The 57858-nt window shown below is 39.6% G+C and overlaps 1 protein-coding gene, 1 non-coding gene and 1 pseudogene across 2 annotated transcripts; all 3 read right to left on the bottom strand.

Moving 5' to 3' along the window:
- Window positions 1-33225: 33225 nt before the first annotated feature.
- LOC119052994 (60S ribosomal protein L10a-like) lies at window positions 33226-33817 on the bottom strand (annotated as a pseudogene).
- A 12391-nt stretch (window positions 33818-46208) lies between these two features.
- Window positions 46209-46344, bottom strand: LOC119053008 (small nucleolar RNA SNORA21). The gene has a single exon (XR_005083223.2). It is a non-coding gene; the product is annotated as a small nucleolar RNA SNORA21 (small nucleolar RNA).
- A 257-nt stretch (window positions 46345-46601) lies between these two features.
- Window positions 46602-56636, bottom strand: COMMD2 (COMM domain containing 2). Its single transcript, XM_037150421.2, has 5 exons — window positions 56530-56636; window positions 56356-56433; window positions 55576-55658; window positions 54843-55016; window positions 46602-49410 (listed from the first exon to the last, which is right to left on the bottom strand). Exons 1-5 carry the CDS (start codon window positions 56594-56596, stop codon window positions 49213-49215), a joined length of 600 nt encoding a protein of 199 aa, XP_037006316.1. The 5' UTR covers window positions 56597-56636; the 3' UTR covers window positions 46602-49212.
- Between the last annotated feature and the right edge of the window lie 1222 nt (window positions 56637-57858).

Raw genomic sequence — 57858 nt, 5'->3', positions numbered from 1 at the left:
CTCCTTGATAGCCATACAATCCCACAAGGAAAATCTGAACCAAGTTTATTCCTGTGCCAATCCCATTGGTTCACAGTTTGGGGCCCCAGTGTGTAGTCAGTCTGGGAACAAAGAGTGCTCTTTCTTTTGATTATCACAAATTCATCTGGACTCAAAAGGACCTCACTTGAATCAGGGATTTCTATTTTCTGGAAATGTCATTTCACTTGAATTTACAGTTCTATGGCATAAAGAAGACAGCAGAGTTCCTACTACTAGAGTCTAGTAAGAAGAAAAATGGTGGGAACCATAAAAGTAATCCAGGAAAACTTTGGAGGTGAACTTGCCCTTATGCAAAGTACATCTCTGTTTCCCTGGTACAAGTCATAGAAGATACTTACACATCCTGTAACTCCTCTGAAGAGTTAAATTACAGTAAGTTGACCAGCAAAGATACCTGTCTTGTAAATGTGTCTGTTTAATCTTCAATGTTCAAACTATATCAAGAAAAAATTTTTTGAAAAAAGCAGGTGATTACTTGAAACAGAACTAGCAAGCATGGTTTGTCTGTCAGCTCAGATCCACCAGAAAGCAAATGCCAGGGTGGAATTAGATGAGCAAGAGATATATTAAAGGAAATAAGTTTTTTTTCCTTCAATAAAGGAGACAAGGAAGAAGCGCAAGCCAGAGGAGCCCTCAGATTACAACGTACTGATGAATGTACAACACCTGAAAAAAAGAGGAAAGCTGGAAGGAGAATTCTATAGGATGAGACTCAGACTGCAACAGAGCTCTGAGAAAGTTCTGGCCACACTAATGGGGAGCTCAATACTTGGCCAGCAGAATTGTCCCAGATGGGCAGGAATGGCTCATCAACATTAACACCCTGCTGCTGTCAACCATTGCCAGACTAAGGAGAGCATAGTCTTCAGTTTGAGCAGTGCAGCCAGTTTCACAAGGGCAGCAATATTTTCCATCTCGTTACAGTAGATTCTCTGTCAAAAAGAGCCATAAGCCGCAAGCCAACAAGGCCTTCACCAGTCTGCAGACTGAATCACATAGACCGATCTCTCCACCCATATTCAGGGTGCAGTTATTCCAGGGTTTCCGTGGGCCTCTCCTTCTGAAAGGAAACTTAGAAGAGGGAAGTTAGTGAGACAAACCACAGCCCTTGTTGCTGCAGTTGGTCTTCAGGCCATAGCTGGTATTTAACTTCTCTCTCCTCCACTATCCACTCTGAAGTCTCCATGTCCTAGGCTATCACTTATGCAGGTGTTGATGGCTTGTTTACCTGGTGGTAAAACTCGAACCTTCACTTTTGAAGGGCCCAAGTTCTTGGAATCATACTCTCCTAGGGTTGAAGCTGCTGTGTATGTCCACTCAGGGTTATAATTGGGAAGGAGAATTCCCAGAGGCACCAAGTGGATCACCTGCGCATGAACATTTCTTCCTGCCCACACCCCTTGTGCAGTAACAGCCTTAGCTCCTCCTGCTACTCAGGTCATTGGCCCTGGCCAGAATGATGATGACTTTTCTTCACTGCTGGTCCCTGGACACAGGATTCTAAAATGCCTAGGTGGCATTAATAGACTATAGTTCAATGATACTCTTGCAATGTTCCCTAGCAAGAATGTACTCCCTTTGGCATGCTGGGCCTCTAATCCCACAGTCCAAGGCTGTAAAGATGAGAAGTAAGAAGTTCTCCAATGGGTCACTGGAAGTGATGTTAAATGACCCCACTCTTTTTTCCACCCCTTTGTTTGTGGATCCAAGCATTCTTGGACTCATGCACTCTTCCTATGATATGACACAACCTTACATAAAGATCTCTGATTTGGTGTATACACTGCTCCTTAAGAGATGGCACCTCACCTCTGCAGAGTATGCCCTACAAGCTAATGCTTCCACTGTGCCTACTTTCTATCAGTTTAGCTATTGTAGCATGTAATAATACAACCAGTGGGTCTTAATATACCATGGTCATTTCTATACTTCCTTTGCTGCACAGTGGATCCCCAATTGGATGCTGTATTATATGTGATTCTATGCCTATGGACCAGGAATGCTATAAGATTCCAGACAGTTGTCCTGATGGAGGCTCTGTGGGCAGGAAAGGTAAACCCATACCCACAACAGGTATCTATTTCTTTGCAGACAAAATGGATGGAAGGGACCCACTATGGTCAATTTGCTAACTGGCTGGGTGGACTCCTCTAGGAATACTGCCATGTTGCAGGCTCAGTATATGTTGTTGCTGGGTATTTAACATCAGCAGGAACTGAGTCAGCTTTGGTAAGTCCATACTGTTGGGCCCATGCCTAGCCTCTGTCTTCAACACCTTTTATTTGACTATTATGTCAATTCTGCGGAGTCGATGGCAAAAATTGGCTAACAGAGATTGGCCAAGTCCATTTTGTCTAGTTGATTATTTAGTGCCTCTTCAATGGTGAATACTTTTGGGTAAACATTAGTATGTAATATAAAATCATGCCCACTCCCATTTATCTACCTACATGCCTCTGCCTCTGATCTCTTCGTCTCCGACCTTCCAGTCCTTTCTCTTCAAGGGTCACTGCACAGAAAAGTGTATATATTCACACCTGAAACAGTCACCTCTCACACAAAGGGAATGACCTTTTAATACTTGAAGCTCTACCCACTGGAAAATTTCTGAGCCATTGTCTATTTTTGTCTTGCACACACATACTGACCCAACTGATCCAAAGCTTGTGCTTTTTCTTCTCCCTTCAGGGACCCTACAGGGAATGAAGAAGTTCAGCACGTCCATGGTGCATGGCACAGGGGTCTGGAATACCTGTGAATGAAGTTTACTCATGCCATCTGGTCCTACTCAGGCTCAGTCCCAGGTCTATCATTTCCATTTTATGATGGGCTGCTCTTGGGCCTGTCCAGCTTTATGATTAGTGCCCCATGGCCAAGTACTCCATCTCTAGTAGGCCCTTGTAACATACCAGGAGCTGTTTCTCTGAAGATGTATAACTTTGCTGCATGCCTTCCTCTACAAGTCCTCGAGCGTGTTTTGTGATTCTTCCACGGGGGCTTGCTATAAATCCCACACTGTGCCTTTTCCCATCTCCAATACTCATAGGCTCTTCCAGGTAGTGTGGTCAAGTAACAGGAATATTTACACCATAACATGTACTTTCTGTAGATTATTCTCTTGCTCTAGGCCTCACTCAAAGCCAGCAGCCTTCCATGTCACCTGTATCTGTGCTACAAGGACATTCCTAGTTATGGAATATGTTGCCTTCAGTACATGAAGAGGCCCACTAGACATGGGGGTTCCCTCTTTGTAGTAGAAGATGGACGATACAGCACTTTGCATTTCACTTTGGAGAGGTTGTCCCAGAATCAGCCTGACTACTAAACACTTACTAACTTCACTGAAGTGGCAGACCCCTGAATCTTAATGGGGTATGTCTCCCACCCTCTGGTGTTCATGTCTCTTACCAAAGCCTCCAGCATACTAGTCACATTTCGCTCCTTCTGCCTGGTCAGCACAGTGTCATTCATATAGAGGATCAGCGTGTTGTTTTTCTGGGATGCTCAGATAGTCCACATCTGAACTATATACAACTATATACAAAAGAACAGGGCTGGCACAGTGCTGCAATCACAGCTGCTTGAGTTTGAAGTAGTCTGTAGTCCTTTTCTGTAGTTCAGATTAAAAAATTAAGTGGAGATGTGATAGAGACACCCCACTCCTCTGAACCCTTCAGAGGTGGGTACTTAAAGGTGGTACTAATCTCTACCACCCCCACTCCCAACCTCTGCACCGACTACAGTATTGGTTTTGATTTACTATCTTTCTGGACAGTTTGGCGGAGTGTCACTTCAGAGGCTTCTATTTTCTCTTCCCCACTGTGATAGCTTTAGTCCTTCAGGCCAAGGGCCCAAGATAAGGGTCAGTCCAACTGCCTAGTGTGTCAATCCCAATTAATATACAGACTGGAGAAATGACCTCCAGGTAGATCTGCAGACCCAAGGAATTCACTCTATGTCAGACTTTAGCCAGAACTCCATTTATTTATCTGGTTCTCATATCTCCAATTCAGCCTCTTTACACTAAAGCTACAATCAAGGAGGGTGCAAGTCTGACCACTGTGGCAGAAATCATGCTCTCCTCATGCGAGAAGCCTGATGTAGAATAAAGACAATTGGAGACAAGTGGGCCATAAGGACAGAACAAGAGGTAAATCTCCAAAGATATTGTTTGAGCTCCTGGATTTGCCTATTCCTAATGTCTGAACTATACAGTTACAGGAACAATAAATTCTTATTAATTCACGAATGGGTTTGAGTTCATTTTTGTTATGTGAAACTGAACTAGTGACTAATACCTAGAATTAAAAAATGAATACATTTCTCTTTTATCCCCTTTCCTTAAGCCTAGAAAAAAACAATAAACTTACTTGTTTTCTATATTTTGAGGCCACATGAGCCCTTTAGTTTTTCTGTGACCCAAACTGATTCTAATGAAGCCCCACATATTCAAGGGTTTAAAAGCAAATCCATAGGCACATGGCCACACAGCCACTTTCAGCCCCCTAATGCTGTCCTCCTTTCATTTTACTCTGCCACTACCTAGAAATCCATGCCTACGTAATAAGAGGAGAAGGACTGTGAAAGATGGCTCTACCCCAGGTGGCAATTCTACTTTCTGCTCTTTTTAGTTTTGGGTTTGTTTGGTTTTTTTTGTCTAACAAGTTTATGTTTTTCACCATTTATCCTGTTTAATATTTCAGTGATAGATCCCTTTCTTTCTAGTGCCCATACTTTATATTTACTGAGCCTCCTACCTGGGTTAAAATAGGTCCAAGAACAGAATAGAGGCTAACGAGTCAAGGTCTTGGCCTGTATCTAGAGACCAAGCTTGGGAAATGGCTGGGAAGCATCCCTACAGCAGCCCATGGTAAGGGAAGCCAAAAATAATTATCTGAGGGCTCAGCTACCTTTAAAGCCAGAACATAGTCTTACTTGTCTAAACCCATCCTCTGAGGAGTCTCTCTAGATGGAAAGTGACCTTCATAACACTAACGAGGCTACTGTCACCTTGATATCATTTTTCGAGCCTCAGGGGAAAGTCTGGAGGTAGAGGAAAATGAAGCCCCACTTCATAGCCTTCTCCTCACCACTCTGACAGTGTTTAGGGCTGGGCAGCAGACCCAGGCACAGGAACTATAGAATTCTTACCATTCTAGGGTTACCATTGTAAAACATTATTACATTAGAAGTATTTTAGGCCAGTTACATTAAAATATCAGATACCTACTGCTATCAAACAGGCCACATCAAGCTTGGTGGTGTAAAACAATAAACATAATTTATCATTATCTCTCATGGTCCTGGGAGTTGACTGAGCTCAGCTACGCAGTGGTCTCTCAAGATATCTCATGTAGTTGCTGTCAGATGGTGCCTGGGTTGGACTCATTTCAAACGCTGTTTTACTCACAAGTCTGGTGACTGATTCTGGCTCTTGTCTGAGACCTTAGCTGAGACCGATGACTAGAACACCTGTAAGCAGTCTCTCTATGTGGCCTGGATTTCTTCATACTGTGGCAACTGGGCTCCAAGAGAAGTGTCCTGAGAGAGCGAGGCAAAGGCTGTAGCACCAATGTAGCCTCTCAAATCACAGAGTCACTTCCACTAACCCCTGCTGACAGAAAAGTCATAAAAGTACACCAAGGTTCAATGGGAGGGATATGAATCTACCTCTTGATCAGAGAGGAGCAAGGTAACTGGTAAGATGAGCACTTGGGATGAGAAATATTGTTATGGCCATCCTTGGAAAATATCTGCCACAATGAATTTCTTTCAATAATGTTACATAGATGCTGGCTGAATGAATACAAGATATCATTTTTATTTCAATATTAATTGTCAGGAGCTCCACTAAAAGACTGTGATACAGAAAAGCAAAGTCGTCATGTAATGAAAATGTTCTCTAGTATGCAGTGAAGCATTCCTTCCCACTTAACACTGACAGCACGTCTGTTGGAAATTGCAGTATATACACACACAATGCAAAATGAAAAATGTGAATCTTGCAAAGGTTAAAGATTTCATTAAGTGAAATTTTATTATTTTTAGAGAATATTTGGAATCTCATACAACTGTTAGGGCAATTAACAACTGAAGAAGAAAAAAATATACAAGGATGATTGACCATGAATTAGTGGAATTACCTGAATAGCCAAAGATTAAGAAAAACATTAGGGAAAATTGTTAAAACATTTTGAACATTTCTGCATGTTAAGTGAAGGGTATTCTGTGTGTTCATTTTGTTGGAAGAATTATGTGCTTTCCACATTATGCTGAGTGAAATAGGCCAGGCATTGAAAGACAAATACCATATGATCTCACCTTTAACAGGAAGCTAAACAACAAAACAAACAAGCAAGCAGGATAAAAACAAAGACACTGAAATAGAGAACAAGTGAGCAGTGACCAGAGGGGAGAGGGAAGGGAATTTAAGGGGGGAAAAGGGGAGGGATTTTGAGGAACAAGTATGAAGGACACAGGGATGAGGACTAAGGGGGTTGGAAATGGGAGGGAGGTGGGGAGCACAGGGCAGGGGGAGGGGCTGGGATGGGAGAAATAGACAAAAAATGTACTTGAAAAATAACTAAATAAAAATTTAAAAAAATTAAAAAAAGAATTATGTGCTCTCCAAAAAAATTTAAAAAGCAATAGCTTGATTTAGTCATTGTACTTTTCAAGGACTAGCCCACAGTTTCTATGATAACCTAAATTTTATTATCTATAAGATAAAGTTGTTTTTGTAATATTTAGTTTTAATATTTAGATATAGTCCAAGTCACACTTCTTCCTATGGAAATTTTATCTCTTTTGCATGGGTTTACTTCAGTGGTCTTTTTTCTACTACCTTTGATAAAGGCCCTCCTAAAATTCACACAAACTTTCGTTCTGCTTTGGAGAGTTAAAAATGAGCCAATCAATTAAAATGACTTCAGTGGTAGTATTTTCACAACTTCCTTAGAAAGCCTGTCATATCAAGTAAAATTAAGTCTGAGATCTTGCCCTAGCTGGTGTAGCTCAGTGGGTTGAGTGCCAGCCTGCAAACCAAAGGGTCACCTGTTGGATTCAGTTAGGGCACATGCCTGGGTTGTAGGCCAGGTCCCCAGTAGGGGGCACATGAGAGGCAACCACACACTGATGTTTCTCTCTCTTTCATTCTCCCTCCCTTCTCCTCTCTCTAAAAATAAGTAAATAAAAAAAAATATTTTAAAAAATGAATCTGAGATCTTTGCAAGAGCATTGGTTTTGGCCTTACATGTTAGCAGAATATGCATCTCTAGTTATCTGCCAGATACTCTTCCATCCAACATTTATTGAGCACCTGCTTTGTGCAAGGCAGTATGCTAAGTACTATGGGAATCATAAGGGTGAACAGACTACGATGCAAGCATCAATACATGTGTTTTAATTCAAGGTCTCTGTGAAGTTTATACCACCATCTCTACCACCACCAGCTACAACCACATAGATCTAACACTATAAAATGTATTTCCCATGAAAAATGGATTTAAATAAAGAACTTTACCCTAAAATTATTAGGGAAACTGTATCTCCCATTCGTCTACTGAACTGTACTTTTCTTGGAGTATATAGCCTGAGACAGGCTAGTAAACCAAGACAAGCACCATAGGGAAACTGTGACAGATAGTTAAAAAAGCAGTTTGTAGTCATCTAGTAAGTTCTATCTTCCCTAAACCATGGACAGTTAATAGTACAGGGTTTGTACTTCTCCTTCCCAGCCAGCTTAAATCACCCGAGAGATAGCAAAAATCCAATTAGTTCCATTTGCCAACAACACCCAAGGACAGGTGAAGTTGAGAAAATTAATCTCATTTTGATGCATCTGCATAAAACCAATGAGTATTCTATTAAGATCCTCCCCTAAAACCTCCCTTAAATTCCTAGCCTTTAAAACCCCTCACAACAAAGGCCCCATCACACCACCCTCTACCTCCCAGATGCACACACTGATTTTTCCCTTCCCCCTCCCCCTCTCTTTCTCCCACAGACATGCATCTCCTAAACCCTAAGTGACCCCACAAACCTTGCAACCCAGGAGCAATGGGCAGCAGCAGCTTCTCCCAAGCTAACCCCCTGACCCTGTCCCCAAGGCCCCCTTTGTTTTGACTGCTCATTGAGCCAAAGCAGCCCCACCTAGGCTCATTTCCCCATCTAGTCCCTCTCTCGTTTCTAGGCCCCTACTTACTTCACTGTCCCCAGCTTTAATACATGTCCTCAAAAAGCCACCTGCACTCATGCTGTCAAATCTTTGTTACACAAAGTCAAGAAACTACATACTACCAGCCAGCCCTAGGCAGACCCACTAAGGACCAGGTCCCCTTCCTGGTAACATCACCTATTACTAAATGATACAAACCAATATGCTGAAATTTTCAGAGTGGTTTTCCAGCATTTTGACACATAAAAAGGGAATTTTAAGTGTGAAGGAATCATAGAAATTATTTGTTCTAACTCATTTTTAAGATAAGGACAATAAAGCTCAGAAAGGTGAAGTCACTCATCCAAGGTCACACTAAATAGGCAAGGAGAGATCACAGTAAGAAGTCAATCCTCTTGACTTACTCATTGTCCAAGGTCTTCCTCTCCCACACAGCGGGAATCCCCACTGTAGGAGGATGAGTAAGGACTATCCTTCCAACCTGAAAAAAGAATTATCATACCTCTAAGGCAAATTAGCAGAAAGAGAAAGTGCATGTTTTCTTCCAGGAGTCCTTTGTTAGCTCAGGGTGTGGCCTGTTATGTAAATGAGGAGGCCCAGAAAGAGAACAGGGTCAGGGGTTTCCTGGGAATGGAGCAAGATAATGCTGTTTGCCCTGGAAGGAAAATGATATTTTACCCTTCTACAATACTTTTCATCAATTCAAAAATAATAAATAAGACTTTGTAGTTTCAGCCAAATAATGCAAAGTACTTACCAATATTTAACTCAGAATCCTCAGAACAACCAATAAAAGAAAACTTGAGCAAGGAAGAAAGAGAGCACCTCACATTTTCATGACTCAGTGGGGAATCTAAGGTCAGAAGAAATGAGCCTACAAGTAGCTGAGACAACCACTGGCAGGATGCCTGACATGCAAAGATATTCCTGTGTTGGAACACAGTCTAAGGTGACCTAGACACAGCATTTCAAACAAGGAAGAGGTGGACCAGAAAAAACGCTCCTTCTTCCTCCAGCCCAGAGAATCTATGAAACTTTCAAAGGAGCTTTGGTTCTGGGTCTATAAAGGCTCTTTAAAGTCTCTTCAAAAATTGGCTTATCCCCTAAAACAGTTACTTTATTTTTAATTTTTAAAGATTTTATTTATTTTTATTTTTAGAGAGAGGGGAATGGAGGGAGAAAGAGAGGGAGAGAAATATCAATGTGAGAGAGAAACATCAATTGGTTGCCTCAGACTGGAGACTGAACTGGAAACCCAGGCATGTGCCCTGACCAGGAATCAAACCAGCGACCTTTCACTTTGTGGGACAATGCCCAACCAAGTGGGACGCGCTGGCCAGGGACCCTAAAAGAATTTTTAAAACCACGTATCCTCTCACAAAATTTTAGTTGACATCTAAAACATTTCATATCTTTAAATAATTGCAAAGTTTATAATCTCCAACATAATGTTAATATAGATATTTTAAAATAAACTATTACTATACTATTTTAAAAAAGATTTTACTTATTTATTTTTAGAGAGAGGGGAAGAGGGGGAGAGGGAGAGAAACACTGATGTGCAAGAGAGACATCGATCTGCTGCCTCCTGCGTGCCCCCAGCCAGCACCCAATCCACAGAGCTGCACCAGCCAGAGCCGCAATACTCAACCCAGAGAGCAGAGCAGAGAGAATGTGGTGTGGTGGTGGTGAGGCAGCTGCAGCATCATCAGATGGCAGAAGGGGTGGTCCCACAAGCACGTTTGGCAGATAAAAGCTGGGAGGGACACCAGGGGAGCAAGCCATCCCAACCCCAGACCAGACAATGCAGCCCAGGGTTCCAGCATTGGGAAAATAAAGCCTAATAAGTTCTGGCTGTAAAAAACAGTGGAGGTTGGGGCCACAAAAGAAACTGCCAGTCCCTCAGAAGAGTCTGTTTAAAGAACCCACACAGCCCTAGAATGTCCACCCACTCTGGGATTCAGCACCAGAGCAGCAGCTAGAAGGGTGCCAGTAGCACAAGGGAAGTGGGGGAAGTGATTGGAAATGGGGCAAGAGCTGAGCAAGTGGCCTTGTTCCCTCTGTGACCCCTCCTCACCCACATACACAAAGCAGTGAAGTGGGCTTCCCCATCCTGGTGAATACCTAAGGATCCACCCCTTACAACCTAGCGGGTGCACCCAAGACATGCTCTAGATAACACACAGAAACAAACACAGGGAGGCTGCCAAATTAAGGAGACAAAGAAATATGGCCCAAATGAAAGAACAGATCAAAACTCCATAAAAAGAACTAAGTGAAACAGAGGTAGCCAACCTACCATATGCAGAGTTCAAAACACTGGTGATAAGGATGCTTAGAGAAATCATTGAGTATGGCAAATGCATAAGGGAAGAAATGAAGGCTACACTAAGTGAAACAAAGAAAAGTCCACAGGGAACCAACAGGTAGGGAAGGAAGCTGGCGTTCAAATCAATAGGATGCTAGGAGGAGAAGAGGAAGAGCTAGAAATTGAAAACATATTTGAAAAAATAATGAAATAAAACTCCCCCAGTTTGGTGAAGGAAGTAAACAAACAAGTCCAGGAAGCATAGAGAGTTCCAAACAAGTTGGACCTAAAAGAGGACCACACCAAGACACATTATAATTAAAATGCCAAAGGTTAAAGATAAAAAAAAATCTTAAAGGCAGCAAGAGAAAAAAGAGAGTTACCTATAAAGCAGTTCCCATACTATTATCTGATTTCTCAAAAGAAACCTTGTAGGCAAGCAGAGACTGGCAAGAGGTATTCAAAGTGATGAAAAGCAAGGACCTACAACCATGATTAGTCTATCCAGCAAAGCTACCATTTAGAATGGAAGGGCAGATAAAGTGCTTCCCAGACAAGGTAAAGCTAAAGGAGTTCATCATCACCAAGCCCTTATTATATGAAGTGTTAAAAGAACTTATCTAAGAAAAAGAAGATGAAAATATGAACAGTAAAATGACAGCAAACTCACAACTACCAACAACTGAAACTAAAATAACAAAAATGAAAAGAAACTAAGCAAACAACTAGAAAAGGAATAGAATCATAGAAATGGAGATCACATGGAGGGTTATCAGTGGGGAGGGGGAAGGAGGAATAAAGGGGAAAAGGTAGAGGAATTAAATATAATTGGTAGGTATGAAATAGGGTGAGGTTAAAAATAGTATAGGAAATGGAATTACCAAAGAACTTATATGCATGACCCCATGGACGTGAACTAAAATGGGGATTGCTGGAGGGAAGGGAAGTACTGGGTAGAGGGGGGCAAAGGGGAAAAATTGGGACAACTGTAATATCATAATCAATACAATATACTTAAAAATTCTCTTCAATAACACCCACATTATGTAAAGGAAGTATATAAAAGTTTTATACATTAATGTTACCTAGTGTAGCAGAGAATGTAGTCGTTTCAGAAAACATTTCAGTTAAGTTGAAAAGAATTTGCACTACTCCTGAAGTTGCACTAGCTTAGAGAGCATCCTTCACACGTGTTCTAGCAAAGGTGGACAACACTGGGTAAGGTGTATGAGAATGCAGCTAACACTCTGTTAGCAACATTTTGTTGTGTTTGTTGTGCCACTCAGTCATGTATAAGTGGCAGAAACCTGCTTTGTTTGCACTACTCAGAGTTGAGTCTCTCCAACTAATGTTACCTCCTATGGCTGAATTTTGAGAATAATTGAGAACAAATTGTAGTCCCCATTTTCAGCATTGGAAGTGTTTTTTGCTTTGCTGTTATGGGTCCCTCTCTAAAGAGTTATTCTTTCTTTGATAATAATTGGGACAAGAGATGCTAAGTCACTCCACCTCTCCACTTTACTATGCATCTGAATCCAGATACTCTCAATCCAGGCCCAAATACCCCACATCTTACCTTTTATGAATATAAAGCTACACCTTACCTTTCATGGGCAGACCAGCCAGGTAATTTTGCTTAATCATTAAAGGAGGCTCTTTCAAAATCAATACTTTAAATCACCACTTTGTTTACCTTTTCCCACATTTTCCAGAAGCTCTCAAGATCCTGGAGATAATATTACAAGGTAAGTTTCAGGATGGGTAAAGAGAGGTTATTTCAAAATGGGGGTGAAAATAAAGAGTTTGTGTTAAATTTGAGGCTACTTTTCAGAAAGAACAACTTGAAAATCTAGATACTGATTCCCTTAAAAAAAAATCCATGTACATACAACCCCTTTGGAATGTTGCATCACTCAGACTGAAGATTACTCTTTTAGGGAGATTTCTGTAGATCATGCTTCTGATTAGACAAAATAAATATTTAAGTGAGATCACATACTTGTGTTTTCTAGTTCAGGTTATAGCTGATATTCCTGGTGCCAGCCTTTGACATGCCAAGGTCCCTGGCTCTTCCAATTGTTATATTCTATGATATGAAAATTCTTTCGTAAATTCCAATGTTTTTCTGAAGGTCAGGCAGAACCAATGAAATTTCTGAACAAGAGGGCTATATGGCAAAGCAATGTTTCTGGAAGATGAATGTGGCCATATTGTATAAGGTGGGCTGTGAGGGAAAGAAAGTTGGAAGACCAGTTATGAAGCTACTATACTTGACTCTGGGGCAGGATATAAGCACTCGGACTAAGGTGGTAGGAGGAAACCAGGATAACATATCCTCTTCCTTTTTATTTATTCCTTTTTTTATACAGTAGAACTCTAATTTTATTTGGGAATCCACACCTCAGGGAAGATGACCCTATTCCTGGGTCAGGGATATATCCTGATCAGTCTAACCTAATTACAATCGTCTATATACCTTGGCAATGATTGGGTATAAGACCCAGTTTGGGTCAATGAGATGTGAGGAAAAGTCTGCAAAGGGACTTCTAGGAAAAATTTCTTCATTCTTACCAGACACACACAAGGAGATGCCCTCTGCTTCATCTGCACATTGCAGTGTCTGACTGTGATGCCCAGGTCTGCCATCATCTTGACCAGACGGGCAGCTGGCCTGAAGGTGGGGAAACGAGTAGACAGGAACAACCAGAGACTTTGATCATGTTGTTCAGCTACCATCCCATTTTTGAGCTTGTATCATCAGGAGAATAATGGCACTGAAGAAAGAAATGAGGAAGGTGAGAGGAAAGGAAGGATTTGAAGGCAGAGGATGAAACTCTCAGTGTTATAAATGTTGAATGTGAAGAACAGTGGTGTTTCTATGTGAAAATTGCCAGCACCTAATTAGAGGCATGAAAATAAAGCCCAGGATTGCTATCAAGCCCAAAATGTCGACATTAAAGCTCTTCACAGAAACCGACATCTGCAAGGGGAAGGTGGAAGGGGGAGCATTGGTCCTGTCCTAATGGCACACAGCTAACTCTTCTAGGGGAATTTAACATCAAAGGAAAAAATTAAAGGACTGTCTGCTTGAAGAAAACCAAGAGATACCTACCTCTGCCAACACATTCTTACAGAAAAGTTCCATTTATACTACAAAACGAGAATTCTATTTCCCAAATTTAATCAGAGTGTTTCTAGACAATTTAAGAATTCCAGCATTTCTGGTTTTAAAGTGGAGTCCTAATCTTCTCTCATCACCCCAGCTAAATGAAAATTCAGTCTCATTCTTATTCAATAAGAGCATAATCTTTATTCATTTATTTTTTATCCTCATCTGAGGACATGCTTATTGATTTTAGAGAAAGGGCAAAAGAGGGAGAAGGAAGGAAGAGAAACATGGATGTGAGAGAGAAACCGATCAGTTGCTTCTGTACACGCCCTGACTATGGACCGAACCTGAAACCTAGGCACGTGCCTGATGGCAATTGAACTGATAACCTTTTGCTTTGTGGGACAATGACCAACCAACTGAGCACACCAATCAGAGCTAAATAATGAGACTTTTTGTGGGTTTTTTTTAAAAAGAAGAAATAAAAATATTATTAGAATAGATGACCTTTCTGATGATGATAATCCCAGCTTTTAGTATGCCGGGTTTTGTGCTGGATGGCTTTATATATTGTTTCCAGTCTTCTTCAGTAACCCATCTGGCACATATTGTTAGTCTGGATTTATACTCAAGGAGTATACAGGATTAGTCAGAGTAAGTAAATTGCCCAGGGCCACAGTTAGCTGGGATTCTAAATAAGATATGCCTTTCCCCAAGGCACATACTCTTTACCATGCACCATTGACTTTTTGAAGGAAGAAAATATAAAGCCAGGAAACCAATGGGCTTTGCAATGTGCACACTTTTCAACAGAGAAAATCTGCAGAAACGGTCAGAGAAGGAGCAACCTGAAAGATGGTGTTAAACCCCGAAGTCTCTCTCATTGCCTCCAAATGCCAAAGGCAACTGAATAATTTGGAGACTCTCAGATGTAGCAGGAACAATCCCAAGGAAACCAGATACTCCACTTCAGAAGCCACTTCGTATTTGTTAAAAATGTCTTTCCCCTCAAACACCATTGATGAAAAATACCACTGTAGATGCAAACAGTGGTAGAACTAAAGAAGTTGGTGGTCACAGAGTCCTGTGTCTTCTTGTCCTCTTGCCTTCTAACTACACAGTGTTTTGGTCAAACTCATCCATTGTCAAGGCTTTTACTGCATTTCATATGCTGACAAGTCCCAAATATTCATCTACGGAACTCTTTCCATCTCCAGACACCACATCACATCTCCTCATGATGTTTCTACAGGCATCAGACACAGTGTGTCTAAAATTGAGCTCATCATCTCCTGCTCACCCCAAACCTGCTTCCCAGCCAGCATTGTCCCTCCTGGGAAGTGCCATCAAGCCAACTGGTTGTTGACACCTGACTTTGGTACATCATTCACAGTTTTCATCCCTCTATCTTCCACGGTTCCAATGGACCTCTACCTTCTAAACAGCTCTCTAATTCAATGCTTCCCAAACTTCTATCACATCATGGCACACAAATTCTAGCTGAGAAATTTGGAGTTGGTTCATGAGAACAATTATTTTTTGTTTTGTTTTTCAAAAATTAACCTACAGGCTTATAACTAACTCATGGAAACTAAGGGCAGTAATGCATTTAGGCCTCGGTAACCCTCTGTATCGAGGGTCTGAAGTTCTGAAGGGAACCCTAAAACCCTCTCTATCTCTTATCTATCTTTCTTTCTGCTTCATTTTTCTCTTGAAGACCAGCATTTTCAGTTTTCCTATTCACTTATCAGAAGATGATCACACCCAATGAATGAACTGGAAGTCTTTTCATACTGATTCCAAGGTCTCAGATGAAATGGCTCAATGACACAACTTGAATCAATCACTCGTTTTTTAAACAATTAACTTTTCCAGCTTTATTGAGATATAATTCTCAAGTAAAGTTTTATTTTAAATATACAATATAATGATTATGTATATATTTTGAAAAGTTTTCCACTGAGTTAATTAAACAGCCATTATCTTATATATTTTCTCTCTTTTTTTTAGGAGGGGTTGAAAACATTTAACTTCTCTTTTAGAAAATTTAAATTATACAAAACAATATTATCCACGGACAACACTGTGGTGATTGCTGGAGGGAGGGGTTGTGTGGAGGTAGAAAAAGTTATAAGGAGAATAAATGGTTATGGAAAAAATACAATAAGAATAAAATTTTTTAAAAAGCCATATTATCAACTATAGTCAAAATGTTATACATTAGGTTGTCAGACCTTATTCATCTTAAAGTTGAAACTTTGTAACCTTTTATCAACCTCTCCCCATTTCCCCTACCCCAGACCCTGGCAACCACTATTTTACCCTTTGTTTCTATGAGTTTGAATTTTTGGTTGTTCATTGTTTTGTTTTCAGATTCCACATATAAGTAATACCACACAGGATTTCTCTTTCTCTGTCTGGCCTATTTCACTCAGCATATATAGTGTCCTCCAGGTCCATCCACGTTGGTGTGAAAGGCAGGACCCATGAACTATTGCAAAGAAGTCCTATTTTATAAACAAGATTGCTTTCACTGTCACTATGTGGATGGGGTTAGAGGTACAATTACCAGGTAAGGCAGATTTATAATCAACTGGAAATAAACCATTAAAATTAAGGAGATTTTATTTTTTTCTAATTTTCCATTTGTATATTCAAACGAGTTCTTTTAAGCTTAACAGTGGAGATGATTATAATTCTAGCCTTAACATTTAGTGCATATGAATTAGAAATACTAAAGTGGTCATACTAGAAAGTGTAAAGGTTCTAAAAGTTTTACTTGAAATGTGAGCTGGAAAATGTATTCAATATTATGTGTTTTTTTAATTGGTTAATTTTTAACATTTTACTTTTTTCTCTTTCCAATTTTTGCAGTTATACATTCTTTCTAAGCTTTTAGTAGTTACCATAGATATTACAATGTCTGTCATTTATTTAACAAAGCCTATAACTTACCTTTCTCCTGGTCATTGCAAGAAACTTAGAACACTGTAACTTCACTTATCCCATCTTACTCATCTACTATTATTGCTGTGAGTTTAAACCTCACAGAGTTTATTTCTGTTATTTAATATGGCCAATATTCATTTAGGTTTATGTATTTATTTCCCACTTTCTTTTCTTTTCATTCTTTTACAAATCTCTGACCTTCCTACAGGGATCATTTCTTTTCTGCCTGCACTTCATTCATTAATATTTCTTTCAGTGCAGTTTTGCTGATGGAAAACTCTCTCAGTTTGCAGATACAAAAATATCTTCATTTCACTTTCATTCTCAAAAAATATTTTCACTAGGTATAGAATTGCAAATTGGCAGTATATTTTTCATTGTTATTATTGCTAAGTGAACTGTCAGTCTAACTATCATGCTTTTGAAAGTTATCTGTCTTATTTTTTTCTAGCTACTTGAAAATTCTTTTTGTCATTGGGGTCTGCAATATTATGGTGACTTATTTATGTATTCCTTTGTATTTCTTTTAGTTGAGGTCCTTTTGGCCTCTTAAATTTTTTTTATTGTGTTTTTTATTATTTCTGGAAAATTTGCCATCTTCAAATACTGGCTCTAATTCATTTTCTCTCACCTCTTCTTATGGGACCTCTAAAAACATATTTATAGTTTTTCTCTTTAATATATATACAGATAGATATCAATATAGATATACACATATATCCATATAATTTACTGTCTACTCTGTTTACTTGTTCTTTCATCAGCTGTGTCCAAATCACTGTTATATAATCTACTGAGATCTTAATTTTTGTTATTGTAATATGTCACTTTATTGTAATATATCATTTTAAAATTTCCACCTTTTCCAAAATAAGTTATACCCTTTTTTGTGGTTCCTCTGCTCAATTTTTTTAAGTTTGTCATGTGAAGCATAATTGTTTTATAGTCTATGCCTCATCATTCCAACATCTCAAGTCTAAATTAATGGTTTATAATACCTTTTCTGGAAAGTTGTTCTTGATTATCTAGCTTGCCATTGTTGGACACAACAGATGACTTTTTAAAACAGGTTTTACTCACAGAAATGGTTGAGTATGGTCCCAAAATAGAGGAAGAAGTAAAGGCTATGCAAAGTGAAATAAAGCAAAATATACAGGGAACCAAGAGTGAAGGGAAGGAAACCAAGACTCACATGAATGATTTGGAACAAAAAGAAGAAATAAATATTCGACCAGAACAGAATAAAGAAATAAGACTTCAGAAAAATGAGGAGAGACTTAGGAACCTTGGGGACAACTTTAAGTGCTCCAACATCCAAATCGTAGGGGTGCCAGAAGGAGAAGAGAGAGAGCAAAAAAATAAAAACTTATTTGAAAAAATTATGAAGGAGAACTTCCCATAACTGGCCAAGTAAATAGGCTTCTAAGAAGTCCAGGCAGCTCAGAAAGTCCAAAAGAAGTTAGACCCAAGGAAGCACAAACCAAAGCACTTCGTAATTACATTAGCCAAGATTAAAGATAAGGAGAGAATCTTAAAAGCAACAAGAGAAAAGAAGAGAGGTACCTACAAAGCAGTTCCCATAAGACTATCAGTTTATTTCTCAAAAGAAACCTTGCAGGCAAGAAGGAGCTGGAAAGAAGTATTCAAAGTCTTTAAAGGCAAGGACCTACATCCAAGATTACACTATGCAGCAAAGCTTTCATTTAGAATGGAAGGACAGATAAAGTGCTTCCCAGACAAGGTTAAGTTAAAAGAGTTAATCATTATCAAGCCTTTATTATATGAAATGTTCAAGGGACTTATCTAAGAAATAGAAGATGATTAAAAATATGAACAGTAAAATGACAACAAACTCACAACTATCAACAACTAAACCTAAAAAAAAAACCTAAACAACTGGAACAGGAACAGAATCACAAAAATGGAGATCACATGGAGGTTATTAGCAGGAAGGGGAAGGGGGCAATGGGGAAAAGGTACAGGGAATAAGTAGCATAAATGGTAGATAGAAAATAGCCAGGGGGAGGTTAAGAATAGTATAGGAAATGTAGAAGCTAAAGAACTTATATGTACAACCCATGGACATGAACTAAGGTGGTGGGGGGGTACTGGTGAAGGGGAATAAAGGGGAGGAAAAAAATGGGACAACTGTAATAGCATCATCAATAAAATATAATTAATTAATTAATTAATTAAAAAACAAATTTTAGCCCTGACTGGTGTGGTTTAGTGGGTTGGGTGTCAACCCCCAAAGCAAAAGGTCATTGCTTTGACTCCTGGTCAGGGCCCATGCCTGGGTTTTGGGCCCAGTCCCTGTTTGGGGTGTATATGAGAGACAACTAATTGATGTTCTTCTCCTTCTCTTTCTCCTTCCCTTCCCTTCTCTCTAAAATAAAATAAGATAATAAAGTAAAATAAAATAAACAAATCTTTATCAAATTAAAGCAAATCAGATTTTAACTTGAAAAGCTTACATGCAATTTCAGACCATGGCTTCCTTATAATGAATGGTTTCTTTAAATTTTTGGTATCTACTATTCATGAAAACCAAAAATTTTTCATAGACACTCAAACTTTTGTATCAATTGATGTTGTATTTAAAGAACTTAAATCATTAGCAAATGAAATAGTGCGTTTTTTAAAACTTTTACTTCTTTTTTTATTTTTAAACAGAGGGAAAGAGAGGGAGGAAAAAAGAGAGAGAAACATTAATGCAAGAGAGAAATATTGATCAGTTGCCTCTCATATGTGCTCAGACAGGGGACCAAACCTGCAACCTAGGCATGTCCTGATCAGGAATCAAACTAGCGACCTTTTGCTATGCAGAACAATGCCCAACCCACTGAGCCATACCAGTCAGGGCATAATGCTGCGTTTCTTGAGATGGCAAAGTGGGTTTCTAATTCAATCCAATTTTTTTTATGTCAAATATTTCAAAATTTTGCTGAAGCTTTAATTCACAGAACACATATGATTTGTTATTACGGGTACTGTTCATCTAGCCTGGATGCCACTAAAAGAATACCTCGATAACAAATAGAAATGTGCAATGAAGGTAAAGACAAAGATGTAGAGCCATCGCCCAGAACTGCAGATTCCCAGTCAGCATTCCATCATTGGGAACACATACTCTTCCGGCAGCTCTAGAGGGCTCTGTTCATGAGAGGAAGTGGTGTATGCTGCAGCAGCTGCCGAAGGTGACAAAGCACCTCCTTGGCCATGTTCAGAGCATCACAGGAAGCAGAGAGTGACAGATGCTCTGCAAGGACCAAAGTCTGTACCATCAGACCCCATCCTCTAGCAGGGGTGGCCAACCTTTTGGCATCTCTGGGCCACACTGGAAGAAGAAGGGTCATCTTGGGCCATACATTAAATACATTGTGACATGTAATTACAAAAACAATCTCACAATGTTTTAAAAATTATGATTTTGTGTTGGGCTGCATTCATGGCCATCCAGCATACAGCTCAGATTGGACGGCCCTGCTCTAGAGCCTTCCCTCTCATCTCCACCTACAGTCTGGGGTCCCTACCCTGCCACCACAAAGGTATAAGGTCAATACCTCTTTATATGTCACTTGCTGGTGACATGCTGGTTGGCAATTTCTACTCTTATCTACCTAATTCTACCTCCACTGTCAAAGGTGGGCTTTACAGATTTTTCATGAAGCTAATAAAGTTTAATATTTAGGACCCTGTTTCATGAAAAATTTCCAAAGCCCTGGGATTCTCTATCAATGTGTTCATAAGGCCATATGTTTTTATAAAGTTTACAAAAGCAGTGTATTTTATTGTTTTAAAATTTTTTATTTATTAATTTTTAGAAACAGAAGGGAGGGAGAAAGGGAGAGAAACATCAATGCAAAAGACAAACATTGACCATCAGAGGTGGCAAGGCCAATGTACCTGGTTAGTAGGGACCCCAGGACTGCAACACAGGAATCCAAATCTTGGCAGTTCCTCTTTGGGGCAGGGATGGTTTTAGATAAAATGGCCGCCCCGACAATTAGCACCTTCAGCTGACCCCTTCTATGTCCTGTTTCTGTCCTCTGTGTACCTGTATGAGAAGGTTATGGTTTTGGCTACTTAATTGTATATGCTTATATTATAAATAGACAAGTTTGTCTTTAATTTTGCTATATATCAGCAGGAATAAACACACTTCCTCTTGGCACACCTGATATGTTTCCCACATTCGAAAACGAACACTGAACAAAGCATCACAAATGTGGACATTGTCTGTCTGGCCACAGCATGCTACGTCAGTGCAAGGAGTCTGGGCTTTGGAGAAAACTCTAAAAACCCTGTTTTTAAATACTGTTTAAATTTTCACCCCAGCACAAGCTTAGAGAGAGAGGAAGGCAGAGAGAGAAAAACACTGATGTGAAGGAAAAACATCGATCTGTTGCCTATCGTAGGTACATGCCCTGACCAGCATGCCACTCTCATGGGCACCCCAGCCAGGGACCAAACCCACAAGCCAAGCATGTGCCCTAACTGGGACTCAAACCCGCGAAATTTCAGTTTACAGGACAACACTTCAACCAAATGAACCACACCGGCTAGGGCCCATTTTAATTTTTAATAGCTTTGTGACCTTAGGTAAGTTGTTTAATCATTTGGAGACTCACCTTTTCTCATGTGCAAGATAGACATAATAATAAAACTGCAAAGTTGTTTGGGAAAATTAAATGGGCCCATGTATATGAAGCATCCAGCAAATAGTAAGCAGTAAGTAATAATAGTTGTAATAATAATTTCTATAATTTTTATTTTCTAAAGCAGCTTTTTCGACTTTAATCTTACAAACCAAAAAAGTACCAACTATCAGATGGCCAACTGAACACATTCTGATTGACTAATTTAAAAAAGAAAAAGCAGGATCAGTCTTTCTTTGACTATTGGAGGCTATACATCAGTTTAAGAAACTTCAGTTTTGCCTATTGCTTCTCAGATCAGCCACGGCATTTCTGAGAACACGAGGGCTGTTGTTCTGTTCTGCTGTGAGACTGGCCACATGCAGCATAGTCCAGGCCCACTCAAGTGACTCCCTGAGTTGTCCCCCAAACCCTTGTAAAGTCCGCTGTGCCAGAAGGGTGTCAGTTGTGGGAATCCTCACCAGCACATAAAATTAGATTTTAAACTGTGGAAGCTCTTAATATTTATCCTGGACCTAAATCCTTGCTCATGTTGTTACTCATCTTGTTACTGCTCTCCCTTCCCCTAACCTAGGTCCAAATCCTTCCTACACCCCACTTTACAGAAAGAAGGTAGACTATAAAGTCTCCTATCAAAGTAGGTATTACATATAAAGGTTTTCTCATTACAGAGAGTCGAGTCACTCAGTGATAGAATCTTTGGTTGTAAGGATGCAAGCTAAAGTAGATTTAGGAACTTGTGTTTGCAAGCCCGTGGTGTTGTGAAGAAGTATGTCACAAAGTGGGGGCCTGGATGTCAGAACCCATCTGGGACACACATGTTGTTTACATCTCTAGCCACATAAAAGGTGATGAACAACCCCAGAAGGTTTGCCAAAAAATGGAAACATTTACCATGCAGCAGTTATAGCGGCCAAAATATCAAAAAACAGTTAGAAAATAATGAATGAACACATTTACAAAACAATTCTAAGCAAATTAGTTGATTTGGGATTCTGGCACAGCAAAGCTAATTTTGCAGAATAAATCATTACATTAAGGATATCTTTTTTAAAAAAAAATACTGGTTAAAGCCCTGCTCAAGTAGCTCAGTTGGTTAGAGCGTTGTCTCAATATGCCAAGGTTGTGAGTTCTAACCCAGTCAGGACACAAACAAGAATCAACCAATGAATCCATAAATAAGTAGAATGACAAATTGATGTTTCTCTCTCTCTCTCATTTTGTCTCTCTCTTAAATCAATAAATAAAAATTTTAAAGATACTAATTGAAGATGGCCAATTGAGCAAATGCATTTACCCACCCCCTCATATCTCCATTAAAATATAAATAGATATTTAAAAATTAAAAGGAGAAGGAAATAATGATAAAATTTTTGAGGCTGAATAATAGGACAATTGGTATTTGACTTAGAAAACTGAGAAAGCTAAATCTTAAACCAAAAAATAGGAGGACCAAGGAGCAACCGAATTCCCAGGATAGGCCACCTCAAAAGCCCCTCTCCCAGGTGTACTGCCTCTCCTAAAACAGCAAAAGACCTGAGGTTTTCTTCAACAGAGGATAAGGGTCTCTAAGCCAGAATTAGGGGCACTGGGCGTGATTAAGATCAGGAACACAATACTGAAAGCAGAGAGTTTAGAAACAAGGTTTATATGATGCGTTGTGATTCTATAGCCTACATTTAGTTTCCAGAACACCGGAAGCCATTGTTCTCTAGGTAAGAGAGGAAATGTTTCTTCCCTGAAAAATTCAAACAGACCAAGAAAAAAGATCTAAAGGTAATGAGTTTTTCCTCATAAATGTCCAAGACAGCCCCAACTAGTATAGCTTAGTTGGTTAGATATTGTCCCACAAAGCAAAAGGTCACTGGTTCAATTCCCAGTTAGGGCACGAGTCTGGATTGTGTAGGTTTGGTCCTCAGTCAGAGCTCCTACGAGAGGTAACCAATGGATGCTCCTTTCTCACATTGACGCTTCTCTCTCTCTCTCTTTCCTCCTTGTTTCCTCTCTCTCTAAAAATAACTAAATAAAATCTGAAAAATAAAATTAAAAAATTAATGTTCCAGGCATCACTTTAGAGTGAAGATTGAACTCAACAACCTATGTCTATTTCACAGCATTTTCCATCAGCTTTAAAAATATGAGTGAAGGGCAAGGGTCATCAGACATCTGAAGAAAGTCTCTACCAGAAAATACAGAGACAAAACCATAAAGATGAAAAAAATCAATTGGAGGGAAACAGAGACTATGCAGGGAAATGAAAGCTTCCAAAAAAATGCTATTAATGTATTTAGAGAAGTAAAAAGAATTTTATAAGAATAGGATGCTATAAAAATCATTAGAAAACAATAGAGAATGCTTGGAAGTTTAAACTATGATAATAACATTTTAAAACTTAACGAAAGTTTTAAGGTGATAAAGTTGCAGAACTCTCAGAAAATAAAGCCAAAAGACAGAGAAAAGGATAATAAAAAATAAGAGATAAAATGGAATATCAACGTAGAAGTCCTAATATTCCAATAAATAAGAGTTCCAGAAAGAGAGAACAGAAGTAATAATGGGGAGGAACTCATAATAAGTTAGTAATTCAAGATTTCCAAAACCAAGGGACACAAACTCCCAGACTGATAGGGCAGCAAATACCAGGTACAGTGGATTAAAACAGACCAACACTAAAGCACATCCTTGTGAAACTTAAGAACCCTAGAGACAGGATAAAAATTCAACAAGCTTTCGGAGGGAAAAGCAGGTCTGAGAGGACCGAGAGAGTCCCAATACTGGAAGGCAGTGTAAGATGGCAATAACTGATGGCCATCATCTGATGGTCATTGGTGCTAAATCAGCCTCAACGGGAATCCACAACTTGGGGTGCGGTGAAGAAAGAAACTATTCAGTGCAAACAGCTCAGTTGTGATGCATAGCAGCTCAACATGAAGCAGCAAGGCTGTGGAACAAGCACAGCAGTGAGGTGGCCCTGGAGTGAGGCCCCTCTCCAGCCAGACAGCACTGCTTTGCTCAGCTTGGCTCTGCTCAGCTCTGCCTACTCTGCTTCGTCCTGTGCAAGTCTGCTCCCCTCTTCTCCACTTGGTCTGGCCAGGTATCATTAGTATTTTGTTTTTGGCATTTCAGCTCCAGACAAGGAAATATAATCTTCTTTCTTGGGTGGAAAAAGAAAATGTGCTGTCTCAGTCAAAAAGGAGCTGACGTATATAGACAGAAGTCCCCAGCTCTGATTGCTGGTTTGTCTGTTCTCCTGCAGATGAGAACCCCAAATCCTCACAGTTTGATCGGCACTGATTGGAAAAGATGCTGATGGGGACAGACTGCACAGCTTTGGTTGGGCTAGGAAAGCTTCATTCCTATTGGTAGATACAGGGCTCCAGGAGCTCCTTTATAAGGGCTGGCTCAGATGGCAGAACACAGGGCAGGCAGGCTGTTCAGTTCAGGCTTCTCCTTGAAGTACAGTTTGCATGAGAGCCCTGGGTAGAGACAGCCGCTAGGTGCTGTTTTGTTTGTTTGTTTTATTTTTGTTTATTAAATTTCAGCCCCGTTAACCACCAGAAGTCTTTTTTAGTAAGTATCTTCTTTCTCAAGGTCCACATTATTAATCCATACAAGAGCCCGAGATACTGGTTCATTTTCTAAAAATAAAGGGAAGCAGTACTTAGAACTCTAGGGAACACTTTGAAAAAATACTAACTATAAAATACATCTGTAGGACAAGAAACTGAAAGCAAATGCTCAATGTTTTGGACTTGGGTTGAAAAATAGATTATAGCAGGGCTTCTTTTTAATCCTTGAATATCAACAAAACACAATCATTCTAGCTAACCTGGGCCAGGCATCTCATTAACCATTTCAAACACACATTAGTTTTGAGTAATCCTCATAACAGTCCAAATGGGCAGGAATAATTATCACAGTTTTACAGATTGTTATGCTAGTTAAGTAACTTACCCAAAGTACACTATCACTGGTTAAGAGAATGAGCTAGAATTCAAACACTAAAACCCATTCTTTTAGCTGCTATACCATGTGGCCTTGGGAAATAATGCTTATATTCCAAGATTGCAGTCACAATTTTCATAGAGCTCAATATTTCTGCCAACACTGACTAGAGAAAGCAAGGATGTGTGTATACTTCATGTCTTTATATTTTTAAATAAGGAGAAGAGAAGGAGATTAGCTTAAAATTAATCTAATAAAATAAAATACTAGGTCCTGGTTTTTCAGCAAAGAGTATCTTGGTTAGCTGGCAGGACTTCTAGGAACATTTTAAGAAAAGCAAAGCGTCAAAGATGAGGGTCCAAGAATGAGTAGCAATGTTTCAGTTTTAGCTGGCCTACCAATTGCTCAGTGGTATTCATTCCCAAACTATAAGAGGGTTTTCACAAGGCTTTTATAATTTGGCCTGGCAGCCATTTTTATGTACACAAGCCCTCCCATACTGAATTTTCCATATTAATGTGCTTCCATTGTTCTCGATGGGGCCTGCAGTAACTTTAGCCCTCTTCCAGATGTTTCCTGACATTAGCATCCAAGATGTGCTGGCCAGCTGTCTTTAAAATTGCAGGAACTCTGTGTTGTCTGCATTAGTTATGCAAATGGAAAAGCAAGGACAAGAAGCCAATGTAGAGGATAAAAAAGAAACCGGGGAAGGATTGGAGCAGAGCTTTGCTGGCACTTGTAGTGTAGGTAGAAAGCCAAGAAAACAAGCTGTCTTTGATCAAAACCCCCCGCAGCCCTCACTACCACTGCCCACGCAGAGGGGTCATTGTCCTCAGTTCCCAGGTCAGGCCTGAGTTTCTGGAAGCTTCCTCACTCTGGTGATTTAATAGGAACACACTGAATACCCACAGATCTATCAAAATTCTAACCGGTTTCTTCTTTGCTCTACTTTGTCAACAGAAAAATATCTACATAAACTAGAGAACAATTCCCCAAAGTGCAGTCCTCAGTAAAATAGATATTTCATGAAAAAGCAGGACTGGGCAGTCAAATGAGTTTGGAAAACAAAGTTAAGTGATTTCTTTCCCAAAGCACTGAGTCTCAGAGCCTCTGACACATTCACATACACTGAGTAAATCAGAGATAATCATTTCTCAGAGGACTGAGTCCACCTGAGAAAATGCTGGACAAGAGGAAATGTGGCTTCTCAGTCCCAACCACCCTCTCAGATGCTAAACTAACTGCCAGCTGAATAGCTTTGCATGTCCCAAAATTAACACATGTGTTACAGAACTCGCAATTGCCTCTCCTATCTGCCCAGGCTTCCCCTTCCGTTTCCTGGATTATGGCAGCACCATCATTATTCTCCTGAACTAGAGATAGAGCAGTTGTCCTCATCTCCACCCTCCCCCAGCCAGCAACCTGCCATAAAGGGCTGCTGCTTTGTCTTCAGAGCATCTCTGTGGGTACCAATCTCCCACCTCAGACTATAGCATTCCTAATCGATGACTGGACATTTCTATTTGGTTCACTACCAAACACTGTACCTGGGCTTGTCAATGATTGACTTCAAGTCTTCATCATCGAACAGGCATCTTTTCCCCAACTCTCTGTAACTCTCAAAGATACAGAATCACTATGTTCTCAGCCCCACTGTGTTGACTTTTCTTTTTCTTGTTTGTTTTTATTTTTGCTTTGTTGGTTTATTTTTGTCTGTTTTATTTTTAATTGTGGTAAAATATATACAACATAAAATTTACCATCTTACTCATTTTTAAGTGAATGGCTCAGTAGTGGGAAGTACATTTACACTGTTGTACAACCAATGTTCAGATGTCTTTTCCTGTTGCAAAATAACTCCCCACTTCGCTCTTGCCCCGGCTCCTCCTATTTTCTACAATCGCCATGTTGCTTCCTTTATGAAATTGACTACACTCAGTATCTCATATAAGTGGGGTCCTACAGTATTTGTCTATTTGTCACTAGCTTATTTTAAACACTTAGCATAATATCCTCAGGGTTCACCTCTGTTATACTATGTTTAAGGCTGAATAACAAACACCTGGGTTGGTATCACGTTTTGGCTACTGTAAACATGGGTGTACAAGCATCCCTTTGAGAGTCTGCTTTTGATTCAGAAGTAGAGTCAGATGGAAAATCAGGTTTGTGCCAAAGTGATTTTTACTCCCCAGCTGAGTGAAGCTTTTACTGATTAACTCCGCCTAAGTTGATTATGCAGTGATTTAATTATATGGGCACAGTGTTGGAGGAAGACCTATATACCGGAAAAGAAAAAAAAAACAATCAGAATTTTTATGAAACAGTCAAATGGATGGGAAATCAGCAGTAAAATAATTCTATCCTCCTTATTAGCTTATCAAAAGTGATATAAACCAAGTAGATTCACCCCTGTTTTATTTCTGAGTTGCTGAGTGTCGGCAGCCTCTGGAGTGTGCATCTGTGAGTAGGAGTAAGGGTGTGTGCCGGGTGGTGGGTGTGATATCATCGTGCCCTAACTCCACGCAGCTCATCAGCCATTCGACATTCACTATAAAGTATTGCTCTCTCCCTTCTCTTCTTAGGGGTTTATATAAAGACCATTTTATTTAAAAAATGTGTGTCTAGCCCTGGCTGGTATAGCTCAGTGGATTGATCGTGGGCCTGTGAAGCAAAGGATTGCGGTTGGATTCCCAGTCAGGGCACATGCCTGGGTTGCAGGCCAGTTCCCAGTGGGGGACACATAAGAGGCAACCACACATTGATGTTTCTCTCCCTTTCTCCTTCCTTTCCCCTCTCTCTGAAAATAAGTAAATAAAATATTTTTTAAATGTGTGTCTAAAATTAAAGAAGCATGTGTAATCATTATCTATATTTTACAACTAAATCATAACTCTAAGTTCAGTACTTACATTTCTTTATGACAATGCTTCTAAAAACCATAGAAATAGCTAAGAAGTTTTCCAGCAACTGTTCTTATTGCACAGTGAAATTACACAAAAAGATTAAGCAAGTGATTTGCTCAGAGAGACCAAGTAACACACTCTAGGCCCCAGATGACAAGCACAAGGCCCACGGGCTGAATCCGGCCCTCCGCCCTGCTTTATCTGGCCTGGCACCTGGTTTCTACCTGGCAGCAGTGTCAAGCTCTCACTTAGCTGTTAAAGAGTAGTTACATTTATACAGTCCTAAAATTACACTCAGCCCTTTGAAGGCACCCTCGAGGCTGATGTGGCCCCCGGTGAAAATGAGTTTGACACCCCTGCTCTAGGCTTTCATAAAGATGAACCACAGATAGATTTGGTGGTGTGGTCACTCTGAGTAAAAGTGGTTCAATTCAGCCACGTTTCACTGGGTGCCACAAAAGGCTGCGTGGTTATACCCAAGAGAGCTGTAAGATGCATTTGCTGTGTGAGACAATGGCACTGGACCTTCTTTTATAGAGAAAATTTACCTTAGCTGCAGGGCAAACACAATTTGACCACTAGTTCTGTTCTTTGCAGACCTTTACCCCCAATCTTCACCAGCTGGGCTTCCATCCAGACCACTCCACTGACCCTCCTTCTGCCCCAGCCACCGAAGGACACCTCTGGAGGTCACTTCTGGTTTTCATCTCACCTACCCTCTCAGCGGCATCAGTTGACCCAGGCTCACTTTCTTGAAACGTTCTCTTCTCTTAGCCTCCTGGTTCTCCATTTTCCTGGTTTCCTACCTACCACTCATGCTGCTTCTTCCATCTTCTCTGACAGCTTTTCTTCCATCCACCTGAACTCTTAAAGGCGAAGGGCCCCAGGGACCGCAGGGATTCACCCAGTTCTCAGTCTAGGGCTCTTGTGGCCCTCTTGCTATCTACACACCAGAAATGTTCTCACCTTGGGGCATTGGCACTGGCTCCGACTGTAACACTCTTCTCCCAGGTAGCCGCAGTGCTAACTCCTTACATTTTTGAAGTCTTAAAGGTGACTATATTCAAAGGCTCACAGTACTAATCCTTCCTTGCCTTTTTTATAACATTTGTGAACTTGTAAGATACCATGTAAGTCACTACTCTAGTACCAGTATATAATACACCCACTAACACGTAACAGGCATTCAATGTGTATTTTTGAACAAATGATTTAATCTCCATGCTAACAACTGTCACAGTAAATCTCCAACTCTACTTTCTCTCCTGAGCAAGCACCAGAACCATATATTTAAATGACATCTGCATGTGTTTGAAAGGTACCTCAAAGTCAACACATCCACAGAGTGAACTCTTGGTGTATACCTTTACCCAAACTCAGGTCTTAACATTTCAGTGGTTGCATTGCCATGCTCCATGTTGCTCAGGCAGGCCAAGAGCCTGGGAGCCATGATTGATTTCTTCCTTTTCCTGATGCTCTGTATCTAACCCATCAGCAAGTCGCTTTAATTCTTTTACTACAGCATATTCCCAAATTTCTACTTCTCACCTTCTTGTCACCACCAAGTTCCAGCCACTATCATCTCCTACTAGGAGTACTGACATGACCCCTTAACTGATATTCCTTTGGTCACTTGATGAGAGTTACAAGGCTTGCTGAAGCCAGATGTTGCTTATTTGAGAGAATTTAGGAAAATCTGAAGCATGGGCCAAGATAAGCCATTTTGATGGAAAAGCCACTGGAAACAGCTTGGGTGGGCCCAAAAGTTGGGTGGGGCATCAGGGAATCACCAGAGAGGGTCAAACACTGTGAGCCAGGTTGTTGGAGTCTCAGATATGGTGCCCACCTGTTGGTTCTGTGGCTCTGTGGACGAAGGGCTCAGAAAATGAACAATGGCCTCTGCCAGCACTTCTGTCTGCTCGAAAGCTGCCCCCCAGCTCTCACCCCGATGCTGAACAATTCAGTTCCTTCTCGTATGTCTCTGATGCCTTTCAATCTGCTGCCCTCATGCTGGAGCTCATGAGTGAGTCTGAATAAGTCTGTGTGTGGTCCCATTAAGAGGAACTGCCTGGCAATCCAGAAGTTTCTGTCTTCCACAGCCTCTATTCCCAATGATTTTTACAGTCAGAAGTTATGGAGACATCTTCCTGGCACTGGTACCCTGGGCTGGGGGCCCTGGTGTGGGGCTGGAACCCCTCACTCCTAAAATATCTTTCCCAATTTTTATCTGCCACAAGTGGATGTGAGACAGACTTGTTCTGTGTCTCTGTCCCTGCTACCAGTCTCAGTGTGGTTTATTTTTTACTTCTGTAGTTTTAGGACTTCCGTTCATCTCAATTTTTGATGCTTCTGAATAATGGTTGTTCCATAGTTAAGTTGTAATTTTGATGTGCTTGTGAAAGGAGGTGAGCTGTGTTTACCTATGACACCATCTTGATTGGTAGTCTGAAGACTATGGTGGTTTAGCTCAGCTTTGTATTCCTAGTGCTTAGCACAGTCTCTGACACATATCAGGTGCTCAGTTTATATTTTTTTAGTGAATAAATGCTGAATGAAGCTGAAGTCATAGGAAGAAAGAAAAAGGAGAAGGGAGAAAAAGGGAAGGGAAGGAAGGCAGAATTTTATTTTATAGTTTTAAACTTTAAATTATTGAGAACTTTGATAGAAGGGGTGTGTGAAAACACAGAAAATTATTTCCCCAAATCAGAGTTTTTCTAACCATGACTGTCTTCATGTTTAGTCCTTGATTTGTCATTTAACCAATATTCTTTTGTTCCTGAACTCTTCTGAATGGGGCTTCAAACCAAAGGGTCACTGGTTCAATTCCCAGTCGGGGCACATGCCTGGGTTGCAGGCCAGGTCCCCAGTAGGGGGTGTGAATGAGACAACCACACATTGATGTTCCTCTCCCTCTCTTTCCCCTTCCCTTCCCCTCTCTCTAAAAATAAATAAAATCTTTAAAAAAAAATGTAAAGTAGATATTAGTTTGAGGCCAATCCCCAAAGCTAATTCCTATGGAATAGCGATAGCCCCAGCTTCCTGACGATACGCAAAACTCTAAACCTTAATGGAAATGGCAAAGTAATTTATTAATAGATATTATCCAGCTTACTAGTAAAAAGGATAGAAAGTATTTTAGAACCAATTATACTTCAGGAAAATACAAAAGATATATCATTTAATCCTAAAAATAACTCTAAGAGGTATACGTTATTATTATTACTTGCTTATATGGAACCTGAGGCTCGGTCAAGTTACACTTGATCAAGGTCACACCATAAATAACTAGGGAAGAGAGGTGTCCAATGCCCAAAGCTACATTTTTTCTTCCACCCACACTGCCTCCCAACAAACACCTACGTTTGGCACAGCCTGTAAGTGAGAGGGACTCCCTGGTGAGCAGGGTATGTGGGCGGAAAGGAAGGGTAGTACAAAGAAATAAGAAAGGGTGTGAAACTTATGATTTGGGTTGAGTTGGAGTTGGGGCAATTGAAGTTCAGAAACAATTTCCCATGTACTCAATATTAGTTTTGAAATATATTTCAGTTGCAAATATTTGACTTAAAACTTTCTACACATAAAACATTAAAAATTCAGGACTGTCTATGGCAAGTCTAAAAAAGAAAACAAAAGCCTAATTATCTCCTGTAATAATGTATAATGTATATCTTGAATTTTAAAATCTATCAACTTAATTTTACTTCTCTGAAGCAGTTGTCCATTCCATAAAATGGAGATAATAGTGCCCACAGATGTGTCGCACATGGGAATCGGGAGACGGATAAATTCAGCTTGGCGTGTGTGAATAAAACGCTCTACAAATATTACTTCCTCTTCCTGTTACTTATAGAAATCACAAAAAGTTAAAAATAACAATAACAAAGTGCTGGGATTCCAAAAGGGACTACAACGTATTTCACTAGATAAAATGTTTTATTTTGTCTTGTTTGGGGTGGGTGAGCAGGGGACTTTCACCAACATTTATAACATTGTCTTCCCAGGAGTATTGGTCCCACGTTTGCTTACAAAGGAAACACTGACCAACTTTGAGCATAAAATCTTTCATGTAGTGAGGGTTATTCAGAAATTGCTGTTCAGATGCTCTGAAGTCTCTGACCCCTTAAGCTAAATCTAATCATAGTTGTCAAAGGAGCAGGACATTCTAGATTTCTTAATATCCACAATATTCTGTAAGTGAACAAATGACCGCTTGAGTGGTTCTGAATATGTAGTTTAAGGATAAGTCCACAAGAATGAACAGGTTTAGAAAGTGAAAATTTTTCATAAAGGAAATAAAACTATGAGAAGTACTTGGGCAAGGACATAAAATTTTTTTGTTCTTTTAAAAAAAATTTGTCCCTAGCAATCATTTTGACCATTTATTGCTTACTTATTAGAGAAAAGGTCTTGTCTTGCTAACCTGTCTTCTAGAGGTAACTCTACTTTGTGATTATATGGTTCTTTCCCCTTTGAAGGCAGTTTCACTTCTATTATCTCACTTTATAACCTTTCGAGGCTAGAATAAGAGATAGAATTTGAAATTGTTTTCAGCCTAAAAACAATCAAGAACAAAAAACATTCTGAACTAATTGTTTACAAAGACTTTACAAGGACAATTCTTTTGATTGTGCAGATTGATAAGGGTGGCAGCCTCCCCAGTAATCATTCCTTTCTGTCTCTGGTGGGTGTGGTGAGCCATCGGAAAAAAACTTTAATTATCAGGAAGAACAAAGCTACATTGTTCCTTTAAGGTTCTTCAAGGTGCTGGAGCAAATCCAGAGAAAACTTTGATGGGGGGGCAGGATGAGAAACTGGGGGTGGAGTGGGGGTTGGATTTGTGTCCCAGATAAGAGAGCCTTAAGGTGCTGCCCTCTGGTGCCTAAGAGGTGAAAGACAGGCTGACAATTCCGATAACCAGTTCTGTAAATGTGAAACATGTGTTAAGACTTTAGTTTCCTGATTAGATGTGGGGTGGGGTTAGTGAAGGAGAATATTCTCGGTTTGAAGCAAAGGCATAAAGATTCATACATTTGGAAAATATCACTGAGTGGAGGTTTAGGAAAAGACTGTAGTAACAGTGAGTATCTAGACTTTTTTTTTTTTAATGGTAGCAGAATGGTTTATTAATCTGTGCCTTAGTACAGGTGCTGAGGCTTGCCCACGGCGCTCTTGATGTTCAAGGCCTGGATGTTCTGCCAGGTCTTTCTGAACAATGACTCCAGGAAATGACAGCTAAGTGATGTCGTTTCCTTGTATCAGAGTATGATACAAGCCCACACTCTGCCATCTTCACATGGCCAACAGCCACCGCCAGACACAGCACCTTCTTCATCTGGAACCTGGTTATGGATTTCACTTCATCGACTTTGGCCACCATGTTCTTATTGTGGGTTAGCAAGGAAGGGAACTTGCTAGTCTTATTCAGGCCTGATCAGAGCCAAAGCAAAAAGGCATCATGCTTCTTGGCCAGTTTCTTGACCAGTTTCTTTTGTTGTTGTTGGGCTTCTTCAGCATCTCAGGGTCCATGTGGGGATAGTCACAGCCTCGGCCTTGTCACAGTATTGCTGCCCCCCCCCCCCAGAACATAGATGGAGAACTTGGGGCAGGAGTGGACTTAAGCCTGACAGTGCTGGAGAAGTGTTTGTCCTTCAGAGGGTCATAGTTCTTCAAGCCGATCTGCAGCTCCACCTTCCCCCCCAAACTTCCCATGCTTGTGCTGGTTCCCATGCTGGACTTCAGAAAATTAAAGGACCTTTCATACTAACCTCACATTTTTTTCTTACTTTTTCTTTTTTTTCTTTTCTTCTTGCATAACTGTCACAACAAACTTGGAATTTAAAATCTCAGGGAAGTGGGATTTTTCTCTCAGGCAAGTAGATCAGAAAAAGAAAATCGAGGAAAAAAAAGGAAGAAGACAGTGGGAAGTGGGAGATCATTATCAACCACTCACCCAGCCACGGGCCACTCACCCATTGCTCTCAATGGCTCTCAGGGACTTCTCCAGATTTTCTTGCTATCTTATTGAGGGCCTTTTATTTTTAAATATTCTTCATTTAAAAAATTCTGGTAAAATAAATATACATAAAATTTATGTTGTAACCATCTTTAAGTGTACAGTGGTGTCAAGTTCATTTATATTATCGGGCAACAATCACCACCACCCATCTCCTGAACTCTTTTTCTGTTGCAAAACTGAAACTCTGTCCTCATTGTACAATAACTCCGTTTTCTTCCTGCTCCCTAGTCCCTGGCAACCACCATTCTATTCTGTCTCTGTTATTTCTCTGTTCTCTACTCATCTCTGCTCTGATCTTCATTATTTTCTTCCTTCTGCTAGATTTGGATCTGGTTTGTCCTTTTTCTAATTCCTTAACTTATAAAGTTGTTGATTTGAGATATTTCTTGTTTTATAATATAAGCATTTATAACTACAAATTTCCCTTCATCACTATTTTCACAGTGCCTCATAAGTTTTTGGTATGTTGTTTTAGTTTTCATTTATCTCTATTTTCCAGTTCTTGTGTGATTTGTTTCCCTTAGATCCATTGATTGTTTAAGAGTGTGTTAGTTTACTCGAAAAGCTAAGCCTCATTTTCTAGGCCTTCCCTAGCCAGTCTTGGTTCCCTAGCCATGGTTCCCCTTCACGCATATGTAGAACTATAGGTATAATAACCCTCAACCAATCTGGTCACAATATGCCCGTCACTTAATTTCAATAGCAATCAACTCATTCAAAAGAATATATGTGTTGTAGACCGCTCTGCCTGGAATCATAGGAATATGTGTGTTGTAGACCACTCTAGGAATTATATCTCCACCCCTTGTGGCCCAAGGGCAAGGAATGACCTTTGGAGTGCCAGGCGCAGGAGACAAAGCTTGTCTCTGGTAGCAAACGCTGCCTCAGTTTCCTTTCCCTGCCCCAAAGCTTGGTGGGAAGTCAATGATGGGTAAGACCCCTCACAGCAGGGAGCAACCTAAGCCAGACTTAATCACTTGGGAGGCCTTCATGGAAGGACTTGTGTGGCTGCAACAAAGAGCAATGGACTCTCTCCCCCTACCCCCAGCTTTGACAAAGCCCGAGTCCCCATGTTCTCTGGGAGAAGCGCTTCCTGGTCCTAATCCCCTTAAGCCTGAATACCTGTTGGGGAGGGGTGCAGCTCCTTGCCTTGCTAGAGCGTGTCCTGGGGGAAAATCTGGCATCAAAAAGACTTGCTGATAAACCTGTGAAATCTGCTCTGCTAAGAGTGCTCTGCTATGAGGGTTCATTAAACTATTCTATCTGCTTTTGTATATGGTTGAAATTTCCTATAGCTAAAAACAAAAATAACTGCATCTCTGCAGAGGGTTTGACCATGACTTTTCATCACTGGAAGATCCCTCTGTGTTTTCCAGAATAATGAAACTTGCAACCTTGCAGATGAAATCAGTCTCCAGCTCTTGCAAATAAGCTTCCTCCCTCCACAGATAATCCAGAGATTTGGAGGCCCATGTTTTCTCAATGCTAACATTCTGGTTACCGAGTTCTTCTTCCTCAAAAGCACTCTCTTCATGGTAACCTCTCCTATTCAGCCCTAGAATGATGACCTCTGAGGCTCTTGCTCTCCATATTTATGAATGTGTGCTAGGTATATAGACAGAGGATGTAGGTACCTCATTTTTAAATGGTAAAAGGAAGTCTACCTGTGTTATTTTATTTCTCTTTTTAAAATAATTTTACTGGTGCAATTTGAATGGAAAGAAGCAAGCTGAGGGTGGCTTGAAGAATGACTGGCCACCAGGACAGAATCACATCTCCGATCTTGGTAAAGTTTATGGCAGAGGCCTTATTCTGGAATGTGGTCCTCTGTTTTATAAACTCAGAAACTTAAATGTTAGCACACACAGACACAACAGGACTCTAAGGGCTGATGAATGCCAATAATTAACTTTCAATAATAAACTTAATTACAAGCAGACCCCAAATTCATGTTTTCTGGTTAGCACATTTCTGTTTATGGGAAACTTTTTATGCAAAGCCAAATTATAATCAGATGGGTATTTGGTGAGAGCAAGCTCTAGAACAGTGAGTTTTCAACTAGAGAGAGTTAGCATCCCCCGAGAGATGGGGGAAGGGTGGAGGCTTCTTGGGGAATTTTTGTGTATGATGTTTTTTTTTTTTAGCTTATGTCGTTAGAAATGACATGCCCAAAGTTATAATGCAGTAATACATTTTTTGGGGGGGTGGGATTTAAATCCTATTGCTTTTGTAATGAAAATTATAAAAAGCAAAGTTCAATAGAACCTTCTTGGCTGGTGACACTCAGTGTGGAGGGTAGAAATCCACAAATCAGACTCCCTGGAGGTTTTAGCCTTTTTTGTTTTTCTAAATGAGATGAGAGGATAGTGTTGACGGAGCACTGAGCAAAGGCCACATGTGAGGCAACCTATACTTGCAGGATGCAAGTCAAATTTTCTGTTCTCAAGTCCTTTCTCACTAAAAATTTTGGTGATAAGTATAATCATGTTTAGTTTATGATTAGTCACGAACTGTGGGGATTGATGTAGAAATGCACCTATATTACTTATAAAATATTATATAATTTATATTATAGTGTAATATGTAGTATAATATTATAAAATACTACAATAGTTTTGTAAACACACTCTGCAGTGAGGCCAAACCACTATGTGGGAATAGCAGACATTCCGTGATCTCAGCATCGATTCTTCCCCCTTCCTCCTTCCTCAAACACCTGTGTCCCTTCGAGAATTGCTGTGGCTCCAGGGAAGATGTCTTTGCTCTCATTCTGTGGCATCCCAACCCCTTAAACACAGTGATTGCTTTATAACCTAAACTAGTCCAATCAAAGTGAATCTGAAAACACTTTCTGATAATAACACTGGCACATGGATGGGTTCACTTTCCAGGTGACTTTAGCAGCCACCATCTTCGGCCAGGAGAAGGGCCTACATGAGGAGAAAGCCAACACCAAGACAGGTAAGAGACACAGAAAAATAAGCGGTGGTCACGGGGATCATCCGTGGGCCACTGGGTTGTTTTGCCTGAAATCAACACTCTCTCTGCACTTGACAGTTACTTGTACCAATGAATTCTTTTTAGTATATCAGCCATTTTTAGTTGAAGTGGAAAGAAAGCATCCGTGGGTGTCAGGGTACTGCTGAATCTGGATTGTTTGGATTTCTTGTTCTCTGACAGGTTCAAATATCACTCAGTGAAGCAAGTCACAAAGGAAAAAACTCCAGTGACTGTCATGTTCTTAACTTTTGCTGTACACCAGAATCATGTGGAGGGCTTTTATAAGTCTAAGGCCGATTAAATGAGAATCTATGAAAGTGGGACTCAGGAAACAGAATCTGTACCCTCCCCACTCCGAGTGACTTCAAACGACACTTTAGGCTGAGGACTACTGGTCTCAGTGAATGTCTGGCTCTGTCCATTCAACGAAATCTGCAGACTCAATGAACTAAGTATGTCTTCCCACTGAAGAAAAACCCCCACAAAGGCTGACATGTAACTTGTGAAGTTTATGCAAACCATACTTGTGTGATAGAAAAGCAAGATTAATTTGGAGCCTTATTTATCTTTCAAATGTATGCACATGCTGGATTCTAATCCGTTTTATATTCCTTTCTCCCTCTTTCCTTTTCTCCCATCCACTTTTTAAAAAATTTATATTTAGAAAGAGGGAGGAGGGAGAAAGAGAGGGAGAGAAACATCAATGTGTGGTTGCCTCTTGCACTCCCCCAACTGGGGACCTGGCCTGCAATCATGACTAGTATGTGCCCTGACTGGGAATCAAACCAGAAACCTTTCAGTTCTCAGGCTGACAATCAGTCCTCAGAGCCACACCATTCAGGGCTCCTGTCCACATTTAATAGGACTTTACCGTGTACCAGTCACAGTGAAAGACAGCAGGGATACAGAGGAAAACAAGAAAAACACATTTCTTACAACCCAGAAATAATAGGTAGTTATGAATTACCAAAAAACCCTCCTGTGGTATCTATGATAAGGACAGCAAGTGGCACTATGTAAACAAAACAGGGCTCCTGCCCTCCTGGAAGAAAGGTTGTTTAAGCTAAAACCAGAGGAATGCATATGAGTTACCTTGGTAGATGTGGCTCAGGGGTGTCAAACTCATTTTTAGTGGGGGCCACATCAGTCTCACAGTTGCCTTCAAAGGGCCAAATGTAATTGTAGGACTGTATAAATGTAACTACTCCTTAACAGTTAAACGAGAGCTCAGCGCTGCTGCCGGGTAGAAACAAGGTGCCGAGCCAGGTGAAACAAGGTGGCGGGCTGGATTCGGCCCGCAGGCCTTGTGTTTGCCACCTGTGATGTAAGAGGATCCAGACAGTGGAAGTGAAGGAACTGAGAGAACTCGGCAGGAAGAAGAGGAGAATGCTAGAGAGAGGAGGTTGGAAGTAAAGACAAGGGACCAGACTTTATCCCAAAAGCAATGCAAGTCAACTGAAGGGTTTTAAGCAAAGTATGTGATTTCTCTTTTTGAAAAATAACTCTGGCTCCTGCACAGGAACTGCATGGGGGAGGAGGGCAGGGAGCATAAGAGGGAGTCAGGGAGACCAGTTGACTGGAGGCAGATACCATAGCCCAGGCAAGAGCATGGAGTCCATAGAAATGGAGACAGGTGGACTCATTTGAGTGATATTTAAGAAGGTAGAATTGACAGGACTTGATAATTGATTGACCAGGGCTGTGATGACCGAGTGGGGAAAGAGAAGCCAAGAGTTACACACACATCTCTGGTTTGAGCAACTGTGTGGGTGCCAACGTCATTTCTTGAATAAAGAACACTGGAAGAAAAGCAACTTGGTAGGAGATGAGTTGAATTCTGCCCATCTTGAGTTTGAAGTAACTTTGAGGCATCTAAGTGCAGATTGCTGATGGGTAGTTCCATGTGTCTCAGACTCAGATGAGCAATACAGGCTAGATCTACAGTTGACAGTCATCAGAAAATTAATAATAATTAAAGCCAAGAGAATAATCAAGTTACCTGACATAAGTCTGTAGATAGAAATGGCTTAGGATGAAGTTCTGAGGAAAATCTACAACTAAGAGGCGAGTAGAGGACAGAGTCTTGCAGAAAAGAATGAGAACACATCGCCAGAGATGTTGGAGGCAAAGTAGTAGAGCATTTTACACACACATGCAAAGATAGGGAAGGGTGTGTTTTTCAGAAAGACATAGTGGTCAGTCTAACAAATGAGGCTGAAAATATCCAGTAAGATGAGGACTGAAAAATGTACATTGGATTTAGCAAAATGGAAGGTCCTGAAACTGTTACCAGGAATGCCTTGGGAAAGGAAGGTGAAAATTTTCAAAAGTTAATGAAATGGGAAAAAAAGAGAGTGTGTGCTAACTGAAAAGGGACGTAGGTCAAGGGATATTAAGATGAGACAGACTAAAAAAAATTTTAATAGGAAGAAATCAGAAAGATGGATAAATAGAAGATAGAAAAGTTTCAGGATCCAGAGATATGAGGAATGCCTCTTCTACTAGAGAAAAGAAAAAGAGGAGTATCAGTGCAGAGAACAGTCAGGATTTTAGGTTTGTTGAGGAGAAGTGGAGAACATTCCTATGTGGTCACTTCTATTTATTCTGTGAAGGAGATAACCATCAACAGAGAATGAGAGGGGCTGGTGGGTGAGTTAGAAGTTTAAGGGGAGTGGGGAAGATTTGAACTGTTAAAAATGAGAGACAACAGTCCCGGCTGGTGTGGCTCTGTTGGTCATCCTGTACACTGAAAGGATGTGGGTTCGATTCCCGGTAAAGGCATATAGCCAGGTTGTGGGTTAGATCCCTAGTTGGGACGTGTGAGCAAGGCCACCCATCTATGTTTCTCACATTGATGTTTCTCTCTCTCTCTGTCTCTCTAAAAGCAATGAAAGAATGTTCTTTGGCGAGGATTAAAATAAAAAAAGTGGGGGACAACTGACTATGGAAGTGGAAGGCTAGACTGTCAGTATTAAGAGATTAATTGAGATTAATAATCATTAATGTATAAGCTTAATAGTCTGTGTGGTTCTGTATATTTTCTCCTGTAGGTCTCAGCAGCCCATGAACTAGCAAGAGAAAAGATGGCTATTTTAATTCACATATGGTGAGCAAAATCAATGCAATAGAAAATGAAATGAAAAGAATTTACAATATTGGTAGTGATGGGTTGTGAATCCAAGATGGATAGGGAGGGAAATATGGATGGGCAAAGGCAGACAAATAGAGAGAATAGGTAATTGAGGGTCCATTTGAAGCTCAAGAAATGAACTGTTGGAAGTAATTGACTTCCAACTGTTCCAATTGACTGATCCAATGAGCTGGATCAGTTTCAGAGAATAGGATGTCTGAAATTGTGATATTAGAAATAGAACAGTTCAGGTGGGGACAATGGTCAGGGAGTATCAATGGAAGCAAGTAGCTGAAAGAAACTGGGAAGAGCTTAGGAAATGAGATCCAGGAAATGAGAAGCCAAGGTGTTGGATGGATCACCCACACATCAGTTTGATGGAAGAACTTGGGGTAGCAGAACAAATGGAAGCTAAAGGCCTCTCAATCTTGCCACTGCCCATTCCTCTGATTATGTCTACCCTCACTTAACTCCAGCCACACCAACATCCTCACACTCTCTCAAACATATCAACCCCATCCTCACCTCAGGGCGTTTGCACATACTTGTCCTCATTTATGTCTTTACTACTCTTCTCCCAAATATTCCACAGCTTATTCCCTCTCTTCATTCACATTTCTGCTCCAACATCACTTCTTCAGAGTCTTCTCTGATCAATCTACCTAAAATGGTAGCTCTTGACTCTAACCCTTCACTCTAACACCTAATCTGGTTTTATTTTTCTTCAGAACATTTAACACAACTCCAAATCATAGTAAATGTTTATTTTCTTTATTATCTATTATACCACTAGAATGTAAGCTCAATGTAACCAGTGATTTTTCTCTCGTTCCTACTGTATTCTCAGCACCTAAAGCAGACCATAGAACCTAGTAGGTGCTCAATAAATACTTGTTGGATAAATAGATGGAAAAGAGAAAGAATCCAGAAAGTACATGAAAGGCAGCTATTAATGATAAAGGAGGCAAAGCTGAATGGCATACATTCTAATGAGCTAGGGCTTTGAAACAAAAGTAAAAGGGGAACGTTTGAAAGGCAGAGTGGGGAAATGATACTGACACCCCCTCTTCCACTCCTAGAACACCCACCTCCACTAAAAAAGGCGAAAGGGAAATGGGTCCTGAGGGGAGACCCAGATTGTAGTAGTGACAGTGGGTCGCTGGGCAAAGGGGCCCACAAAAGGCAGCAGCCACGATCCATGCCACAGCACAGGTGGCAGAAGTGCTGCCTCTGACTTCCTGCTTCTGTGCCTTTGTTCGTGCTCACCTGTGGCTCAGAATGCCCACCGTGCCCATCTGCTCAAATCCTGCTCTTCTCTCAACAACCGAGACACTGTTTTTCTGAGCACCGCAGGCTACAGTGCTTTTTCCCTACTCACAGAGCTTATTGTATGTTCACGCACTATTCACTCGCTCTTATTTACTCATGCATTTGTTCATTAGTTTTTTTAACTATAATTTGCCAAGTACTATCCCAGGCAGTTTCATTTGATAATTACTATTTTATGTTTTCATTCTATTTCTACAAGCAAAGTGTAATATACTAATTAAAAGGATTACAGTGAAACCACCAGATTATTATGTTTGAAGGTAAGTTTATAGACACAATAGAGAAGGTACAGGAAGCAAATAAAATAGCACAGCATTCAAAGGAAAATGCTAATTAAGGTTGTTTGTTTTGAATCTTCATCTCCCTAATCAACTGTGAGATCCTAATTATGAGTTTGTGGCCCTCAACCTACATCCTAAAATAATGCTTAACTCTCAGATGCTTGACAATTTGCAGAGCTATTTTACAAAAATCTTACTGTATGAAACAAAGTATGCAATTCTGCATAATCTAATTGTATTGTTGCCCTCCGTACCATTTAGGGGCATTTAAGCAGAGACTTAACTTAAGCAGAGAAAGAATTGATTGAATGTATACTAGGTTCTCTACAGAATCAGAAGGCAGCTCTGAGACCTGGTCCCACAGGAGCACCTTCATGAGCCCATGGACAGGTCTTCAAGCATCTTGCAAGGCCGCCACAACCGTTCTGATCCCCAGGTTTCAAGGTCCCAAGAGAGAGAATTAAGAGGCTCAGCATGATCTCTCGTCGCTGAACTAGTGGCACCGAACTATATCCAACTGGGAAGAGATTATTCCCCTCACGTAAACTGGAGTGCAATTACCAAAAAAGCAAAAACAATCAAGGGAAAAAGTGCCTTCCTGATGTCGTTCCTGAGACCTACTCACTCCTCCTCTTACGTATGCAGAGGTTCTTACTTATTATATCCCTTCCTGTGCTTACTCATGCTGGGACTGAATCATGTTGCTTACCTTCCCATCCCCTCCACGGGCCTACGAATCCCGGAGCTGTGGCTGCAGCAGCGGTGTCATCTACACAATGGTGTCCTGGAGACCCCTCAGTGTACCATTTCAAAATTAGTTCACAAATATTTTCAGATGTGAACTTAAGCAAAAGTAAATGCCTTTTTCTGTTCCACTACGAATAATTTTTATGAATTGTTCATAGTTTTATCTAATATGAAAAATATACAAATGAATATAGGAAGACATAAATCCTTAGTTGCTTTCTTATCTTCTCTAAATCTATAAAATGCTCACATAATTTTCGTCATTTCAGTAGGAAATCTTTTATATTAAAGTGAAACACTAATATAATTTTTTTCAGAGCTGATTTCAGCTAACAGTCTCTTCAACAGTTTAGCTGACTAGCTCCCCACCTGGTATAACTTTTTGAATATGACTAAACATAAAGCACTCAGTTGACTGTAACTCAACTAATAACTGTCTTAGGAAAAAAATTGCTCTCAGACTTTTCTAACTTGAATCTGGGAAAATAATTCCAGAAAACTACCATTATAGAAAATATATTACTAAATCTGTCAAAGGTTCTCTTACAAACTATATACTATACTATATAATAAAATATAACAGATTCAGATTATTTCATTGCAAGACCAGGAATAAGAGTCAGATACCGTAAAAAGCAACAGTGTGGCCATACAAATGGAATATTATTCAGTCATAAAAAAAGGTACAACATACTGACATGGGCTACAACATGAACCTTGAAAATAATATGCTAAGTGAAAGATGCCAGGCACAAAAAGCCATATATTATATAATTCCACTTTTATAAAATGTCCAGAAGAGACAAATCCACAGGGAGGCTGGTGGTTGCTAGGGCTGGAGAGAGTAGGAAATAGAGAGACTCTTAGTGGAAATGGGTTTCTTCCTGGAGTGATAAAAATGTCCTACCAACAGAGTGGTGATGGCTGCGCAACTCTGTGAACACACTAAAAACCACTGAATTGTACACTTTGAAAAGATGGATTTTATGTGAATTATTTCTCAAAAATTAAAAAAAGGGGAGAAGAGGCTTAGTGAGAGATTTGGCATGAAAATAAATTGTTCTACAGGCCAAGAAAGGCACAAATTTGGTATTTATGTCAAGGCAAAGACAAAGAATGGGAGAAAAGAGCATAGGAAAATATACCCAATAATTACCTCCTTAGAGTCTAAACATTTTTTCAAAAGGCTTTTATTATATTGCTCATATCGTGAGACAAATAATTTTTGCCCTCTAAGTACTAAAAAAGTTGCTTGCAGCCTTTCTTAGTTCTGTCTGTGAATTGTGCAACAGTCTCAGCTGCAAATCAAGCAATTTTGTTATGTTGCAGCACTTCAACTCACTTGAGCTTTGTAAGAATTTTTCTTTATTTGGAATACAAGCAAGGCTGGCAGACCATGCCAGGATATAATATCCCAACCATCTATACTTGCCCCACTGAAACTCAAAGACTTCCCTGGATTTTCTTTTCCTCATTCTCTGAATTTTAATCTGTGTGTTTCTAGTCTTTGAGTTAACTGAGAAGCCTTTTCGTTCTGTGAACTAAGCACATTCCTTCAAAACCACAGGCATCCACTTTTCATTGGATTTTTAACAATCACCACATTGGCATGCAGGTAAAAAAAGAGCTGTTTGCCTTTCCCACCCCACCTCTGGTTACCTCAGGGAACCCCACTTCAATGGAAGAGGAGAAAAGGCTAATTTCTGGCGTTCTAACCACGTCCCGGTATCCCACACTGTTCCGAGTGACCCGTGCTCTCCCCTGCACATTTCTACACTCCAGCCTTTGAGTCGAGTTAGTTCTTGCCTTCTGGAAGGTGGAGTTTCCAGAGGAGTTCCCCTAGTTCTGAACAGCCTCCTTAGGAGATTCCTCTCTGCAGCCTAATGAGTTTACGGATTAAACTATTTTCAAGGATTGAATAGGATGGACAAGCATGAGAGCACTGTAAACTGAGAACTAGGACTTTATTCTTTGTTCCACATGCAGCATGAATCACTCTTAATAAATATTAACAAAACTGAGTCAGTACCATTATCGAAAAACAGCTATAAAAGGTTTTCAAATTTGCTTTGTTATTCCTGTCAACACAATGCCCTACATAAACTACTGAATTACAGCCCAATGTAAGAGAGTAAAGAATAAGAAAAATTAAGAATAAAAGAAGTAAAAGACCTCCTGGTTTGTGAGAAAGGGCAGAAGTCTTTTTTCTGCATTGTGTTATAAGAGAAGATGTAACTGCAAAAGGAAGTGAAAGTTAATAGTTTTAGCAAATTAAAAAGCATCAGTTTTGGCTGAAGCACAAAAGAGCCAGGCCTCCAACTCTGATGGCCACATTATTAGTACTATTCCTAATAATAATGGATCTAATATACAATAGAATTATTGAAGAAAACTCAAAATTGCTGTGTTTAAAAAACCAAAAACCTGAATAGAAGCCAGAGTACATTAATGCAGATATCTGTGTTCCTCATGTTCCTTTTCAGATTAAGCCCATTAAGGAAATAGAATTACTTTCCTATATTTCCTCATTATGATCAGTAGAATCTTATGGACTTGTGGCTTTCAAGCATAATTAAGTGATTTGAGTTCCTGGGCAGGAAGAGGAGTGGAGCTATATAAACATAAAACAAAGAGCCATTACAATTCAGTGATCAAACCATTAAATATATACTTTACTGTGATAAAGTGTACCATTGTTTTCTCATCTCCATAGTATACTGTTTTGCAAAGCTGAGAAATAATGGGCTTATTCGGCTTTCAGAACTAAAAGATCATTTTCAAAGTTTGTAAAGCTCACTGAACTAACCACACTAATGACAGAGTGGACTTGATTTGTTTTTAAAAATGTTTTCAAGTTTGAGCATAACAGTTACGGTGGTTTAAGAAGTGAGTATTTAAATTAGAAGCAATGTCCTATGACACCCTTTTTACCAAAATATTTTCTACCATTTGTGAAAGAAAAGAGATAAGAGTAACCTAGGATCCTGGAAACTGTGGAAGGGTAAGTTAAGGAGTGACTTAGTCCAACATAATTTTATAAAATAAGTACAGAGACAAGTGAGTAAATTACAGCAGGAAGACTTTAATATAGCAGCTGACAGAACTTTCTGGCCATAAGGGCTGTAAAAAAACTGCAAAGACGTATTATGTGTCTTTCTTTGGAGACTAAAAACAACACAGGTAATTCTTCGGTTAGATGAAAGATTACCTAAAAAGAAGAGAACTGGCTTAGATAACGTCTTGAGCTTCCCATGCTTTTTTCACTAGTAGGGAGAAAAAAAACACACTCTAGACCAACCTCTATGTAAAACCCTTGGCCTGCCCACCTGAGTCCTTTGGGGACTAAGGAGTTTGAATAGCTGAGTTTTCTGTAGAACTATGTGCGTGTATCATTACAAAAATTAAAATTCTGGACAAAAATATTACTAAAAACATACTTAAAATCCCTGATCTTTTTTTCTCATTTCAGATTTCAAAGTTGTTTTTAATGAGTCATCTAACTCATTATAGAAATTAAGAAGAAAAAGAAACAGCCATAATCCTACCACCCAGAAATCACCAGGTAATATTTATTTATGTATGTAAGCACGTAGCATTTATTTATTCATCTTAACCCCTTGTCACACCACCGATTGAAGCAAAACAACAGGACTTGCTGCCATTTCACCCAAAAGCGGTGTTTTTACTTTGCCCCTTCTCGACGGCTCAGTGGGTCATTAGAGAAAGGCCCAATGAATGCTTTTCAAAGGGGCCAGGTACTATTTTCTGTTTCTTGAATTATCTCCCAATGTATATGGGACATAATGGGATAAAATAAATACAACAAAATAATGAGATCTCAGTCTACATGAGTATTTTCTAAAGCCTGGGGTTATGCTCAACATTCTATATACATAGTCTCATTTAGTCCCCATAAGCCAGTAATATAGGTGTTATTACTCGTATTTTAGAGATGAAGAAGACAAGACTTTGGGACTTTATTAAGGACATGTAAGAAGCCACAGAGCCTAAATTCAAACTCTTTTATTCAGCTCCAAAGACTGGCCTCTTAATTTTTTCATAGGATTAAGAGCCCCCATACATGCATCCTTTATACACACTTAATGATTTTTCAAACTTTCCTGTCAGGTTCTTATCTTTCAGTTTTCAAAGAAGATATATTTCCGTCTTAGCATTTCTCCACCACCTTTCCAATCGCTGCTTTAAATTTGTATAAGCTCGAAAACATCGGTAACAGACAAGCTCACTGACATCTTGTGAAACACAGAGACTTCCAGCAGGTGAAGTGTATGTTGATTTTGTGATACTATATTATTTCCTATTCACAGTTCTGATCTGGGTTTGAGACATGAAAGATATGATAGTTAAGTCTAAACATGGATCAGTCAGTCCTGAAAAATCAGCTTACTAATAATCCAAATGTTTTAATAAGAATTTAGATAGTAATAGATAAAAAGGCATATTACCCAGAGTCAAGAAACTTAATCATACAGGAAGGTGGAACAGTGACTGCATCTGCAGAAAATATGTTCATAAACAAGCCACACACACAAAATCAAATATGCCATAGACCCAACAAGGCAGAGTTGTCCATAAGGGTTGGAATGTTTACACAAGAAAAGAGGCTTACTCTCTATCCTGTACTAAAAAGTGAGCCCAGGTTCAAAAAGGTGTCAGGAGACTGCTCCCAACTTACTCTGGCCCACAAAGGTGGAGAAAGCAACACATCAGAAATAATGGGAGAGAGGCCAGGACGGCGTGATACATGAAAGACTGACACATGCTTTCTTACTTTGATTGGAGTAAGAACAGTGTATATAAAGTGGAAGAAGGGTTGCCCTGGCGTCAGTGCTGCTTATCTTCCACCAAATATGGACAAATAAGAAGCTTCACAGAGCTATTTTTATCATCTAAGCTTGGCAGGTATACTGCTTTAAAACTGGATGACATATGCTACTATTTCATGTAATATATAAGGTTTCCTTTTGTCAGATTGTTAACAACAAAGCTTCATCAATCAAGTTATGACTGTAATTAAAAATTGTTTCTGATTATAGTTTGCTATCTGATATAGGTATTTTGCAACTGTAGAACATACACCTTTGGGAAAACAGTGACCCACATGCCTGCAGGGGGCTGATGGGTAGCAATTTCAACTGTGCTTTTCTTTCAATTTTCCTGATGGGTCTAGCTTGTAAGAAAAAGAAGGAACATGATGTCACTCTGACCTGAAAACCTATTTCTCAGGAGGCAAAGCACTGATAGAGCCTAGAGTGCAGCTTAGAGTCTGATGGTTCAACAGGCCTTCCTAAGTCGCCCCACTGGGATGAGACTCTTGGAATAAGGACCTATGTTTAAGACTGAATCCCCATTTCTACTCTTCCATATGACTTTTCTCCATGAGCCTACTTTTCTCCTTAAGTCTCCCTGTGTCACTGCACTTGATCATGCCGACCTGACATATCAGCACCTGAGTTTTTCGGGCCAATAGCTCATAGTCGCCTACTAAAACAACTAAATCAAAACAAAAAACTCAGTTTGTAAGGAAGAAGGGACATTTGTCTCAAATGTAGTAAACATGATCTCCCTTTTCCTCTTTATACTTTATTCAAACAAAAAATATAAAAAGTGACTGTCATTTTTATCCACATAATTAAGAATCTATTATACTACTCCTGCATGCATTGTTTATAAATGCAACCGACAGCATGTTTCTTAGATCCTTTGGGTACTAGGGGGGAATACAGTCCTCGATAAAGTGCAATATATGATCACAAAAATTTGAATACTAAATATTCAAGCCCTGGCTGGTGTAGCTCAGTGGATTGAGCACGGGCCTGCGAACCAGACAATCGCGGTTCGATTCCCAGTCAGGGCACATGCCTGGGTTGCACACCAGTTCCCTGCAGGCCAGTTCCCAGCAGGGGATGCACGAAAGGCAACCATACATTGATGCTTCTCTCCCTCTCTCCTTCCCTTCCCCTCTAAAGATAAATAAATAAAATATTTAAAAAAAATATTCAAGCTGATTAGCCACATCAATGCAAACTTAAGCAACGTGGCAAGTACTTATCTTTGCACACCAAGAAAAATGCAGGAGCTGTCCAAAAAATATAGTACTTTAAAAATGTTATATTTATTTCCAACTATCCTGTGGCTATTAGCATCCATGGGTTGCTTTCGAAGGTCAAAAACATTAAATTGTCTAGAAACATTCAGAATGGTAAGAGTATTATACTGTGAATTTTATTTTCACATTTTGGTCAATAAGGAGGAAAATAACAAAGTTAAGCAGTCAAAAGAAGTACTAAAGAAATAATAGTCATTCATATATACAGATAATATGAACACTAGAGATTCATTTTCCATTGATTCAATCTTATTTACACATTTAAAATATAAAATGCATGTTAATTTGTCAAGGTGACCACATTTAGCACCAGGAAAGGAACTTTATGTTAGCCTTTGAACATGACCTCACATCTTGTCATAGGAAAAGAACTGTCATAGAATCTGTATGTAGTTATCACCATCAATTAATAAAAAAAGTTTTAAAAAGTAACTGCTGCATATTATTAATTCACAAGCACTTCAAAGGGAATTAATCTTAAAACTGGGACTACTTGATATTGCGCACAACTCTCCTGCAGTGGTTTGTTTTCATCTCCTCCAATGCTTGTTCCAACTGCTGAACCAAATGGAGCAGGGTGGCTGGGTCTGTCTGTAGAACTTGAGTGTTTCGATCCCCATTCTGGTTAAGGTGTAGCTTTATAGTCACTGATGGTTTTATCTGTTGCCTGAGGCTTCTGCTTGCAAGCTTGATTTAAAACGGAATGAGAACATAATAACTGTTTAATATTCATGCTGAATATATAACATTTGTAGTTACCTATACCATATAAAAAAACAAATTTCAGACAAATCACATACTTCAAAATAAAAAGGAAACTTTAAAACTTTTTTCAATAGATTTTATTTATTTTTAGAGGAAAAGAAGGGAGAAAAAGAGAGAAACACTGACATGAGAAACTTTGATCGGTTTACTCTTGCATGTCCCCAACTGGGGGCCTGGCCCACAACCCAGGCATGTACCCTGACCGGGAATCGAACTGGTGACCCTGCAGTTTGCGAGACAATGCCTAACCTACTGAGCTACACCAGTTAGGGAATAAACTTTAAAGCTTTGGGGAAGAATAAAAAAACAAATGAGAATATACATGCAAACTTATAGTGTGGAAGGATTTATCTTTCTTTTTCTTTCTTTTAAATATTTTATTTATTTATTTTTGGAGCGAGGGGAAGGGAGGGAGACAGAGATGGAGAGAAACATCGTGTGAGAGATCAGTTGCCTCTCACATGCCCCCAACCAAGGACCAGGCCTACAACCCAGGCGTGTGCCCTGACTAGAAATTGAAACAGTAACCTTTCAGTTTGTAGGCTGGCACTCAATCTGCTGAGCCACACCAGCCAGGGCTAGAAGGATTTCTTTTTAAATATTTCATTCTTTTTTTTAGAGACAGGGGAAGGGAAGGAAAAAGAAAGAAAGAAACATCAATATGTGGTTGCCTCTTGCATGCCATACGCCAGGGACCTGCCCTGCAATCCAGGCGTGTGCCCGGGTTGCAACTGGGAATCAAACCAGCGACCCTTCAGTTCACAGTCTGGTGCTCAATCCACTGAGCCACACCAGCCAGGGCCTGGAAGGATTTCTTAAACATGATATAAAAGGCACAAAGCATAATGAAAAAAGCAACAAATTTAGCTACATTAAAATTAACTTTTCTTCGAAGGATACCTAAAGATGGAACAAGCCATAAAATGAGAGAAGTTATTCGGTAACCCATGTAACCCAAAAAAGACTAGTATCCAAGAATGCATGAACAACTGCTCTGATTTAAAAGGAACAAAACCAAGAGAAAAAACATGCTGAAGACCTATAAGCACTTAATAAAAGAAGTAACACAGATAAAAATAGGCAAATATGTTCAACTTTATTAGGAATAAAAAATGGCCAATTAAACCATAAAATACTGTTTTGCACATACCAGAATAGCATGAATTAAAAAGCAGTCCATATGGAGCACTGCAAGTTACAGAACGGAAACTCTTGTCTGCTGAGGTGAGAGTGACGAGAGAATCACTTTGGAAAACAATATATACTTCCAGTAATTCCACTCTTTGGTACATGTCCTAAACTCTTATACATATACATGTATTCATAATAGTATTTGTTGCTAAGAGTCAAAAATCAGAAACATCTTAAATATTCTTTAACAGAATGGATACACTGAGAATATTCATACAATGTAATGCTTATTGGCAGCACAAAGAAATACACTACAGCAAAATGAATTGTCATGGATAAATCTAAAAAAAAGTTAAATGGAAAAAGCAAGTCACAGAATAATACATAAAAATCTAAAAAATACGCTTTACTGAAAAAAAAAAGTGTGTAAAAACACCCAACTATAAAGTAAAAAATAACAAAATTCAGGGTGGTGACTTGGAAAGGGACACTCAGTGGTACTGGTTGTGTTCTAGTTCTTAAGCTTGGCCATGGGTACTTGTTTTATTATTTTTATTTAAATTGAGGACCTATAATCTTTTGTTTATGTGATACATCCCAAAACTTTTAAAAAAGTACTATTTGTTAAAAGAAAATAACCACTAGAAACATGTCCAACTTGGAAATGATGGAATTTAACCCTAGCACCAGAGTGTGCTCTCTTACAAGGAATCAGCACCTCCTTGAATAGCTAATTTGATTCAAGTCTAGGCCTGGGATTGTACAAGATGAACCTGAAATATTGTGTTATACAAGAAAGCAAGGTTGTTATCTAAAACCACTGGAGCAGTGTCAAAGGACAAGAAGCCAAATTGAAGAAAGAGATTTCTAGTGAGTAACAAATCTAAACAGAAAATTTTAGGATTACCTTACTACCACAAAATAGAATACCCTGACTAATAACTTCTTCCAATTAATTCTAGGTCATTTGTGCATCCAAAAGAACCCAAGATACTGATCCAAAGCTGAGATTTTGTCTTAAAATAATTTGGAAACAATAGATCAATCCCTTTGGGTGAGGTAGTCCCCAAACATAAAATATGTATTTGCAAGGTAAATTATCTCTGTAAGATTATTTCTCTAGTACACAAGATTATAGAAAGGCAAATGGAAATAAATATTACTAAAAATATTACTTATTTTTCCCCCTGTATCTATACTGACAGATAGGGGCCAAACCTATCTAGATATGCAATTAAGCCATGAATTTTTTTGTCAAAAGGCTTAAGGTTGCTCAATCTATCCTCCTATCCTCCCATTTTAGATAAGCAGGATATCTAAAAAACCTTTACAGATAAATACCTGTACCATTCTTTAACACTTCCAGATAAAGACTACATAATATCCCCAACAGACACCTAGTAAAATAAAATTAGGCCTAATTTTTTCTCAGAAAGAAACTGGAATGACAGGCAGCAGTACTATTAAAAGATAAAGAACAGTATCCCATAAAGTTCTTGATGTGAACTTATTTTTAATGGGAATAAAATTCTGTCCTTCTTCCTGTACAAATAACTTCCTGTACAATAGCAACTTTAAATAAATCAACCCTAAAAGTAACATCCTCTTCCACCAATCTCAGATGCATTTAACTTAACTGATGCTATTAACAAAGGAGTTAATTATACTTGCAATTTATTAAGTACAGGACCTGTTTCTATTAGAAACTAAACTATGATGACTAATTTACTTCCCATAAGCAACTACACGATAATTTGATGGTAACTATCCATTCATTACCAGTCTCCATGAGACAAATCAGTTACTCGAAAATGAAAGGTTCAGCCCTGACTGGTGTGGCTCCAATGGACTGAGCGCTGGCCTGCGAGACAAAGGGTTGCTGGTTCAATTCCCAGTTAGGGCATATATTTGGGTTGCAGGCCAGGCCCCCTAGTAGGAGATGCATAAAAGGCAACCACACATTGATGTTTCTCTCCATCTCTTTCTCCCTCCCTTCCTCTCTCTGTATAAAAATAAACAAATAAATAAATACTCTTAAAAAAAAAAAAGAAAGAAAAGAAAGGTTCTATATCCTGTTATTAGTTTCCTAGTCTTTTAGCTGGTTTCCATTTGACAAGTCTTCCTCCCATAAGCAGAATAATCCACTCCAGTTAAAAATCTCTTGCAATAATTCCCTGACCAGTGTGGCATGGAGGTCCATCCACGGTTGGCTGGACATCATCTTACAAAGCAAACGGTCACCAGTCTGATTCCTGGAGAGGGCACATGCCTGGGTTGTGGGTTTAGTCCCTTCATGAGAGGCAACTAATCGATGTTTTTCTCCCTTTCCCCCTCTCTAAAAATAAATAGATAAATAAATTTTAAAAATTTTAAATCCCTTGTAATAATTTAAACTGATAAGCTCATGAAATCAATTACTTTTCTGTAGCTTTTTTAGCACTGAAATGCATTTCACAGTGAGGCAATATTCATTCGGTATACGCTTAACTTTAGACTGTATTAATCCTAGCCATAACACAGCTTTTCAAACTCATTTCACTGAATAAATGAGTTCTCTTGAGTTCGATTTTCGAAGTTCAATTGCTTACCTTTTTAACTTCTAAAAATTCTTCATAATGGAGAAACTCAAAGCCAATCAATAATAACAAAAAAAAAAAAAAGAACTTCTAAGGGATACCAAACCTTAAGAGTCAGAAGATATCCCCACACAAAGAGGTAAAGATATAAAAGATAAATTACTGCTGAATCTCATGAACATGACCATTCCCACTTCTCTTCCACCTAGTTGATCTGAAAGGACCTAAACATAAAGGCTTAACCAGTGATCGCCTCCTCATTAGCTCTATAGGACTTGCTGCTTATGATGATTCCAAGAGCATAAACTGTACCTTGTTCTTTGCTGTATCTGCATCACATGATAGGCATACAAAAAATATTTGATAAATTAATTTAAGAATGTGCTCACCACAAGACCCCCTCCCTACCATTTTTATATTTAGCAGTGAATGCCTACAATATGCCAGGCATTGTGCTGGGGACACAGCAGTCAACAAGACACAGTACCTGCCTTCATGGAGCCTATAATCTGGTTTATACCATAACTGTGTTGATATCTATTCAAGCACTCATCACATTAGGTTATAATTGCTAACTCTTCAGACTGAATTTGTATAACCTATTTGGGCCTCCTTACTACTACTCAAATCAGGAAGAATCCACTATGACAGTGGTTTACAAACTTTGTTGCACAGTAGAATTACCTGGGTGAATGGGAGCTTTTAAAAATCCTGAGGCTCAGGCAAAAACCCATACCATTAAGTCCATTAAATCAGAATCTCATGGTGGGGGTGGGGCAAAGAATTTTTAAAAGCTCCCAGGTCATTCCAATATGCAGTCAAGTCTGGCTAGGCTAGTGAGCTATAACACACACTCAACATGCTCATTCCCACAGACATGTGGGCCTTCACAGATTACACTGTCTCCTTTGTCAAGAATATTCACCCTGGTTTTCTGTATTCATTTATCCTTCTAAAGTCTCACCTCCTTTTATTGAAGCTTTTGTGGATCATTCCTGTGTATGCTGAACTAAACTACCCGAGCTACAGCTTTTTTGAATTAGTCAGTTGTACCTTAATTTACACAATTCTATTCTTTTTCCTCCTCCAGAATCACACTTTACAACTACCTCTATTTACTAGTTATTTTGAGAATATCTAATATTCCTAAAGTATTTTTTTCAGCTAAGAAAGCATCTTATGCTTTTGTTTCCTAAAGCATTTAGCAAAGCACTGATCAGCAAATGGATAACCAGCAACCCAGGCATGCACCCAAACCAGCGACCCTTTGGTTCACAGGCCAGGACTCAATCCACTGAGCCACACCAGCCAGGGCCTTCTATGCGTGTATTTATTTCAACAGAAAAGTTTTAAAAATCTAAGCATCACTTAAAAAAATCCACATAACCATCTCCTTTTCCAAAATAACCTATTCCTTACAAGTTTACAAATTAAACTGATTTGACACCTTAAAAATATTAGAAAATGAACCATCTGTGAAATGGCCTGAAAATTAGTATTAAAAAAACTGAAGTTTCAAACCAGAGTTTGGTTAAGGTGGTAAAGAATACAGTAAGCCTGAGGACATACACCTAAAATAAATCTTATATTCCAATTCAGATTAAAAAGAAGAAGAGGGAGAAGGAGAAGTAGCTGCCGCCGCCATACCTGTACATCTAATCGCCATTCAAGGCTGTGGTAACTGGGGAAATCTGGTGCCAGTTCACTAAGAATAGTTCTGATCTCCTTTCTGTTGTCCAGATACAGCTGAAGCAACAATTTGTTCAATTCTTCAGAGAATCCCAGGACAAAAATAGAGTCTTGGAAATCCAGTTCAGAAATCTAAAATGAATTGAGTTTAAAAGAACATGAGAATTTACCTTTGTGTAGTAAATGCTAAAATGGTTGATATACACAAAAGAATATGAAATCTCCTAATTCTTTGGTCTAGTAAAAGAAAATACCATTTAGTTAAAGGTAATCCTTGCCCACTATTTTAAAATCTGAGTTTCCAATAAATAAAAATACTAATGTATAAAAAACAATTATTAAAATGACCAATTTTCTATCCTATTCTTCACCATCAAGCCAGATACTGCTAATATGCAAACACAAAGTACAATAAATCATTATGTTCTCCCTCCTCTTAGGATACATATTACCATATGTGGTTCAATAACATGCAGAATTACAGGCAACTCTAATTTATACTAACATGAGGTATTCATGACAACAGATTGTTATAGTTCTATTGATTAGGCATGGCTTCACCAAATCAATTATAAACCATTAACAACATTACTGAAATAAGTGGGTACCTGCCAGGGCTATGACGTAGGGTATGTGTGCCCTTCTTGAGGTTTGGCTAATCTTGTACAAGACAGTCTACAAGAGCCCTTACCATGAGCTTTGAGCTTTCAGTGAGGAGGTAGGTTAATCCTTCCACCCCATGCTGGACAGTGTCCCGACTCACATTGAGTTTTCCTGAAGAAAAAAAGTAAAAGTGAGCAAATACATTATTGTGTGATATTTATCCTTATATTCAAGAGTTTATATCCTTAAACTCTTATTTAAGAATAAATATTATCCATTATTCCATTTTTTTCAAACACTGTAATTAATAATAATAAGTTGGTAATAGCCTCCCATTCATTCTCCAGTCTCAGCCAAATGGTTGCAGTATTTTCCATCTTCTAATCTTTACAAAATGCAGACTCCTAGAGTCTAGTACCAGGAGCACGTCCTTCTCTTGAAGGCACTGTTCCTTCAAGCCTGACAGAAGGGGAACTCAACAGAGACTGACTTAATCCGAGAAACTGCCCCTGGTCCAGGGGGAAAAAACAATACTTCACCAAAAGATGTGTGTACAACTAATAATAACCACTTATTGGACTATTCCGCACATTTTGGTGAAAGTAAGTTTTATACTACCACCCTGGTAGATGGCAGTATGTCGATTTTACAAATGAAGAAATCGACTTAACAGAAACTTTAAAAATCTCACAGCTACTTAGGAAACCTGCAGGATGCGTGCCCTGACTGAAGAGCCCTTCTGGTTTTATTCTACAACAACGGGATCAAGACCGTCGGGGTCGCAAAAACCCCTTTCTCTCCAGCACCACAGAGAATGGCTAGTACTTCCACCGCGCAGCCTGCAGGGCCGCGCCCCTCCCCTTCTTACTGGCGGCGCCGTCGTAAATCTTAGGGTTCGAGCCTCGCCTCAGGAACTCCACCGCAATCCGACCAAACTCGGCGACCACTGCAACGGAAGCCAGGAGATGATGAGAAACGGGCGCTCCCTCTGCTTCCCTCCCCAGACCACAGAACACCACCTTCCGCTGCCCCATCCCCTGACCCGAGCTGTCCACTTGCGGCAGGAATGCCAGGTGCTCCTTGTGCTCCTCCGACAGGTCCAGCAGCATCTTCGCTTAGCGGCCAATATCACCCGCAGCGCTGACCCCGCCCTCCCCACTTCCGGATACCGAGTCCTAGCGCGAAAATGCTCCGACGCCTCAGCATCCCGAGCTTTGTGTTCCGCGCTGTGGTAGTCCTGCATTAGAGCGCCCCCCGGTGCGTGCTGGGTCGGGGAGTGGGGAGTCGGCATAGCAGATTCGTTCGTAAATCTCTTTCTCAGAAGTAGCTCCCTGGGTGCAAGGTGCTAGGATTCGTTGGAGACAAAAGATGCTTAAAAACCGACACGCCCCCTTCCGCTAAATTTACGATTATAATATCAGTAGCTAACAGTTATTAAGCACGGTGTTAGGGACTCTCCTTATCATTATTGTTCCTCTTAGAGATAAGGAAACTGGGAGGTCTGGCAACTGAAACTAAGTTTTATAGAACTATTAGTTTGCACAGAGCTCTGGTATATGTTATTTTGTTTAATGTATTTTATTTAATGTGTTCAGTAGCCGTTAACTTTTTTACAGATGAAGAATCAAAGCTCCAAAATGACCTAATAAGCCAGTGACAGAGCTGGGAGGAGGAGATTAGATTCCCTTGACCGCTTGTTCAAAAGCCCATCATTCTACGCAGCAGGCCAAAAGCTGAAGGTGTTTAACAAATTCTTTGAGTGATTATAAATTAGTATAAAGATGATGATGCCTGAAAGGGTTGATGTTTGCAGAGCTCAGAACAATTAATTTTTATGTGTTGCTTACTGTGTGAGAATTCTGGTTCTTTCCTCACCTGTCTCTCCTCACCTGCTGTGGTTCAAATACGAGACTACAGAATTGCTAATTGATAGGAACATTACTTTCCAAATCTCTCCTCTTTGTGTGTGGTGGGAAGAAACCTAGAGAGAGAGACACTTCTTATCTATCTTATGTCTAGGTACTGAGACATGTCTTTCTACACTGGGCAAAGTGAAAATTGGAAGTTCCTCAGCTGTGTACTGCGTCTACCTTGTCTCTCCCATCTGACTGAAATTGAAATTCTTTGTTTCCTCAGGGAAAGGAGCGCAGAAAGGCAAGTCCTTGAATTAACTTGTTATAGTAGTTAGATCTTGAAGAAGCATTTCCTGAGAGAGCGATTTTTAGACTGTAAGTTGCAGATCAGCAAAAATGGCATTATTTTGTGAAGAAGCCTTTATTTATACATTATTGAGAAAATGTCCATTATTTAAGATACTTTTCAGAAAAGGTAAAATCATGATTTTCCTACAAATACTCTGATGAACACACAT

Source organism: Artibeus jamaicensis, unplaced genomic scaffold (genome assembly GCF_021234435.1).
Source record: "Artibeus jamaicensis isolate MK-2021 breed Jamaican fruit bat unplaced genomic scaffold, CSHL_Jam_final contig_466, whole genome shotgun sequence".
Classification (NCBI taxonomy): Eukaryota; Metazoa; Chordata; class Mammalia; order Chiroptera; family Phyllostomidae; genus Artibeus; species Artibeus jamaicensis.
Note: the sequence above shows the minus strand (reverse complement) of the source record. Positions and strands in the feature narration are given on the sequence as shown.

Excerpts from the sequence above, each read along its gene's own strand:
- COMMD2 (XM_037150421.2), bottom strand. The coding sequence starts at position 56,596 with ATGCTGCTGGACCTGTCGGAGGAGCACAAGGAGCACCTGGCATTCCTG. Across the intron at positions 55,659-56,355 it reads GATTTACGACGGCGCCGCCA|GAAAACTCAATGTGAGTCGG; the intron begins GTAAGAAGGGGA and ends TTTTTTCTTCAG. Across the intron at positions 49,411-54,842 it reads AATGGCGATTAGATGTACAG|CTTGCAAGCAGAAGCCTCAG; the intron begins GTATGGCGGCGG and ends TTTTAAATCAAG.